This window comes from Coturnix japonica, chromosome 3, assembly GCF_054131305.1.
Source record: "Coturnix japonica strain WE chromosome 3, WE-NBRP24, whole genome shotgun sequence".
Classification (NCBI taxonomy): domain Eukaryota; kingdom Metazoa; phylum Chordata; class Aves; order Galliformes; family Phasianidae; genus Coturnix; species Coturnix japonica.
Window position 1 is genome coordinate 71207477 of NC_140665.1, and position 72089 is coordinate 71279565.

Sequence of the window (72089 nt, forward strand, 5' to 3'; positions counted from 1 at the left end):
ACTTTCTCAGAGGAAAGACATGCAAGTCTCAAAGTTAATATTTTGAGTTGTCTATGAATACAGGTATCGGTCATATTTGCTTTTTCACCCCTAATTGTGACATCTACATACTAAAATTGTTTACATTCATATTCTTTCCTCTTCACTAGTGGGGGCCAAGTCATACAGATTTAGATTCTCTAGAGGATGTTAGCTTCTAAGTCTCATCAAGATAAATGAATAGATAATTAAATGGCTTTGAGAATTGGATCTATCTATCTGACCTCAGAATAAAGCAATTTATGTAGAGGTATTACTTTGCATTTTACTGTGCATCTAGTTCCAAGATACCAGTGGAAAATAGCTGCAGTGTTCCAGGTAGGTACCAGAAGGGCTTTACAGCTGCAGCCCCACTCCATCATGACATGATGCAGTACAAACTTATCAGCTTGACAAATCAGCCACTGAACAGAAACATCTCCATGCTTTTATTTTCAGATTTTTAATTGCTTATCTCATATGTTCTGGCTTTTGCAAGAAAGAAATAAGAAATTGTGTGATGCCGACCAACAAGAGAGAAATTACCAGTGTATGAGCCACTCTTGTTGAATCGCTTTAATCCCTGTGCAACAGATTATTCCAATACATCATGGCACTCCACACATTCAATTGTCTTGCCCAAAACACGGAGGGCTGACACCTCTCTTTTGTACACTCAGCCAAAAAAAAAAAAAAAAAAATAGACCATGATTAGAATTCATTACATTATTTACACTTTTAATAGCATTAATTTGGCCGACATAAGATTGAAAAAGACCTCTCCAGGCAATGAATACTGCTTGCTGCTCTCACAGGTAGTTATGTCAAGTAAATGATTTCAATGAGCAGGCACCAGACAGATAAGCAACTTTGGCCCTGATGGCTAGAAAGCTGTTTCAGCTTTCTAATTTACATGCATTAGCAGCATTCTTGTGCCAAGGAAAGTTTCCTGTTGCCTGAACATTACTTTTCCATCAATGCTGTTTACCTTCCCAATATCTTTATCTTTCCAATCTCTTTCAAAAGAAGCAACATATATCCTCTCTGTTTTGCAGGGTTAAGCATGCCAAGTTGTTTTATTTTCCTTCCCATGGTAAGCCCTCTCTTATCTTGGCCATCTTAGTAGCTTTTATCTTCAACTGCTTTGGCCATAACACATTTTTTCTTCAAATGCAGACAACCAGTACTGCAGAGGCTTTCAAATGAGGTCTCATATAACCTTGTATAACTTTATCGATTATATCATACAGATATATACATGCTTTTTTTTTTTTTCTATGCACATTACTTACAGTACTCATAGTCCTGCTAAAATTAGTTAAAATGGGTGAGTTGTCCTCTTTTTCTTTTCCCAGTATGTTTCCTATAGGATAACTAGATTCTATGAGTCCTCAAGTCAATTCATGAAGTCGCACTCTAATATTTTAAATATTAGTCATTTCTATTTTTCTTTTCCTTAGAGTCATTCTATTTTTCCCATTTGATATTCTTATCCTCCTCTTCATTAACTCTGCTGTCTAAACTTGTGTCACCAGAAAGTATGTCACTCTCCTAATTCTTTTGTCAACATCATTAATGAAATTATTAAGATTAACAAGGTTGATCTCAAAACTCAATCTTAAAAAAATCTATTAGTAACTTCTCTCCATTCCAGTACTTCCCTTTTTAAGTCCCCACTGTCCTCTGACTGTTCCTATAGTCTCCTTACCTACTTTCAGTTCTTTTAATGATTCTTATCATTCTCAGCTTAATTAATAATTTCCCACAAGGCAATAAATCAAATATAACCAAGACAGAATAGTTCTATTCCGCTCCTCATGCCTAAAAATATCACAGAATTTATCAAAAATGGTATTCTGTTAATCTGAGATAAAACACCCTTGATTAAAAAAGATGTGACATTTTATTCTACATACCTCCATGCTCTTTATTATGCTTTCCTGCAAGCTTTGTTTTAAAGCCTTGCTTTAAAGCTCTCTGAGAGCAGTCCATGTATTTTAGTACCTGGATTACTTTGCACATTTCAAAAATACCTTTTTTATTTTATAGTTACCTGATAACATTTCTGCCTTTCTCTAAAATATCTCCTATTGGAAATTTCAAGTACCATGTCTTTCAGACCTCTTAAATGAAGATCAGCCAGTCTATTGGCATGAGACTTTTATCCCCTGCATGCTAATTTTTATCTTTCTTTTTTCCACAAGCCACTTAGCCAACCAGCTTCTGGAATAGTGCTAATTTAGTTTTGGGGCTCCATCTAGATCATTTCTCACCTTTGTATCAGCTTTAGTGTACAGCAGCTATACTGCAACTCTTTCCTTGCTCTCTGGGTGGTTTAAGCTGCTGAAAAGATTTGAGATCTAACATGCTGCAGATTAAGAGGCAGCATACACTTCAAGAACAAATGAAACTACCTAAGCTCCTGTAACATTCATATAAGAGAACTTTCTTTTTCCTTTTACCAAAGTGAACACAGTTTCTTGCATATACTTGCGCTTATGCATTTATCCTGCAAAGCTTCATTTTTTTAATGCATACTTTTCTTTACAAATGAAAGCCATACCTCAATTGAGGGAATTTGAATAAATTCATAGCCTTTCAGAATTTTTTTGTAAAGTGGGAAAGTCTTTGCAGAAAGGAAAAGGAGAAAACATAAAGCACACTGGGGGTGCTATCACAGAGTATTCAGCAGAAGACAACTCTGTGCTGCATTGCAAAAGTTGTCAAAATACAAAAAGAATAGTCTATTCTTAGTGGAGCCCAGTGACAGGATAAGAGGCAATGGGAATAGACTTAAACACAGGAGGACTGAGGTTCAGGTTAATCAGGAAATACTTTTTAATGGTGGAACTAACCAAGAAATGTAACAGGTTGCCCAGAGAAGTTGCATAGTACTCTCAGAGGAGCAAGAAGGTTGGATGTTCACAGCCAGAGGGTTGTAGGTGAAAATGCAGGTCAACATGCCCAGGTAAAGACCACTGATGAGATGTGTCCCGCAGGGGTCCACATTGGCATCAATGCTCTTTAATGTCTTTATCAATGACCTAGACAGTGAGATCAAGTGTAACCTTAAGAATTTTGCTGGCACTAAGCTGAGTGGTACAGCTGATACTTTAGAAGAAAGAGATACCATCCAAGGAGATAGAAAGGGAAAAAGGTTAAGAAGTTGGCTCACATAAACCTAATGCTGATCAACAAGCCCAAGTGCAAGGTATTGTACTTATGTTGGGGTAGTCCCAGATATATGTTGAGTACAGTCCTGTGGAAAAGGACTTGAAGGTCCCAGTGGACAAAGAGCTGGACATAAGCAAGCTGTGTGTCCTTGTAGCCTGGAAGGCCAAAATCATCCTAGGCTGAATGAAAAAAGAGGTGGTCAGCAGAGAAAGTGAACTGATTATATCCCTCTACCATGTACTTGTGAGGCCTCATCCAGGCCTGGGACCCCAGAACAAGACAGATATGGAGCTGCTGGAGTGGGTACAGAGTAGGGACATGAAGATTATCAAAGGGTTGGAGAGCCTCTCCTGCAAATACAGGCTGACAGAACTGAGGCTGTTCAGCTCAGAGAAGAAGAGATATCATTACAGCCTTTCAGGGAGACTATTAACAAGAGGGAGACTGACTATTTACACAGTCTGGTAGTGATAGGACAGGGGAAAAAATAGTCTTAAATGAAAAGAGGGGAGATTTAGATAAAATATTAGTTGGAAATTCTTTACTCAGTGAGGCACTGAAATAGGTTGCCCAGAGAAGCAGTCCTCATCCCTGGAGACACTGGCCAAATTGGATGGGGCCCTGGGAAGCCCAATCTGGAGGGGGGAATGTCTGCCCATAGCAGGGAGGTGAAACTTGAGGATCTTTTAAGGTTCCTTGCAATCCAAATCATGTTATGATTCTATGCATTTCTTTGCGCGTCCCATACAACTGGCTGCCAGGGACCTGCTCTGGCGTATAATCTGCATGGCAAAGGACAAGATAGCTCACCTACAAGCTCTTGTTCAGTAACCCAGGCTAATTCCTCTCCTTTTAATTCCTACAGGTATCCTAAATACAGTACACACCCACTATCCAACAGATGAGACAAGGCATGGTCAGATCTAGATCTGGTTTGATGATCTTTAATCACACACGGTTCCTATGAATTGAAATGACAAAAACTCACATTTACAAGACAATATTTCACACACACACACACCAAAAAAAATAAATAAAAAATCAGCCTTGTAAGAATATAAATTATTCCTGCGTTTACAGCTAGAAGGGAATCTTTCTTCTTGTAGATATGGCAATTGCTGAGACCATCCAAAACCTTTCACCATTTCTTTCTATCATCATTCTTCCACTGCTTAACCTTAAATATTTTAGCAAAACAAACAAACAAAAAAAACAAAACACAAACAAACAAACAAACATACAAACAAAACCAGCAACAACAACAAAAAAGATACGTGTATTGAAAGTATAACACAATGTGAAGTTTCCTCTTTCAAAATAAATAAATAGATAGATAAATAAATTACCTGGCATTTTTTCTTAATTAGGCTAGAGGAAAATATTAACAGTTTGCTCTTCTTAAAAAAGAATTACAGAATCACAGAATTGTAGGGGTTGGAAGGGACCTCCAGAGATCATCGAGTCCAACCCCCTGCCAAAGCAGGGTCCCTACACCAGGTCACAAGGGAAGGTGTCCAGGCAGGTCTTGAGTACCTCCACAGAAGGAGACTCCACAACCCCCCCACACCTCAGATATTTATAGACCAGGGTCAGATCCCATCTCAGTCTTCTTTTTTCAATGCTAAACAGTCCCAGTTCACTTAGCCTTTCTTCATAGGGGAGATGCTCCAGACCCTTTGCCATCTTTGTGGCCCTCTGCTGGACTCTTTCCAAGAGATCCCTGTCTTTTTTGTACTGGGGAGCCCAGAACTGGACACAGTACTCCAAATGAGGCCTTACCAAGGCAAAGTAGAGGGGGAGGATCACTTCCCTTGACCTGCTGACCATACTCTTTTTAACACAGCCCAGAATGCCATTGGACATTTTGTCCATGAGGGCACACTTCTGGCTCATGGCTCATGGCCAACCTGTCATCCAAGAAACTCCTACAGTTGTCAAATTGGATAATTCTAAAAGAGCTGGAACTCAAAATTTGGCAGAGTGTTATGATAGTGTATGCACACTTCTGTCTGTCCTCAAGAAACATGCTTGAATTCTAAGCCATATGAGCCTCTATGTGCTTGTTAAAATTTATCTAAGATACCCAGACATTGGGAATAAATGTCTCATGTCTGTTAATCTGGTCACGTAGATTTACTTTCTTGAGTATTACCTACTGCCTATCTTAAACATAGTTATAATTCTGTTACACAGCAAGAGGAAAAAGCAGATCTACTGCAGTTAACTCAGGTTTCAGAATTTTTCTGCACCTCCACCCACAGTATCCTGAGATTTCAAACAATCTGTAAGCAATGACCTTCTATGAAATGTAATTTCTTTCAGACATTAGACATGGATTATTGAGACAGAACACGGTCTCCTCCAGTTCTAGATTTTTTCTACTAGCCAAAGCTTTTCTCACAGATTATTAAGGCCTCTGATGAATGCAACTCAAGTGATTTTTCCTTCAACCTTCAGATGTGTTTGTTGAGTAAATATTTAAAAACTGTTCCATTTCGGAGTGTACAAGTTATAATCAGTCCCCAAACCCAACACATGGCTAATTAAGACTGTGTCAGTCAGAAAAGAAAAAGAAGTAGCAGCAAAATTTCCGCTTTCTTAAAATCCTATCTGATCATCATAACACTGACATTTTGATAATGATGACTCCACTTTCACAAGAGGGAGAACTCATTATTTTCAAGATACATATTTTTACATCAATTTCAGAAAGGAAATGAACCTTGCAAACAACTATAATTGGAATGCTTTCCTCTGTGCTTTTAATTCTCATCCACGAAAAATAAAATTAAAAAAAAAAGGCTATAGAGGAATCAAGCTACTAAAATATAAAAGACAACAACTATTGTTTGTCTGCTGTATATCCTCAAGAGGGGGCTATGAAACTAACAGAAAGCCAAATAATTATTATTACCAGACACCCCAGCCACCATCTAAAGACACTTAGCTATCCTTCCAAAAAGCACTGATGTAGTTTACCTTCCCCAGTGCATAACATGTGAGCCTAAATCCAACAACAACAGCAGAAAAAAAAGTAATTTCAGAATTGTGTCTAATGGTCTAGGTATCAAGAACAGCAGTGATAGATGTACACACATCATTTCCTTCATTCAGGCCCATTTTTGCCACTGGTTGACTCTATGTGTTGTCCTGAATCTCAGTCTTAAAGGCAAAAAAGTACTGAGGTGACACATTCAGCACTACATATGAGAGACATCTAAATATCATAACCGTGTTTCCAACCTGACCTAATCTCTCAAAACCTCAGAAACTCATTCTTAATTTGCCAACAGCCAGTAGACTGCACACTGAGAACCTAAGTAGCTGCTTGTACACTAGTGGTGTACTTCCTGTTAACTTGTAGGTATAAGGTACAAATGTGCTTATGAGAGGGCCAAGTTGGGTATTAGGAAAAGGGTCTTAACTAGGGGGTGGTGGGCATGGAACAGGCCCCCTTAGGGTCATAGTTCCAAGCTGATGGAGTTCAAGAAACATTTGAACACTCTCAGACATAGGGTTGGATTTTGGTGTGGTTCTGTGTGGAACCAGGAGTTGGACACAGTGATCCTTGTGTATCCCTTCCAATGGGGATATTCTATGATTTGCAACACTGTGGAATTACAGAAACTTAGACTGGCATCAGGTTGGAAGGGACTTTAAAGATCATCTAGTTCTAACCCAACTGCAGAGAACTCCATGTCACACTGCAATAAAGATTGGCACTAACGGTGCCTTTCATGCAGGCAAAACTAAAAAATACATTTGAGTATAAGCAGGTGCTAGTTCTTAATTATCCAGAAACTACAAATCTGGAGAACACCTGGGCCATTATGAATATATTTCTCTCAGAGAGTGGTCAGGCACTGGAATGGCCTGCCCATGGAGGTAGTGGAGTCACCATCCCTGGCAGTGTTCAAGAGGTGTCTGGATAGGGAGCTGGGAGATATGGTTTAGTGTTTTTTTTCTGTTGGTATGGTAAAGGGAGGACTGTTGGACTAGATGATCTTGCAGGTCCTTTCCAACCTTGTGATTCTATGATTTTATGTAAACCTGACTATAATCTCTGAGAAACTAGGAGCTCTGAGTGATCCCATTTTTGCATGAAGAAGGTATTAACCAGATTTTGTGATAAACCTTTCCATTTGTAACCCAGGCATCTTCAGATCTTTCTAGAGCAAAATACATTGAAAAAACTAGAAGCAACAAGAATTCAACGTAATCAGGACATGAGTCCATTCCCCATGCGGACAAATGTCACTTGCACAATGCAATAACACCAATCCAATATGTCTGAGAGGCAAGTCTGATCATGTCAGTCAATTGATGCGTGCGTCACAAAAGTTTGTCTGGGGATTTCTGGGCTGCTATACACTTGGAAATCCTGAACATATCACTAAAGCTGATTAAAAATAAATAAATAAATAAGTTCACAAGGGGAGCAAACAACACAAAGTGACGATCTATCACACACACACAAAAGAACTGTGACAAGAGTGCTTTTATTCCACTTTTTCTAATACCATCTGAGCCATCACGATAGTAGGTTACCGCACATATTCCTCCTTGGTCTTCTATTTTCTAGTTAACTGCTTAAGCAGCTTTTTCAGACTTATTCTGTAAATCAGCTTCCTACCTCATTTACTTGACATCACTGTGAGGTACAAACATTTCAGCAAGAAAGCCATGAATGCTCACCGAATCTACTAAAATTACATGCTATTAACAGTGTTTTACAGTGGCATAACTTTTCTACATAGCATGGAGACTGAACGCACTTCGCTGGGGCTATGTACAGTGAGACACATGAGTCATACTCACTTCGTCCCACCATATGTTTCACACTGTAGATAGCTCTAAACGCTACACTTGGGAGATGGATCACCAAGATACAGATGCGTTGCTCAAGCCAGCAGTGCAAGCAGGCACTCGCTGCTGGGAGGACAGGCTTGGATTTCCTGTGGACAGGAAAGGGAGTGGTGGAGGTGTGTGTTCATTCCCCAGTCCTATCCCTTGTCTGCTATGTGTTTACACCAGTAAATTACCTTCTGCTCCCCCGCCTCCCTCCTACACACATACTTTCGTGAGAAAGTGCTGCTGTACAGCTCAGTGCTGCACTGTGCTCCTGCCTTCAGAGCCGCGGCCCGAAACACCCCGCACTTCTTCCTGCCGACACCGGGATAGGAACCGGGGCAGGGACACGCCACCCGTGCCCGCCCCTCGCGGCGCCAGCGCTGTAGGCAGAGGAAGCGGGGCCGGCGGAGCTCCCCCTGGCGGAGCCGGGCGGCGGGGCGGGGGGCGGAGCGGCGGTGCCGCCGCCAGGCCATGGCCCCTCCGCGGCCGCCTGAGTAGCAGCGGCTGCCGGCGCGTTTCCTCTTCCCGCCCCCTCCCCCTGCGTTCCCTCCCCCGCGTCCCCAGGCCGGGGCGGCAGGAAGCGGCTCTGATGTCAGCAGCGGCCGCCGCGGCGCGGCTCTAAGCGGCTCCCCCACCCCCGCCGCGGCCCCTCGCCCGCTGCTGCCTCCGGGGCGGGCGGAGGCGGCCGGCTTCGGCCCCAGGGGCGCCCCCTTCCCTCCGCCGGGGACTTGCGGCCGAGGCGGCTCCCAGGCTCCGGAGAGGCCGCGGCCTAGGGCGGCCGGTGTAGCGCGGCGCGGTGCGGGAGGGCGCGGGATGCAGAGCGGCGGCGCCGCCGGCGGGGCCCCCGCCCGCCGCCACTGAGGCCCGCGGCCGCCGCGGATGCGGCCTCGCCCTGCGCGGCGGCGCCTCGGCCAGGCCCTCGCCGACCTGCGCCCTGCAGGAGGGCAGGAGCCGCCGCCGCGCCCCGACTAGAGCCGGCCCGGCCCACCGAGCGCGGCCCCCGGCCTGCCCTGGCCTCTCCTCCCCGAGGTGAAAGAGGAGGGATGTCCGCTGCCGCCTCCGCTGAAATGATTGAAACCCCCCCCGTCCTCAACTTCGAAGAAATCGACTACAAAGAAATCGAAGTGGAAGAGGTGAGTGGCAGTCCGGCCTCTCCCGGCGCGGCCTCGCGAAGCGGCGCCTGCCTCAGGGCCGCCCGCTCCAGGGCCGCCTGTCCGAGCAGCGTTCCGTGTTCAGAAGGGGTCGCGGCGCTGCGGGTCTCTCGGTGCGTACCTGTATGCCCCTCTGGGAGCCAGAGCCTTTGGCACCGGGCAGGGAAAGGTGTGCAGGTGCCAGGTTCCTCGCTTATTGAGGACACGAGAGCGAGGGGCTGCAATGTGGGCTTTTATTTTAGCCCAGTTCGTTCTGGGCTTCAAAATTCCTACACCACCACCCGTTTTAGTATGGAGAGTTGTCAAGCGCTGTCACGAGGGGAAACTGTTAATTTCATTGTTCCTTTCAGATCTCTGAGTGTTTCTGCATTCTCCTTTTGCCACCTAACTGCATCGTTGCATGTATGTTCATCACATCGGTACCAATGATTTACTGAAGTTACAACTCCAACACTTGATGCACATCTTATTTTTAACATAGGCTGACTATGTTGCACTTGTAGATCTGTAACACTTCATCTGTGACTTGTCACTGTTACCCAGGAAGTGGCACTGGGTTACCTTGTACCATAGTATATCTCCCTCTTCTGTACAAAGTTTCACAGTGAAGTGACTCTCTGAAGTTCTTTGAAGTTGTAACTGTGGTACAGTGCGGAATTTCATACCTGCTGTTTTGCCTCCTGGATTTCTTGTAGCTGGTAAAGTTTGAGTCCTTTACTAAAGCACATATATCTACTGCAGGGGTGTTCAAATCTCAGAAACACACAAAATATTCCTGTTGGATTTCTCTCCTCTGCATTACACAGATACATGCTGAATTTATTCAGGCTAGATTGTGGTCAGGGCCAAAGAGATATCCAAGACTGCTGAAACAGTGCTTTTATTAGTTGATTATTGTCTCTCAGTAATTTTATATATATATATATATATATTCTTTTCCTTAAGATACTCTTGTGGAAGTAAATTTAGCTATTTGTAGTAGCTTTCATGGGTATTACAAGCACTATCTCACGCTGAGTGACATGCTAGACACTGGTTTAGTCATAATCACTATACTGGGCTCACATGGCCTGGGAAAGCTCAGGAAACAAAGTCTTTGGTATTTCAGTAGAACACCAGAGCAGTTTGTGATGTATTTGGATAGCATCAGGGTACCTTCAGCTTTCACCACTGCAGACACTGGAAGCTCTCCTAATGCCTTCCAGAAGATAGCCTTTCTCTTCTTTGTATATTGCAGTCATTATGGGTTTTTGGTTTTTTTTTTACTGTTTAGTATTTCCTCTTCACTTTATAAGTTTAACTGTTGTGAAATGAGAGTATTTTATGGTGTTTGGGAACCAAAAGTATTTTAATCATTTGATAATGTGTTGATGTTTGTGCATCACTTACTGATGGGCAGGGATCAAACCACGTTTTTTTCAGCAGAAATTGCTTTCCTCACCCAAAGAAGGAAATAAAGTTGGTAGGAATTTAGCCAGCCTGAGAAGTTGTTCTGTGATGGCTCCTGAAAGTGAGTAGTACATATAATGCCTTACACATAACACTTTGAATGAGTAAAACACTGTGCAAACCCTTAATCCTCACAGCACCCTTGGAAAGACTATTAGCAAGGGCTATATTCCCATTTACTTGTAGGAAATGTGGAGTTGCACAGCGTGTAATTGGTGTAACTGGAACTTATCATTCTGAGTTTTAGCATTCAGGGCATGGATATGCCCTACATACTTGCCGTACTTACACTTGCAGAGACAGGAACATATGTACATACATTTTTGTAGATATGATGCCTAAGCAGTAATTTGTGCTTTATTTAATGCGATTGTTGCATTACCCTCCATGTAGTATTTCTGTTGGAGGTGACAAATCTCATGTAATATAAGCAAGGGAGCCCTGATGAAGTGTTCTTGTCATGAGGAAGGCTGCTGACAGCTGTTGTAACACTTTGAGTTATGCTTTTTATACCTGTCCTACAAGAAAGTCTTATTAGGCAACAGGGCTACCATAGCGCTGAATACAATCTAAATGTCATTGCACAGTGGAAGAGTTAAGATCTACCTTACATTAAAGCAGGTGGATTAAGGAAAGCAAGGCCTAAGCATGGTTCTTACGTGTGGGTGTTCATAGATGTAGTTGATGGTGCAGTTTCCAACAACAATACAGTCATAACAAACCATACGCTGTTGATGAAAAATTTCAGTACTTTCACTGCAGATTCAGAAGCTTTCAAAGGTTTTTATCTGGCTATAAGTACTTGAAATGGTCTATTTTTTATGTACCTGATGAGCTTCAGATGTTTCAAATTGGAGTGTCAACAGATCTACAGTGGAAACTCAAATGATTGCTTGTATAATCATAGCTTTGCTGTTGTATTATCAAGGCTGTCTTGTCAGCAGATAGCAGTTCTCCTCTGCCACGGGTTTATTAATAGATATGGAAGTTCTGAAATACTTGCAGGCACTGAGTCCTTGCTAATAAACGTGAGATCCATGAGTGCACTTCCATCTAGGTTTAGTTGATCATATTGAGAATATGCCATATTTTGTTTTATCTGCCACACGTGTGACTATATTACACAACAATCCTGCAGTGTTACTTCCCATAAGTCAAACGTGTCTCCAACCAAGCAATCTTTTCATTTTTAGAAGAGCACAGATCAAAAATATGGAGATGATAATGAAGGATGAGTTGGAGTTAAAATCAAAGTTGATGCATCACAGTGGAAGCATGTTCAAAACCAGGAAGGGAAAATACAGTTTAAAAATTGGGCTCAACAGGAATGTTCCCTACTTTACCATGTAGCATTTTTTTCTTTTTCCTTTTGACTGTGTGAACATCCTTTCAAGTTTTCCTATTACACAGACAAATCACTACAAGCTGAATAAGTAAAACTGCAGAATTTATCTGAAAACTTAATATAAATGAAATTGAGTTAACAAGGAAAAGCCAAGTAGGTCTGCTTTAAAAAATATCTGATTTGTATATAGCTGAAGTAATGTTTTCTGCTCTTCTTAGAGGAGTTCACATCTAAGCAGTACCCAGACTTTGGTTCTGAATCATTCTGACAACCAGCTCCCTGCCACTCTTTCCTGAAACTCCACAGCCCTTCCTCCATCGTGTAACCTGACTTCAGTCTTATACGTGGCCAAAATGCAAACCTCTTCATCACACAACATGTACGATTTAGATTGCACAACCAGAACGTGCACATCTCATCAAGTATCTGGTCCTGCCCAGGCACTGCATGACGTAGATGCGTTGAAAATCATCACCATGTTTGTTCAGTTGCAAGTTAATTTAAATCTCCATTAGTTCAAAACTATTTTAAAGTGTTTTTAACACTCTCATGATAAAGAAGTATTGAAGTTTGCATTCAGTGATCTAATTGAACAGCAGTTAATTCAGAGGGAGTGAAGGAAATGTTTTCTTTAAGATGAATAGGTAAGCTTTCTAAATAGTGATTTTAGCAAACCTAATTAAGGAGCTAGCAGCTAAGAAGTCAGTTTACCTTCATTAGATATGTTTTAAATAGGTAAATTATTTCATCAGCTGTGTGAGAAGTGTGCTGAAAACTGTGTCTTGATCCTTGAAATCTGGGTGTGGAACACTTTAGAGATGTATGTACGAGAAAGTCATCGAGACATCATTTTTACTCCCCTTTATAGTAGTTAACTTTACAGACTTAATGAGATGCAGTGACCAGTTCTGTTCCTTAAGCTGCAAGGCAACTCTGTATTGTGTAAACTACCGTTGAACATGAAACTGTTACTATATTCATGTAATACTTGTTGTTTTTATAAAAATGGACCCTGGAGGATTGTGTTCAGTTATAGGATATCTGTTCCAGAAATCTTCACAACTAAAAGGAGCATAGAGAAGAACTGCAGGTGTGAGCTGAGATCTGAACGATACTCTTGGATATCTGATTTGACTAAAAAAAGTTTGGTTCTAGAGAGCTCAGGGTAGTTATTAGGAATCCATTTGAAGTTAGACACATCTGCAGTGCCTCATGTTTTCCAGAAAATAAACCTTTAAGGTGCAAAGGTTGGCATCCCTTAGCAAAGCTGAAAAATGAGTAGATGGCAAAAGCATAAGCCAGAATTTCTCAGACTTAGTCTAAATGTAATTCTGTTTTAATCATAGGACTACTTAATTTATATACATATATATATATTAAGTTAAATCAGCAAGGATTCTCATTATAAATCTACATGAGAAAACAACTGAAGTGTAAACTGGAGTGTGAATTGATAGGTGAAGTTACACAGCATCAGTTTCATATGGCTTAAATCCAGCTTGCAATAAAGCGTTAGAAAATCGCTAACAGTCTGTTAAGCTATTAATGTAAGACTTCGCATTTTTTTCTATGCATGTATCTATGAATGCTTGGAAAAAGTAATTTTACATGCTCTTGTATGCCAGTGGTGAGAGCAAACTTTATTTGAGATAAACATCCATGCTTAACACAGCAAGTAATGTCACAACTGAATGACAATGTAACTGCTTTCAGAAATATGGGGTAGGGTCTTTCCCTATGAAAAATAGAACAATAAGATGTTCTTCATGTATCCCTTACTTATCCTTACTTGGATTCTAGAACTACTTTACTGACTGCCCAATGATTATTTGATTTCTAAGACCAGCAAGCCAGGCTTATATTGAAGTGCTTTACCTTGAGCGCTACTATATGCAGCATTTTGTCTAGCATCTTCCATCTATGCTGCTGTAACAGAACAAAAAGATTAATACTAGAACATGGGACAAATATTTTGTTAATATTCTTAAATTACTGCTAATTGTAATTATTTCAATTCTTGAGGCTGTCAGTATGGAGAAAGTTGGAATGAAGGTATAACCTGATAAACTGTTATCTTTGCATGAGTTGCACATGTTTCTTAGAATGGGTGAGCTATCTATATGTGGGGAGTTGTATATTTAAGAAAAAAAACCAAACAATTTCCAGAAACACTTATCGCATTAGAAATAAACATAATGGTATTTTGATATTCTGTAAGCAGAAAAGAAGCTGAAAAGAGGGTGATTTCTTACAACAGAACTGAACTCAGTTTAGCCAAGTCACTAAATAATGTCTGCACAGTGTTGTCCAACTCCAATAGACACTGCTTTAATTAACAAGGACTGCAAGCATCAGTTTGTGGCAAACAGATATCAAGTATATTAGTTAAGAATACAAATTGGATTTTAATCACTGCTTTTTCCTTAAGAAATCTTTTTTCTTATAGTGTTCTGCATAACTTAAAGTAGACACGACATCTACATATCAGTAGGACTGATGATGTGTATGGTTTTTTTTTGTGTGTGTGTGTTTTTTTTGTTTTTTTGGAGTTGTAGGACTTTGTTGTATCCATTCCAAAAATGACAGAAATCTTTAGAGTTGGGTTGAGCACTGGTGCAAATGGAACTCAGAATGTCAAAGAACTCATCTGTCAGAATTGGCAGATCTGAGTTCCTTCATAATAGTACTGGCAGAGTATTGGCCACAGTCATTCATGGCATGGGGCCAGTTTCCTTCAACCTGCTTAATAAAGCATAACAAGCACAGGGGAACAGTAGCTGGAATTTGATGCTGCCTAAATGAATGATAGAAAACTTAGGTATATATTTCAGGGCTTTTGTGCTGGGTTTTTTGTCACTTTTTTGGAGCTGTCTAAGTTTTTCTCCATCTTTTATTGTGCATGATGCTTGAGGGTTCCAAATGTTTCACTAAATCTTTCATTTCCAAATATGCCAGCAATAAAAAAAGATGGACGGACTCTAAGGATACTTCAGAGACTGCTGTTTGTCTGGCAGCATGGGTTTTGTTCCATTTTGTTAATTTATAAATGCCTGTCTTGCTTCCCATAATCATAAACAAAAGTGTATTGTAGATGCTGCAAACGATGAAGACAGTTCTCCAAGGAATACTCTGTATGCTAACCAGGGAGTTATTATATTTTATTGCTGTCTTGCATATTCAGCTGTGTTTTTTTAGGAAGAAAAGCACCAAGTATCCAACATACAGAGCTAAATGATGTGGAAATTTCATGGATAGGAATAAAAACTGTTTCTCTGTACTTTTGTATGAATAGAAAACAGCTGATATAAAATTGGAGTTAATCTTTGTAAGGTTTTGACATTTGATAGGAGGATAGTGCTTCTGAATACACATAGTTTCATTTATGCATTTTTCTTATTCGTTTAGGGAACATACTTTTCATGTCCCTTGGTACAAAATACATCCTTAACATATCTGCAGTTTCTTTTTCCTACATGATTTCTAGTCTACATTCTTAGCAGTGGGTATGGTCTACATACTTACCAGTCAGTATCATGTATCTTTGTTTACGTACAGCATTTGATACTATTTGTACACAGAGACAGAGGTAATGTTTGTTCCATGGATCTTGTATGCTTCATATTCTTTAAATAAGTCTCTAAATACACTATCTGGAAAACATGCAAATGGCACTCTCTTTTTCTATGTTTTTTTGTCACACACTAAAACATAATTTTTTACTGGTATGAGTTTTATAGAGACAATATATTCAGGTACAGTCCTTTTGGTCTGTAAAGCTCTTTAAGCATTTCTGCTAGTTCAAAATGTCTGTGTCACGTACTAGCTCAGTGATTCTTGACAAACTAATATATGGATTAGTAGAAGCAGCAGTGTTCTACTTCTAAACCCGTAATCTGCCCTGTATTTTCCTTTTCTATCTTATAAGATATTTAAAGGGCCAAAGTCTTTTACCAAAATAATGTGTTTATTTTTAGATCATTTTCCAAACGTACACGGTGTCATGGATCAACTGCTGTTTATTGATTTGTTGTGTCAATAATTCCATTAACTGTACTTCATATAATTCAGAATATGCACTACTGCCCAAACATATGGTGTGGCACCAACAGCAGGGGGCAAGAAGGAATGAGCATGAAGAAATTAAAGTTCAAACAGTGCTTCCCTCCTGTGCTATTAAGTTACTTAGTTCCAGTGCACGGTATTGAAGGAAACTTAGTGCCTTTGTTGAACAGTTCTGACAAATTCCAACACTTGGTCCTTTAAAGAGTAAGTTTGGCAAATACATAAATGGAAGAAAATTAAATGAAAGTGGATTCCACCACTGGATTCATTCTGTTGTTTATAAAGATTGTCTTTTACAATTAATATTTTTTCCCCATTATGTAAGAAAGACATACTGTGGGATACCATATATAGTAAACTTTTGTATCCAATCCATCATTGCTCTTAATGCTTGCTCTTTCTTCTCTGTTTTCCCTGTATCCCAGATAAATATTTATTGCATTCTTTTCCTTCCCTGAAGTTTAAGCCTCTACACAAGCAGGCACCAAGTCACTGACAAATGTTATGAAACCTTGACTGCACTGTATGGTAAACTCTTCCTGTTTGCACTTGACGTTGATTTTTATTTTTATTTTTCATCAGGCATTGGTAGGAGATCTTCAAGTGCATCTGATTTGTAGCATTTATTTACAGATTGTTGATGTTAGATCTGCAGATAGTCATAAATTCATCTTCAGGGCAAAGTATACTCTTGTATTGGCTTATGGGCTGGATTTGACTGTAAAATCAAATGCAAGAAATATTTGTTACTAATATTTATATATATTTGTAAATCTCTTAGAATCACAGAATTACTGAGGTTGGAAAAGACCTCTAAGATCATCTAGGCTAATGGTCAACCCATCACCACCATACCCACTAACCATGTCCCACAGTGCCACATCTACATATTTCTTGAATACCTCCAGGGACAGTTACTTCATTGCCTCCCTGGTCAGCCTATTCCAATACCTCACTACTCTTTCTGAGAAGAAATTTTTTTTGATATCCAACCTGAACCTCTGCTGATGCAACCTAAGGCCATTACCTCTTGTCCTATCAGTGTTGCCTGGGAGAAGAGGCCGACCCCTGCCTCACTACAGCCTACTTTCTGGTAGTTGTAGAGAGTGAAACATATCAATACACAAATCTTTTCAGCAAGGAAAGATACAACTAGCCTCTCCAAAAATAAACTTCATTTGTCAGGTGTTGTAAATGATATAGGCTAATTAAAAAAAAAAAAAAAAAAAAAAAAAATTTAAAAAGGTCAAAATTTTTCATTGGATTTTATCTGATGTCTTTGGATTGCATGTGATATCTTCAAAATCTTTCGAAGGGTTTGAAGTATCTTTGAGTGGCTTCTCCACATCACTGCTTTGAATAGAACAGAGCTATAAGCTATAGTCAAAAAACATTGAGGGTGTAAGGGTCTAAAGGTAAGGGTACATGTAGAAATGGAGACTCGCTCAGCCTTATTGTCAGTTGTCTTCAGCTAGGACAAATCATATGCACAGCTCTCTTTCCATAAGCAGAGGACAAAGTTCTCAGTTACTCAATCAGTTTGGGTATCTTTTTGTTATAGAATAGCAGAAGACTTGGAACTGAATTGGTGGTGCCAGAGCAGTTCATGCACGTGTTGTTCTGTGACATCCTGCTCTGTTTAACAGCATTTCCTTAGAACTGCTGTGCTGTGAGCAGGCTGCAATCTAAGTGTCCCTTGCTCAGTAGATGATCTTGGTCTCAACATGTTGAGTAAATCTGCATTTTTATGAAGTGCAGTCCTACAGTGCACCAACAGACCGAGAGTTTTCATAAACTGTCCATCTGGTTGTGAGGGATGTGGAGAGATGTTGTGAAGGACAGCTCACTTGTGCTACTGGAAGAAGGTGGGAAGCTACCAAAGTCAGTAACAGATTGGGTTTTTTTTAATATGAAATATGGTCTAAGTAAGAAGAGGAGCTATCAAAATAGACTTTGGGGTCTTAAGGTCTTCAGATGACTCACTGTTTCCCATTTACTTTTCTGTAGTAAATGACCATTTGTTTGGCTCCAGGTTTCCAAATTCTCTTGTAGGCTGCAAGAAAATAATTGGTGTCCGTTCTTTCATGAGAAGAGTCTTGGTCCTACACTGTAGCTGAAGAAAGGCATCACAGTCAACATGTATCTTTTTTGGGGGGACAGAATACAGCATGCAGTGGAAATGCTGTAGTTCTCCTCCAGTAGATTCAGTCTGTGGTGGGTGAAGGTGAGAAGGCCAGGTGTCTGTGCTATGATGTAGAAGAGAAAATATTTTTGAGAGTATAAAGAAAACCAGAAAAGAAAAATGCTGTTCATCACCATTCCTGGGTCTTTCACATCCATAAATGACTTTTCAAAAAGATCTCACATACTCCTTTTCTTAATATAAAAATCGTGGTTGTTTTCTTTTTCTCTTCAGATTGGGCCTTAGATTGTAGATTCTGTGATGTTTAGCATGGAATTGTAGCAGGTCTTGAACTACGTACCTGCAGCTATGGCTATATCTGCCTCTGTTCCCCTGTTCTCAGGGGAAATCAGCTTCACGGTGTATTTGTTTTGAAATCTAGTAGGCTGAACCTCACCAGAGCATAGTTTTCATGCCTGATAGACAAAGAGCCTTGGCAGATTCAGTCTGGCACTTGCACATTCCTGGCCACTATGCTGCCTTCACATCTACTTTACATTCCAAGCTACTACTATACAAGTGGGACATCTCAATATTTTGAGGTAAAACCATTAAATATTACTGCCTCAAAGGATGAGCATTCAGACAGCAGGCACTTTGCATTGTTTAAGCATTGGGAATGTGCAGTTACTCACTGAGCTCCTCCAAGCTACATTTTACTTGTAAGAAGTCATTCTTTTAAGTGACTGTTGAGTGACTTCACTAACAATCCTGAAAGAATCACTGCAATGTTTATAACATGGATGCAGTATCAGATTTTCAGGTTTAAACATTTCGTCTGTCTTTTATCATCTCTTTTTTGTATTTTATTTTATTTTATTTTATTTTATTTTATTTTATTTTATTTTATTTTATTTTATTTTATTATTTTGAATATTCTCTTTATTCTCTACTATTCTTTTTCCAAAGCATCTTTTCACTCCTTTTTTTTTCTTTTTTTATAAAGTTATAAATAAATATGACTTTAGTGAAGAGTGAATGTAATTTTGGGAAGTCTGTTTTTCAAACTAAAATAATATTCATGTGGGTGTGTTACCCATTTTAGTAAAATTAAACTCTGCCATAATACACTGTTATTATAATCACATTGCTAAATACTTCCACTCCACCCTTGCTATTTTCTCTGCCCACTCTTCTTCGCCTTTACCCACCCCTCCCCCCCAAAAAAAGCATTCATTGAATTGTAAGTGTCTGCTTTGTTGCATAACAAAGATACATATGTAATTACTTAAAATCAAGGGCTAATAGCACAAGCATAGAATGCTATTAAAGCCAACAACACCGGAATGCTGCTATGGCCAACTACTGAATGTGAGACCTGCTTGCCCAGCCCCTTTTACCTTTCCTCTTTCCCCATCCTTCAAACCTGCTTCACACTCTTTTTGAGGAGCTCCTATCCCTTATCTTCTTTTATGTCTTTCTATACCTTCCATTTTCTCCTCTTCCTCTCCACCTCTATCAGGCACATATATACGTATATAACTACTTGTCTTTGCTTTCTGATAGAAGCTAGAGTCACTGCTGGTGATGGTCTTGTTTCAGTTTTAAATTGCACATGAATGTTTTGTTTTTGTTTCTGTTCATTGCTGGTTTTCCCCTGAAAAAAGTGCAGTAAAAGAATTGAAATTGAAGTTTACAGTTTTTATAACTCACCTATAAATGAAAGGAAACCTCACAGAGGAAGGACATTTCTCTCTATCCTGCTTTCTGTCTCATGCTGAATTTGTAAGAACTGCTCTAAACAATGAGCTTCATCATAAGCTTTTTCTATTTTTATTTTTAAGGGCTTCTTGGATAGCAAAGTATAGTGAAGTGGCTACTGTAGCTTCTGTGAAACTGCATTGGAGATTATAACTCCTGTCTTGCTTTGTATTACCTTTAGGCAATGTGATTCCAACAGACATGAACAACAATGGAGAAAGCGTAATTATGCAAACACTATGCTTACCCACAGGTCTTATGGGAAAATTTTACGTTTCTTACATTATTGAGGGACCTGCAAGAAAGTGGAAGGATAATTGTGATCATACTGAACATCCCATCCAGATTTCAGGATAATTCTGTACTTTTTTTTTTTTTTTTTTTTTTGCATATGCATTTTAATTTAAGAGGGTTGGTTTCCTCTATTTATAGCAAGGATAACATAATAGAGAAGATAGATAAGTTTCTATTATCTTTGTGAAATTCTGAGCAAAACATTAAACCATATCAAGTTTTAACTGAAGTGTTTTATATCCTCTTGCTCTAGGTTGTTGGAAGAGGAGCCTTTGGTGTGGTCTGCAAGGCAAAATGGCGAGCTAAGGATGTAGCCATTAAACAAATAGAAAGTGAATCTGAAAGAAAAGCCTTCATTGTAGAGGTACAGTAAGTTTCTCAGCAGTCATGGATTTTGGCAGGGCTTTGTTTCCTTGCATGTTGAATTTGAGTATTAAAAACTATGTTTTACAAAGTCTTTGCAGCCTATAGTACCCAGTACAGTGCTAGTTAGGACAATTAGAGTGCACTGCACCTCCTTTAGCTCACCCCCACAAAAAATGGAAGGAAAGAGGAAAAGAGAGGCAGGGGAACCACCACTTTTTGGATTCTGTTCCAGTGTGAAGTCAAGTCATTGATGAAATAACCACTAGTATCCTGGAGCTGATTAAGACTTCCAGGTGCTTGAGCTAGAATCTTCATTCAGCAGCTTGAATCATGCTGTCATTTTTTGTGTGTAGGTTTGTTAATACATGTGAACCATTCAAGGACAAATCACTTTCCATTCAGTGTCTGTTTCCTTTGAATGATTTTGAGTAGTTCAGATATACAGATAAATTTCCCAAGATGTATAATATTTTCTATAATTAAGAGCTAGGTATTTTAAATGAGGTGTTTTGTGTCATGCTGCTTAATAAGAATCTGCAGTGTTAAAGATAAACAAAATTCTTGAAAGATCTCTCAGACACTGTACTACAAATGTAACATTTAAGGAGTAAAGAAAGCATATTTGCATACAGTTCTCTGTATGTAAGAATGCTGTTCATTTACCATTGTGTTTCTAATTTGAGTCTAATTTAGTGCTGAGTAGATCAAATGAGTCTCTCTTAGAATTTTTGTGTTAGAAGGAGATCTGAGAATTCCAGAATTTTTTAATGAATTACTAGGATTCAAGAAGGCCTACACAGTGCAAGCATCGGATCTAATATTCCAGTTTTATTAGAACTTCCAAAGTACACAGAAAAAATACCATTAGATCCCTAGACTGAATGTCAAAAAGCATAAGCTGTCTCAGAAGTCTATGGAAAGGAGAAAAGATTTCCTTTTGCCTTTCCTTCTGTCTAAAGGTGAAGAAAAATTCAGTGCAAAGTAGTCTCCTCTCTGTAGTAGATGTGTTTCAAAACAGTATCAGAACAAGCAGCAGTAGACTCTTAGAACTGTGTTACATTAACATCAAACTCAAAAGTATATTTTTACAGGCTTGTGGCATTCTTTTTTACCAGAGGAGTAGATTTCTTTATTGTTTGTAAGGCCATTATGATTCAGATTGCTTATGAGGTTAGGCAGTCTGACTTGAAGGAAGGGCACAAGACAGCAAAACTTTTAAAAAGCCAGAGTTGCACAATGCTTATGATTTTAATGTTCTTACTACACCAGGAAAAAAAAAAAAAAAAATCTTTAAATTTCATTTCTTGAATTTTTTTTTTTTAATTCAGTTTAAATTAGACACAATTCTAATTATATGAATTAGAATGTAAAAATGAAGTGTTAGCATTTTTTTCCCTTGGTTTGAAATTAAGTGTAATTTGTATTGCAGCTTCGACAACTGTCACGAGTAAACCATCCCAATATTGTCAAGTTATATGGAGCCTGTCTAAACCCAGTAAGTTATAGATCTGTCAGTCAACAAAAGGTAACTCGCTTACCGTATGTAAGCATCAACATGCAAATGTGTAACTTCTATACAAAAAAAGTGTGCTTTATATAGATTTGGCATGCTTAAGCTACAAAAAGGTTTATTGGTGCAGATATAGATAGAGGTGTGTAGGTTGGTTGATATTTTCAGCTGTGTTTTTTGTTGTTTTCTCTCCTCGGTTAGGAGATATACATTTTTTCATAAAAATCCCATAAAAACATTTTTAAACACTGTTTATATTTCAATTTGTCAAAATGGCATCCAGCGTTATTACATTTGCAGTGTCATTCAGCCTCATAGTCCTATTAATTGCAAATCAACAGGGCAGAAATTATATATATTAGCAATCATAGCTTGGAAATCAGATCCTGTTCTCTTATATGCAGTTTCCAGGATTTGCTGTCTTCATGCCACAGCTGCAAACAGTCTCACAAATTCTGAAAGCAGAAGGGCAAGTACAGTCACAGGAAAAATACATCCCTAACTGATTCTAATGTGGAATTTACAATTGGTTAAAATAATGCTGAATTGCTTTTTTCTTAGAACTAATCACATTCTTCTGACATAGTATTTAAAACTGTTGAAAGCCACTCTGAGAAAGTAGCAAAGGCAAATGAATTGCGGTGTGAAGACAGCGTTTGATTTTTGAGATGACTGAGGGAAGGAAGAAAGTGCATTCCCTTATTCCCTAACTTACAGTGGGAATTAAGTATTAAGCTAAATTGTATTTACTTAAAGCCTGACTACCTCACAGGTGAATGTTCTTTTAGCTTAGGAGTGGAGCATTGCAGATCCTCTCAAAGAACTTTTGGTTTACAAAATCTGTTTTCTGTCCCTCCATTTAAAACATTCATATTTTTTGTCCCCTCAAAGGTGTGTCTTGTTATGGAGTATGCTGAAGGAGGTTCTCTATACAATGGTGAGTATCATTTTAATATGTCTTCCTGGAGCTGAGGTGCCGGTGCTGGGGAAAATATCTAAAATCTAATGTCACTTCATACATATATTTTAAATGAATTTTGAAGAAAAAGATGTGCGCTTCTAAGAATTACTTTTAAGCCCATTAACTTGTTTATTGATATTTGTAAAAGTCATTTAAGATTTTCCTGTGGAAAATTTCATCTAAAAAGCTCTCACTTACATGTAAATTCCCGTTATAGTTGTTTAACACAGACTTTACCTCTTCCTGAGAAAAGTAACTTCTTTCATATTGTTAATCATATTGTTTATATTGGCAGAATTCTAATAAAAAGTATTAGGAAAAACATACTAAAACTTAGATATCAGTTTGACATTTCTATTAATTTAACAATTTGCAAAAGAGTATTTTAAGTTTCAGTGATAAGTATGTAGGTTCTGTACAGCTTTCTGACTGTTCTTAACTCCACTGTATCTGTTGTAATATGCAATAAAGTTCTTTTTAGTTTGTGCCTTTGTTTTGCAGTGCTGCACGGTGCTGAACCTCTGCCTCATTATACTGCTGCACACGCAATGAGTTGGTGTTTACAGTGTTCCCAAGGAGTGGCATATCTTCACAGTATGAAACCAAAGGCCCTAATTCACAGAGACCTGAAACCACCAAAGTAGGTTTATTGCACGTATTTCATTTTTTCTTAGAGTTTGGATTGAAGATCACTCTAAATAATGTCATTGTATTTGATACAAAGACCTTTAATTGATACAACATCTATTGGATGTACTGTATTTTAAATGAAAACTGTGTTTGAAGCTTCAGTTACAGAGTAATGGTGCACAGTACAGGAAATAATCCATTGTCACTGTATTTCTCTTAAACCAGAAAAACATTCTGCTCCCATCCTTTCTCACAGGAGAGCATTTTCATAGGGATAGGACTCCTAAACAGACGCATGTAAAGCATCAGTTTTACAACACAGTGGCAATCAGTAAGAGAGTATTCGGTTGGTTGGTTTTAATGTCATATTTAATCTGACATGATCGTCTTATTCTATCTTCCCTTGCCCATTCCACTATCCTTAGCCAAAATCTCTTATCACTTACCACTGAAATAAAAATGAATGTATGTTCTGTCCAGGCAGTTTTTTCATCCTACTCATCCTAGAACTGTACAACCTTCAGATCTGGTTCCACAGGTTTGATGGAAACAGAGATTTTCAGGATCACCCACTTTTGGTGGGAGCCAGCACTTATACCAGATAAAATTACAGCCTGAAGTCACACTTTGAATATTGAATTCTTTCTTGTATCCCCTGTTTTGATTAAGATTTAAATAACTACACTGACTGACGTTAATGGGAGTATTAATCATCGTTCTTTGGGCAAAAATTTTTACAGCACTTGTTTTTCATTCTCTCCCATCCAAAAGACTAAATTTTATCAGTATATGCTTGGTGGATTGCTATGCCTGAGAATACTTAAAATGTAGCATGGAAGAAGTATATATGATGTAGTAATATCAATAAATGATGAAATATATTTTATTTAAAAACTGTTTTACATGCTCAGATTAGACACAAGTGACAACTAATAAGTGACAACTTACTTCTCACATTACAAAACTAAAGCATCAAGAAGCAAAGCCTTATATGCTCATTTGTATTAGAATCATTGTTGGGATAAAAAATTCCGTGTTTTATCATCGGGCTATCTCATCCTACAGCTTTGAATTTTTTAATTATCTTTTTTCCTTGACAGTTTGCTCTTGGTAGCTGGGGGGACAGTCCTAAAAATCTGTGATTTTGGTACAGCCTGTGATATTCAAACACACATGACCAACAATAAGGGAAGTGCTGCTTGGATGGCACCTGAAGTTTTTGAAGGTAACAATAATTTATGGTGTCATTATTATACATTCTTTTTTGGGATGGAACTTTGAATGTATTTGTATAGGAAATAAAAACACCAGAAAGCACCATTTAATTATACTTCTATTTCAATCATCATATCAAATTTTGAGATAGCATTTGAAAGTGTTTTGGTGGAACTCTAACTTTTATTTTAAAATCTGTTTGTTTGTATATTGCCAAATAATTGTGCAACGTTTCAAAGAACAGCACCAAGCAGACTTTATCATGTTAGTGTTATGCCATCATTTACTTGAAGATATGGGACCTTTGTGTCATTTCAATGGTTTACATACAGGATACCTTTAGACAGCTGCTGTTTCTTATTTTATAGCTAAGTAAAACTAAGTAATAGAGGGCTATTTCACAAGTATTGTGCTATTTCTGAGATTCTTAAGTAATTTCAAGTTCTCCTGACATTTAAATATACTGTTATTACTTTCACTCCCAATTCCGATCAGCTTTTATCTTTAGAATTTTCCTGTTAGTGTCACTAAATTGAACATAATTGCCTTCATTTTCAAACCTCCACTTTCTTGTAACTCCACTTTTGTCTGGTTTTCTTTGTATCTCTTTCTTAGTTTTCTTTATCTCTAGAGGTTTGATGTACTTCCTCTTCCCTGCATACTGAAAAACTCGTTATTAACAGTTAATTTAGTTAGGTAAGAAAACAAGCTATTTCTTTGAACATAGCTGGGAAAGGCAGATGACAGTTGATAATTAGATAGGCATAATTGCTTTATTATTGCTAGAGAAATAATGCAATTGTCATTAGATTGCAAATTAAACACATTTTAGCATTGATTGTGATTAGCGGAGAGGTCTGAAGACGTCATTTTCTTGCTTCAGAAAGCAGGTGTTCTGTTTTGCAGTGTCCACAATTAATATTTTTCAGAGGGTTTTTCTCCTGGGCACCAATTTTGGAGCTTTTATTATGAAGGTGCCTCATTTTTCTACTTGTCACCTTGGGGAATCACCTAAGGATGATTCTGTTTTACCCTGGTGCCTAAAAATTTTCCATTATGTCACTTTATATTGGAGCACCTACTTTGTTTCTTTAACTTTAGCTAGGAGTGCTTCCTTTCTTAACATTTACTGTTAAATGAAATTGTGTGAATTAGAGATATCTTTTTCCTTTAGAAGTTATCAATTGCCCTATCAGCGTTAAAACAAAATTTTTGCTTTTGAGTGAAAAAAATAAAAGCTGATTTTTAAATAAGAGCAGCGCCATGGTGGGGATTTACAGTGCTTAGCTTAATTTCTCTGCTACATAAATTCATCAGGGCAGAACAAAGAAATATTGTATTGCAAATTTATTGTTAGGTGGCAGCAAAAGCTTTCAGTTTGCAGTTGGCTTTATGTACCTTTTCCTGAAAGCTTTTAGTGATGATGCCACAAGTCTTTTATGTGAGAATCAGTGTGAAGGAAAGATCAAGGGATCCAGTAAATTCTGTGGTGCAGCATATCAAATTACTCTTGGGACAGTCAATTAAGTATTAATGTACTAAAGGAGTATTAAAATTATGTCAAAAATGTTAAACTTTTTTTGCGTGTACTACTGCATCAGAAATTAACAGTGGGATAAGCAGTAATATTATTTTGATACTGCTTTATTACTAAGTTTTAGTCAAGAACTAAAAAGGCTTAAGAACTATCTCTTGTAGGTGACATACTTAAAAAGTGATTACTGATGTAATTTTCCTAATATTATGACTTCCTCTGAGTTTTAAGTATTAAGGCATTTAGACTCTTGTAACAGATCGTACAGTCTAAATGAAAATAATATAATTTAGATAGAATAAAGTGAAAGAGAAAAGAAGTACTATAAGCTCTGAGCTCTCTTTGCCAAAATTATTTTTAAAATGCTTTGAGATAATTGGATATTGAAAAGTGATGCATCTGCTATCCCTCCTAGGCCTGTTACATAAGGAAACAATAGGACATTCCCCCTTATGCTAGGTACTGGTTTCGAACTATCACTTTTCAGACTTAGTTTTCAGCTTCAAACTAGAATTTCCTTGCTTAAACAGGAGTACAGCATTACTTTCCCATCATGGGCTGTCTGTCGGCCGCTGTGTACCACGGAGTCTTCACTCCTCTATTGGTACCAAGTATCATTTCTAGACAGCTTTGTCCACTGAAAAGTGACTTCTTCAGACCTGTCAGAGACAAAAGGCGTAAAGGTTGTCACTTTCTTCTTGCCATGCAGGAGTTTTGACAAAAGGGGGAGGGATGCAGTTATTTAGTGCTTCGCTCCACACAGCAGCATTAAAGCTCTTGCTGGGCTCCTATCTTGCCATCATTGGGAAGAATCAGTTTAAAAGTGGAGTGCCTAAGATGGAGTGAATGTGTAGCTAGAAGTGCTGTCACCGCATAGACTCAGAGATTGTTTTACTTCCCTTATAATGTGTCATCATTAACAGCTACCTTTTGAAGAGAAAGCTGACTTTGTTATTACCCTTCAGAATTTTTTTTATTCATTAGCCACGTTCAGCTACTGTGATACAAGTATAAGGGGTTTCAGAGATACCAAGTTCTTATGAGTTTTGTAATATCAATAGATGAGAGAAGTTCAAATGATTGCCCTTGCTTAGAGAGTACATGGCTGCATCCTGTTTATTCAGTTTGACTTTCATAGTCCAATCTGCAAGAACTGGTCTTAGGAAATGCTGTTTCACTAATTCCTACTTATGAAATGCTTTGTCTCAATAATACTTTCTTATTACATATTAATTTTAAAAATCCATGTTATTTATAAATATGCTATCATTATCATGTTATTAATCATTCACATTTCTTTCAGTATTTGCATGAGTTAGGGCAACAAAACATACAGTTTTCCTCTTTTAGTTTCTGAATGTTGTTATATCGCCTGTATGTCTTCTGCACCTGTAACTTAGACTTATAAATATTTAGCCTGTGATCAGGGAACTTGATTTAAATAGTGGCATGACAAAAACATTAAGAAAGGTAAACAGAGAAGAAACAAGATGGTGAATTGGAGAATCTGCTAATGTTTTACATGGTAACTTTATGATTCTGCTAAAGACCTCTAATTAATTGGGAGCAGAGCATATGGCAAAGATGACTAACATATTGTGATTAATGTGGAAGAAGCAAGCTCAACAAGAATATTTAGATGAAGCAAGGTTCTGTTCTGAATTCAAACGATCATTGAAATGTAATAAATTGCATTTGGTATTATAAAACCAAACTGACTTCGTTTATCATTTCAGGATTATTCCAAGTGAAATGAGCTGATTTCCAGAGAGAGGCATTCCTAATGAACATACTGTCAAATTATTTCAGACTTAAGTTAGCTTAAATCAAACAGCTTTAGAAAACCTTATTTTCTTAGGAAAGCAAATATGAGGTAAAAGGAAGTATATAGAGCTATTTTTCATATGGAACTGTACCTATTAAAAATGAGTTATAGAAAAGTTACGTGAAAAAGAAACAGAGTATATTTCTGATTTCTTCCAGGTAGCAATTACAGTGAAAAATGTGACGTTTTCAGTTGGGGTATTATTCTCTGGGAGGTAATCACCCGCAGGAAACCTTTTGATGAGATTGGTGGTCCAGCTTTCCGCATAATGTGGGCAGTTCACAATGGTGAGTTGAAAATGTTTGACTGCATTTCAAGTTGTATATTTCACCTATAAATTTGCTAAACATTGTGAAGCATGCATTTTTAAATTATTAGTTTTTCAATTCTATATTTAATAAGGACTTCTGTCAGAAAGATTAAATATTAAGACACTAACACTTCTATGTTAGTGTGGTTTTTGTGTTATTTGGCTGCTACATTGTTTGCATTTCCTGCCGCATGTAACCACTGTACAAATACACCGTGGAGAAAAGCAGTACATTTATTACAACTCCCCATTTTAAAAGATTGGACAGTGGTCTGAGTCATGTACTTTAAAAAAAAAAAAATAGCTCCTTTATCTTTATCCTTTATTAAGTAATTAACCTATATTTTAAAATGTAAAAACTGTTAAATTCTGCAGGTCCTTGGGGAACTATAAATGTCACTTTGTTTTTCAACTGTTGTTGTGTCTTTTATTCTGCTGTTTGAATTGTTTTATCTAGGGTCCTGCAGTCATGGAGCAGGAACACTTTACTGTGCTAGGTATTTTACAGAACCATGTCCCAAGCACTTTAGTATAATGTACAGGAGAAATTATTGAATTAAGATGGACAAAGCAGTGGTACAATGTTAGTCAAAATAATAGATTGTAAAATCTTAATTCTGGTAGTATGGCTTTCTTAACAGAGTACTTTCAGTTACCATGGCAAATCAGAGTTGTAAGAAGAGGGCAGTAATGGTAGGGGTATAGCTCACTGAATGTCTGCAAAGAGTTTCTGCCATTTGTGAAAAACACCATCAAAGAAAGAATGAACTTGTTTGGATGATCTAATTAACAAGCAAGCAATGATGGCTGGCACTGTGCCTGAGAATTGTAGTCATATTTTCTTTTTTATTTACCTATAACTTGTTTGTAGTGTAAACAAAGGAACATTGTCAGTTGTTTGCTTAAAAGAGAAAATGAAGTATGGGCCAGCTCCTTCAGACTACATGATTTCATGTACTTGTTAGCAAAATATCAGAAAAGGATCAGTCACTGTCAGTCTTCTTAAGGTTTGCTTAACTTTTTCTTCTAATTTCAACTTAAGGTACTCGACCACCACTGATCAAAAATTTACCTAAACCAATTGAGAGTTTAATGACCCGTTGTTGGTCCAAGGATCCCTCACAACGACCTTCCATGGAGGAAATTGTTAAAATAATGACACACTTGATGCGGGTATTATATTTATTTTAGTATCTTAATCATTTCTTAACTTATTCAGTTGAGAAACTGAATTACAATAGGTATGCCTTTTATCACACTTTAAAGACAGACTCGTGTTTTCTTCTATCCTCTTTTTTATTTGAAATATATATATATGTATATATCAAGTTATTGCAGTAAAAAGGGGGAGTAATTTATTTCTTTGTGGAAGGTGTAGAGTATTTCATTTATAACAAACATGGATTAATAAAAGTTGTCATTTTAATGTATTATTTAAAATAATCTTACTTCTTTTTCTAAATAAAATTATATTAATAATACAGAATTTATTATATGTATGAATTATTTCATAAAGTACTATTCATACTACTTTAAAGTAATTACTTTTTACTACTACTAAACCACTGCTTTTTATCATAGTACTTTCCAGGAGCTGATGAACCTCTGCAGTATCCTTGCCAGTATTCAGATGAAGGGCAAAGCAACTCTGCTACTAGTACAGGTACTCTTATTAAATAAGAGAAAACAATTGAAACATGAAGTGATACAGAAGGGTTATAAAATACAGTTTCATGTTGGTTTTATACTCAAATTTGAAGATAATCTTTCCATAATCTTAACTATTGCCAGGAATCCATTTTATGACCTCATACCACAATGTATTCATTATTCTTAGTCAAATAGTTTTTCCAAATTATGTCTTTAATGGAAAAGTGGCACATATATCTCCAGCTCTATGTTAAGCTGCAGTAAGTACAATAATTTAAATGGAGCGCAAGAAATACGCTAGAAAGGGGAATAGAACAAAATGTAGGCTGTAGTGTTTCCCCTACAGAAACAATTTTACTAATAGAAAATAAAGATCGCGCGCTCTGATTTTATAGACATTTTCCCATTTCAGTAAAAATTGTCTTTACCTTCTGTTATCTGATTAGTTTTTCTACCTCCAAATTTATTTCATTTTGAATTGTTTCTTTCGCTACTTTGCTGCTTAATGACCTGAAAATTGTATTTTTACTGACTTTAGTAGGTGTTCTCCACTTCTCAGCACATGATTATAAGATATTATTTATGATTTTATACTATGAATACATACTGATTTCTATTTTTTCAGGTATTTGTGCTCCTCTGTAATAAAGGACAGACCTTATCATTAATCGTGAATTATGTTGCCGATTGTACTGTTAATTTATCAACTACTCCAAGAGTTTCAGAGCAAACTAAAGAATGACTTCAAGTGTCATTGTAGCAGTTAGTCATATATTCTGTCTTCCACCCACTCCTCTTCACATTTTATAATTAGGGATCTGTTGTAGTTTGTCAGCTTTCCTTTCATTAAAAGTTACCTTAAAGCAAAGTTAAGCTTCTGAGAAGAAGGAGAAGAAATACACCTTAGGATTTTCAATGGAAATTTCTTCTTCCTTTTTATTTCCAGGTTCATTTATGGACATCACTTCTACAAATACAAGTAACAAAAGTGATGCAAACATGGAACCGAATGACTTCCAAGGAGCTTCTACCAATGACACTATTAAGCGTTTAGAATCTAAATTGGCACAGCAAATGAAAAATACAGCCAAGCAGCCGGTAAGTGAACGTCTGTAATTTTGAATCACAGTAATGAAATGGATGATATGGGCAAAAGTTTATCTGCAACTACTAGAAACAGTAGTGTCTTTTCTATAAAGAAATAGAACAAAATTGGATTCAGTTACTTATAAGAAAGGATCATGAGAGTGAATGGAAAAACACTGAATGATTCCAGAAAGATAAACTGGAAGGCTATCATGAGGTACCCTCAATGAAATAAAATAAAAGAGGTCACTTGATTTAGGGGGATTCAATAAGTTTTTTGTTGTTTTTTTTAAAAAAAAAAATAAAAATAAAAATTGAATTTGAATATCATTGCCTTAATTTAGAGCTACAAGTTTAGTATAACACAAAAGGATTATACATTTGTGTACCTTTTGAAAACAATGTTTTATTTCAAGTAGGATGGAAGAATACAAATATTCTCTTCAGACAGTACTGACCTAATTTTACTCAGTTTGAATTAGGGTAAATTTAATTCTTTGCAGGCTACAAGATATATGGCTCTTTAGTGCCAATAATAGTTCAAATTTTTACCATTTAAAAAAATTGCCTAATTTTTAAATCTGTTGTAGAAATATATTTTACTCCACATACTGAGTATGTTATAGGGAAGTTTATGTATATCTGATTCCCTTCTTTATAAAATTCTAACCATTGAAACAGGGTGATCCTGGCCGTTTGAGTTTACCACCATCTCGCGGGAGCAGTGTGGAGAGCTTGTCAGATGTTCGTGGGCGACCTCAGTCAGCCCTTGTTTCAGGAGAAGCCAAAAGGATGAGTGCTGACATGTCTGAAATGGAAGCAAGAATACCTTCTACCGCAGGTAAAATTATGTCTGGGGGGTAGAGTAAGGAACTGGTAGGAAAGAAAATTATTTTAAAAAAATAAACAAATAAGAAAAGAGAGAAAAAAATAAAGTCTTATGAAAGCTTAATTAAATTAGCTATCTGAAAATATTTTAACTTTTCATGTAATATTTCTCATCCTTTATTAGCTGGGGCAGAATATTGTACATTCAGCTGCAAGGCAGATATATTAATTAGGTACCTTTAAGGTCACAGAAGAGATTATTTCTGTTCAATTACACTTTCACCTTTCTAAAATCATACTGAAAGTTCTAAATATCAGTCCTATTCCAAAATGCTCAAGGTTTATCTTTGCACCTATCTTAAATATCTCTAAAATAAAATAACATTTTATTTGCAGTTATACCTTTAATATATAAAGATGAATAATTGGTGTTAACAGTCAGCATGTTCCCAAATAAGTTTTAAAATCCATTTAGACATATTTCAGAAAGATAAGCATGTTTTATTCATCAGATCAACACAGCATAATATCTTTTGTTTAAAAAGTAAAGTAGCTTCAGGTGCTTTGTTTCAGGTAGCCATAAACTGTTGTTTCTAAATACTGAGTATGTGACTAAACTGGAAGTTATGAGTAAGCATAAATACAGAATTTTATGGTGAAAACAATCTTCCCAGAAGAACAATTTAATAAAAATGTTTATACTTGGCAAACACTTCCTTGTCTCTTTTCTTCATCAAAGATATTGTTTGTTGAACTATGCAAACTTCAGTTATTAAGTTTGACATCTGAAACTTTTTTTAATTATATATAACCATAGATTTAATTAGCAGACAAAATTACTTTGGTTTGTTCAGGGTTATTTAGCTGATATAGTATTCTCTGCAAATCTGATAATTAGGGTAATCTAAGAAAGAAATAAGGAAATAAACATCATATTCTGACTCTTTTCAACCATGACTATTTTTATTCTCCATTGTATAATGATTTTACTAGGATCTTGTTTTGCTAAATGCTGAAGATATTCATGGGATAATATTATCTTGTCCTAAACCCTTTTACTTTTATGTACTTATCTTAAAGCTTTACTCCAAAATTTTGTCTTTTGCATTGTCAGTCTTTGACTGATTGATTGTGTAGCACTTCACCCTGAATATATCTAAAGGTTTCCTAACACGGAAGGCAATTATGTACTTACCTGATAATAATAACCTGCTCTTATTTTAAAATGTCAGGACTCACTGACCCTCTAAAGTCAATGTAAGGTTTTGACGTTAGTGGAGATAACTGTGGCCTTCCTTTGTGTGACTTTTTAATGTTCCTGGTTTGTCTTCCATAAGTACACTGTTTGGAATAGTAATTGTTATTTCAGAATATTGTAAGGATTTTTTTTATTGTTATTATTATGTATACATATATTTTTTTTTTCTTTTTTTTTTTTCTCATGGCTGTAGGGTTTCATTTTCTTGACACAAAAAGAATATGTTGAATATTCTGGAGTTCTGTGTTTTGGTTTGGTTTGGTTTTTTTGTGTGTGGGTTGTTGGGTTTATGTTTGTTTGTTTGTTCAGGTTTTTTTTTAGTTATTTCAGGCATTAACTGACCACTAGAAATCAGGTCAATCAGGTCCCACCTATCTGGCCATAACTTTCTCAAAAAGAGCTGAAACAACACTGTGTTGTTTTTGCTTTCTTTTTTAATGCTGTTAACTTTGTGACAGAAATAATGTGCTGTAAACTGAAATAGACTTGTGGCTGGGTGAGAATCAGGCTGTTGTTAAGCGTAAATAAAGTCAAGAATGTTTGATCTTCTTGTTCCACCTACTGCTAGATTTAAGTGTAAGGGATAAATTGTGTAATACACACCACCATTCCACATCAAGTTTGAGTTAAATTTTCTGCAACATTCTGTCTTTGGGAACTGTATTTGGGCTTTTCTCTAAGTGGGAACTATTTATTTGTAACTACATAAATGGCTATATATATATATATATTTTTTTATTATTTTTTTTTTTTTAATTAGTTTTTTTGCAAAGTATACAGTGTTTCTTGAATATCCTTCAGGAATGAAGACATATGTGGTGATAGCCACTTTTTCAAACAAAACAAAACCTTCACTAACAGGGCAAAATAGTGGAAGGCAGGAACAATTGTCTAGTGTAGTAACAGTAAGCATTTTTCTAGGACAGATTACCTTTGCTTTAAAAGAAGATGATTCAAAGGACAAAATATCCAACTTTTAATCCTGTTCATAAAATAGTTTGTACCCAGCACTAAAGAGGAAGTGTTACATAAGTTCAGGCAATCAAGAATTTACTCTGAATATACAGGTGATCTGAAACAATTTAATTTATCCTCTGTTTGGATAATTACATTTGGTTTTCCCTTCTTTGTTGCCGTGCTGCTTTCTGTGTTTGACTTTTATGTTGCTAACTATAACTAATTACAGTGTTGTATTGACAGCTATTTCTGCATTTTTGCTTTTTAACAGTTGCTTTACTATGTGTAAGCATGTGTGAAAGGCAATGCAGTTTATTCTGCATGAAATATTTTTGCATGAACCACAGTTTAACAAAATTTATGAAAAATGCAATATGACAAATTTAATAATTTTGCTATTGCCTTTTTAGTGTTTTGCATGTGTATTGTATGTGTGTGTATTTTTTCAGCCTATTCCAAGCCTAAACGAGGCCATCGTAAAACTGCTTCATTTGGCAACATTCTGGATGTCCCTGAGATCATCATACCAGGTATCGCAGACCAGGTGAACGGGTCAATTGGTTAAGATGCTGGAATAATGATCAGACTGATACAAAATACTTCTTGCTCCAGCTGCACTAGGACAGTCTAGAAATATCCCAATACATTTTTTTAAGTATCTCAGTAAAGAGGAGCATGATCTTTCAGTACCAACTTTCTTTTATCAGTAAAGGATATGATCTTCTTGGTCTAACTTACTTTTAGTAATAAAGGTCTTTTTCCTTTTATGATCTTGACATTAAATTCTCGTTATAGGGCAGGCATTACTTTATTACAGTACTTCATTTGGCAAAAATGAACCTCAGTTGAAAAATTCCCATATAGATAATTACAGTGCCATTATCTGTGCAATGTTTAAGCACCCATTTCTAATCAAATCAAATATTAGTAGAACAAAATACTTAAATACACTATGTACAGAACTTCAAATTTGTGTAATGCTTGTGATTAAACAAGATTAACGCTTAATCTGTAGTTTTTATATTTGACTACTGTTTTCTAGAGCTAAAATGTATTTGCATTAGTATTTCTGTTGTGTTTAACTTAAGGAAAACTAAAATTATTAGGACAAGCTTCTGACAGTAAGAGAATCAGCATATTCAGCACCATGGCGGATATTTTCTGTTGAAACTCATCTATTCGGTATTTATATTTAGTAGGAAATAATATATTTTCATTTCCCATCTCCCCCCTATTTCCTTTCATACATCTCAAAGACTAAAAATAAGTTTAATCAATCCCAAGCTGTGTTAGGTATACCATGATTAGTAGAGCAGTCACCTCAAAATTATTTGTTAAGAGATGCACTAACAATATATGGTGCTAATCAAAAGATCATTAAAAAGTCTGGACCTCAACTCTAAATTTGTGTAATCTGAGGAAGCTTCCATGTAAATCTTGAGGATTTTTGTATTTTAAAATTGAATATAAAAGATACAGTTCTGTGCAAAATCTTTAAATACCTTTATTGAAGTGTACATATAAAAATACAGTGTGTCAAAATGTAGCTTCCAGGAGAAAATTGAGCAATTGATGAAAATAAAACCTTTTTGGCACTGAGAATAGCAGATCAGGCAGAGTGTTTACTAGTATTCCACTGTAGTTTTCAAACACTCCTGGCCTTCTGTGAAGGAAAGTAAACCTTGAGAGAGCAAGGAAAGAGAAACTGAAGCTACATTCTGAAGAGATCTGTCAAGTTTTACAGTGTCAACAAGTGATGCAAGCCCAACAGGTTTGCTCTAAAATTTAACTAGGCACCTGTTGTCTGCACGTACTGTCTGTCTGCTTCAAAAAAGAACTTTGAATCTTTTAGAGAAGAATAATTAAAAGGTCAGTGAAATAATATATCGTGTGGCTTTCCCAAAGTAGATTGTGCCAAACATATCAGATACCTTTTTGAGGTTTTGTTTATTTAGGCAAAGGAAGTCATTTAGATACCCTTCACCTGAACTATTTTAATATAATTCCAGTCTTGTCAAGTTCAGCAGTAAATTTGGAACAAATAAAAGAGAAATAGCAACCTGTAGAAGTGAAATATAGGACTTTATTTCAAATTATATATAGGTTTGGAGAAACCAAATGAAAGAATTTTCTCAGAGTTTACTCTTAAGGCATGTGTTAAGCCCCAAGAGAGTGATGAAGTGTTATCAGGAGTGACAATAAAAAGGAGGACTCAAGTATCACATAGGATGAATTATGGAGGTTGATTAGTGGACAGAAATAGAGTAAAATTTAGGGTCATACACTGAGGGATCAGTAGTAACAATTTCTTTTAATTATGAAGAGAACTCATTAGTGGACTGCAAAGCTCCATAGCAGATGCATAAAGATTACTCCTAGGCAGTCTAAGCAACTAATCTGAGGTAGTTGTTAATAGATACATGTATAACTTTCTATTTATAAGTGATAGATGGATACCAGTCTTCAGGGTTCACTTTGAAAAGAATATTTCCAGGATAGATTAGAAAGAACTAATGCTAATTTACAGGCCGTTTTTGAGGGCCAATCTGGAAATCAACATAGTACTCTGGGCAGCCAGAGAAGTATATTGAGATAATCATATGTACGCTCTGACATAGTAACAAGAAAAGCACCTAGAATAGTATGAAGAGAGTGAAGAAGAAAGTGAAAGAGCATGGCTTTTTTAGTTCTCACAGTGAAAGCTGAGAAATGAGTAATTATTTTCTGTAGATGAATTGGCAGCTGAAGACTAGGAAGAGAGAACTGCTCAATCTGAAAGCTGCAGTACCAGCACTAAGGCAAAGGCTGTAACTGTGCAGATGTCTGGGCTGCATAATGAAAGGCTTCAAATAGTCAGAACAGCTACCTGGTAAGAATCACGGTGCCAGGAAAAAAGAACGTGTCCCCAGCTCTGTTAAAATAGAGCTTAATCATTACATGACCAAGATGGAACCAGCTGCCCAGTAAACTAAGTATATTTATCTGTATCCTTAAAGCAGTTTCTCAAAAGCATCTTGCTCTGTTTTTAGGACAGCATGTGGCCTGACGTTATGTGTTTCTCACCAGATTCCTTTTCTTACTCCTTCAGTACGTGGTTTTCAGTCCTATCCTCTTAATACTTTTCCCCTTCCAATTACACATCGAAGCTCTCCAGAATGGCACCACTGTCTAAGTCCCACCCTATTATGTTCCTCAGCACTTCTGCACGTACCCAGCTCCTCCAGCCTTCCCTGGGCACATTCATCCATGGGAAGAGAGCACTGACACTGTCCACACTGCTGCTGGCCTGCTACTCTGCTGCTGAGTACACGGCAAAGCAGCTGCTTCCCACAGAGGGGACGGCACTGGGAGGAGTGTTACCGTGAGTCAGCTGCTTTGGGGCAGGGCTATTTTAGAAGTATGATTACTACATCTGCCATCATTGGGCTGTTTGGTTTTTTTTATAATGGGTTTTGCCTTGGTCACTTTTTGTCCATGAACTGACTGTGATAGTGAGGTCATAAAATATATTTTTTTATCAGTTGATGATTACATGTTTGTAGAAGTGGAATTTGCTCTTCTTCCTAAATATTTTCCAATAGGTGTAAATAAACTTAATTTCATTTAAGATGCTATTTTGTTACTAGTTTACAAAAGTAAAAACTGAAAATAATAGATCAGCAAGTTCCATCAGCAAATGGATTTTCAGTGGTGATAGACCACAACCATATAACCAGCTGGAGTATCCTTTTCTTGCACTCAATATGCAGTTTAGTACAGATAATAGGTACCAACATCTCCATGTCGGGTTTTTTTTTTCCCCCTTATTTATGTATGACAAATAAAAATCCTTATAAGCACAAAAGTCTTAAATAGCCATATGTTTAAAGGAAAAACTAAGATCCAGTTATAGTTTGTCATATGGTTAAGGAGTAACCCAAACACCTTCTGTATACTAACCAGTTAAGAAGCATCTGACAAAATATACTTTGAAGTACAGCCTTTTCTTCACTGACAATGATAAACAGCTTATGCGTATAGCATGCATGCATTCGGCTTTCTAATTTTGTCATGTAAAACTCTGTGCCACAGCATTAAAGTAATTTTATAACATTGGCACTGCATAAATGATTACTCAGGATAGAGACATTTTGTTAAGTATCTTTAGAAAATGTATGGGAATCATAGGTATTTCAGCTTGTAATTTTTCCACCTAACATTTAAAAGCAGTATGGGCCAGAAGTCCTACTTTTGTCTCTCCAGATTACTTTGTTGTTCTGGATTCCAGGTGAATGGCTTAAATTCCTTAAAATGTCTTCTAACACTAGTAAATTTACTAATTGCCTTCTACTGTAAGGGACATTTGATTCTTTGTTTATAAGGAAAGCACCTGAAAATACTGTACATGTATAAGAATGGGAGAACTTGATAATGGAGGAGCCAAGAGGTAAACTCTCTACCATAAAATCAAGAGAGTAATCAAGTGCATTTGAAAGCAGGAATGGGAGACCTGGAAGAAGATCAAGAGTGAGTTTGCACTTGGCTGGAAGGATACAGACTAAATACTTTTGCCCTAATGAGAGGAAAACAAGCAGCATGTATGCTTGTGTAAGTGTAAAAGGAGACAGCGAGCATCTGCTATAGGGGAGGGAGAGGACTGCATGGCTGCTCTGGATTTTTGAGGGTTGTTCAAAAGCCTTAACAGGAAGCTGTGTCATTTGCTTCACTGCAGTATGTGGAGAAGCACATACCGGAAGTTTTCTGTACCTTTTGAGTTTCAGTTTAGGAAATAACAGTGTGAAAAACTTTTTTTTTAGGACAAGATATGGGATTTGGGATATCTGTGGGGAGAGATTAATAAGAAATACTGGAGGGGGTTGGAGAGAGTGGATTGAGGAAGGAGAATACAAGGAGTGAAAGTGAGAATGAGACAAGAATGAGAATAAAATAGAAGGAAGAGAGGAAAGCTGGAGGAAGAAATAGGAAAACACAAATGGAACAAAGGAAATGAGTGGAAGAGAATTATATACCTTACCACTGCAAATACTTCATGAACAAATTTTAAGTTTCTACTTATATGAAATGCTTTGCAGCATCAAACTCACTTGAGACCATAATGATTGCTTCAGTTTTTCTCTATGGTATTTCAGCAAATAATGTTACTTTTTGCTCTTTTCTCTTTTCTTACACCCTCAGGTTTTTTTTGCTTTCATTTTGCCTTTTTAGATTATATACTCATATGTTATTAAGCAGCACAGAACTTGAATATTTCAGTAATTGTAGCTCTCTCATATGCAAGCTATGTGTATTAAGAAAGCTTGAAAGCACAAGTCCCCAGATACTGTATGGAATTTCTACAACTATGTTACAGTAATTGCTTGAAGTAGCATATGATTTTGTGAGTCTATTTCTCTTTTAGTATAATAAATTAAATAAAAGTCTTTCATCATTCCAGGTGGTGATCAGGCACTCAGAGCTTTTTTCACTAAAACTCTCAAAATAGATGTGTAATTGGATGCTCATTTATTTCTGATCGGAAGGTCCAGTAAATTGTTAAAATCCTGACATAGAACATCAAGCTACTGTAGACCAACTCCTGCATGTTCACAACATGGTTAGTTTTATGGTGAAGAAAAATTAGGAGTTTTAAATGGATGTAGAGGTGAAACATGATAAGAACTGGAAAGGGAAAGAAGACATAAAGACGTAGCTGTAATGATTTCAAATAAAAAATGTTGTGTTGTATTTTTTCAATTGAAGTTTGTCTTGAATCTGGAGCAATAAGTATTTGTTGATTTGTAGTCTATTTCTGCTTTGTCTAAGCTATTTGCCAGATGTCTGCAGCAGTTACACTAATTAAAATGGCATTGCCTAGTAGAGCTTGCTCTTCTCTCATGCTACTAACTCAAAGATATTTCATTTGAAGTTGTTCATTTATAACAACGTGGTAGTTTTGACCCCTCCTCCCACCCCCCTTCAAAGCATTTTCTTTTCTTGCACCCCACCCTGATTATTTTAACATTTTGGCAGCCATGTTCTAATGTTTCAGCAACACATGTGCCAGGTTCTTTAAATTCGCAAATGTTGCTAATCTGAAATGAGAATTTCAGATATTTTTGCAAGCTTATTTCAGCTGAGCTAATTTTAGAACAGTGTTGTTGAATGAAACGTGTGCATAATTTTGTGTCAGTCAAGGGTGGATCATCTGTATCTTGAATATTGAGATCAGCTGTGACACCCAGATGAAGTATCTAGTATACATAACTCTATTATATGTAAAATTGTGTTTGTAAATGAACAGTTAGTGAAAAAACTCACTTCAAATGATTAAGATAAAAAAAAAATTGATATAGATACAACATTCACTCGATCGCTAGTATTTTAGTAGAAATATATTAAAGATAATATAGTCACGATGCTTAGGGGTAAGTATGTACTTCCTCTGAATTTCAGAAGCAAAAATCAAGACCTCAAAAAAGCTGTGACAAATTCTTCTGTAGTCAGAGCAAAGACTACAAGACTTTTTATAGGCTTCTCATTCTGAAACCCTTGATTTTCTGATAACCTACTTTCTCTGAGAACATAAAATGTCATGTCAGATTGGTAAAGTGACACTAAGAGTTCTCTATTACTGCTCTGTGCTAACGTATTCCTACATGCAATAGTAACTATTTAAGAATTTAAATCATGATTCAATTGAATGTATTGATTAATACTGCATAGATATTCATGTTTTTAGTAACAGTTATGTATCAAAATTTGTTCATCAAGATAGGTAGGGGAGTAATACTGAAATGATGCTGAATAAATATCTGAAAGGTTAAAAAAAAATTAGGTGCCTGTTAAAGGACTTAGAGTTGGGTTGGCTGCTGAGTTCATGGCTTATGGGTTAGGGGCTGCTGCTGTTGTAGTACATGTTTGAGATGCTACCCTTGAGTAGAAAAGTTACGTAATGCAGATCAAGAATTTTGAGCATTGTCAGCTGTTACTCAGAACGTTTTGGTGTTTCCTTTTGGACAGCTGACCTGCTCTCAAGAGACAATATAAACAATCACAGCAATAAAAATCAAAGTAGTCAGGGAAATTCCATTGCATAATCTCCATTACTTTTGAGAAGACTTTGTTTCCCAGTTATGCCTTTGAGTGTCACCATTAGAATTTAAACTGTTTTATGTAGCTGTCACAAGTGGATAATTGCTAACAGGTGGAAGGAGAAAAGGAAAAGATTACCACGCTACGCTCAGTAGGCTAATAGTAAGATGTGGTTTAGATGAGCAGTCCCCTTTTCTCAGTTCTTATGGCATGAGAATGGGACATAGTTTCCTTCATCTGAAGGTGAAAAAGTGCTTTCACTTTGACCAGAAGGAAGTACTCTCACTTACTGGTTTTAGTGAGGGAAACAAAACACAAGCAGAAGTCCTTGCAATGTTACTTGAGCATACCAAAGAGCAACAGGTTAAAGCTGGCAGCATGTTATCTTTGCAGTCTAGCTTTTAGAAATCCCCATAACGTAACGCACTTGAAATAGATGTCGTCATCAGCTCCTGCCCCGAGTCCTAAGCCTGTTTAAATACATGTGTCAGAAGATGGTGGAGTGGAGTGCAGCAGCTATTCATGTGGTAGGAGTGGTTGTTGTATTAGGGGATACTTTTTGTTGACAGGCCAGCATGTTTTGAGTTAAAATTCTGCAGCTGTCTCTCTCTCCCCCTCTCTCCCTTTCTCTCTGTGGATTTGTACAAATTCCAAGCTCCTCTGCAACAGTCTCACCCTTCTTATTTTGTTCGGAATAGATTTCACTGTTTTGTTTTTGTTTTGTTTTGTTTTGTTTTCCCAACAGGAAACGGACAGCAGAGGCGCAGATCCATTCAAGATCTTACTGTTGCTGGAACAGAGTCCAGTCAGGTAAGCTCTTTTTCATCCCTTCATTATGTTTCAATGAAGTCTGTGCTGTATGTGTGTAGGGAAACATCTTCAAATTTTCACTTTTCATACTTATGTAAAAATGATACGGTGGCTCGACAGAATGCACTGTCATTTGCACTGTGTTTAAGTTATATACCATGAGGATAATCTATGAATGAGCTCTAGATGACAAGTGATTTCTCTGTAGCTCATCCAATATTTATCATTTTTATGTACAAACAGTTTGTGTGTACCACTTAATTTGGCTCAGATGTTATGTCAGAAAGACTTTTCCCCTCATTCTGTATAGAAAGCAATCGAAATAACTGGATCAGTTAGACATGCATTAGACTCATATGTTGCATAAAAATAAAAGTACATCAATGTTATGTGTATTTATTTATTAATAAATCTCTATACCCTAAACATATCTTACAGTACTATCTTTCATTTCTTGTGAGAGTTGTACAAGGAGATATCACAAATATATTTTATTTAAAAAAAAAAAAAAAAGTCCATCTCAATAAGATGATTTATAATTTAATAGCTTTGTAGATGGGATTAAAAATGCCATGGTAACAGACAGCGTTATGCTATATAAAGCTAAAATTTAACTAAGAATACCTTAAATGAGAAAAGTACAGCTAATGCTTCATTCTAATGTGTTTATTTTGTGTTTTGATTGTTATCAGGCCCATTGAAGTAATTCAGAGAGGGCATTTTATCACTAGTGTGAACTAGGAATTTTTAGGTGCCTATTATTATTTGTACGTTTGGAAAATGAGAGCTTAGCATGTTCATCAAGTTAATCAGGTTTCCATATTAAACAACCTACTGCAGTAATCTAAAATAGGTGGCAATTTTAGGGGTGTATGGATATCAGGGAGATCAACATTTGATCCATCTTTAATTCTGTAGAATGTAGTAGTCACAGAAATCTCATCAATCCCCTGGGTATTATTAGTAGAATTTGCTACGTGCATCTATCAGAAAATAATGAAATAACTATTAAATACATTTTAATATCTTCAAAGAAGGCAGAAAGAAATGAATCTGCAAAATATAGTAAGCAAATAAATAAGCCTATTTGGTTGACAGTAGAACAGAAATTATGCCAGACTTGGAAAAAAAAAAAAAAAAGAATCTACAGTGCAACATTTACATCGAATTGCACTGATTGATCTATGAATGTATTTAATTATAACTTTAAAATTTTTCATTTACTTTCTTTTTAATGAATGGCTGATATGTGAACATATTAATACTTCAAGTAAATTGAAAATTCTAACTTTTACAAAACCTTTATAAAAGGTTTTACTCTATCCTTTTGTTTTTACTCTAGTTTCTGGTATGGGTCTGTAGAAGTGCCAGAATCACATTTTACCCTTTTTCCTTCTTATAGAATACATATTGGAAACGTAAGTGGCAGTATTAAAATTACCTGCATTTTTTATCTTGCAGTTTCGGGAAATGTAATGATAAGACCTTAGCAGGCATGAGAAATGTTCTGTGGAAGAAGATTATGCATTGTCCATATAAATCAATCATGAATTTTCATCTTGTGTGTGTGTGTGTGTGTGTGTGTGTGTGTGTGTGTGTGTGTGTGTGTGTGTGAGGAAAAAATGGAAAAGATAATTGAAACTAGTGCTAAATTTTGACATATGTATATATGTGTATTTAAAAAAAAATAGTAAATTATTAAGAAAGTGAGCACAACATAATACTAAAGGTTGTCCTGTATAGGTTTCTATAAGCTCTGGATTTTGCTATCTAAATGTTTATTTAAAAGCTTGAACTGCTATCTATATAAGGAATCTACTAGCCAAAGCAGAGAAAACATCTGTAAATAGTGTAGCTCTGGTCAGTTTATGCCATCTCCCTACATGCACCATACCCTATATAGGTTATCTTCACTAATTTGAAAATCCCCTTCCCCCTCCCTCTCTTCATTGCAGACATCCTTCTTTCCTGCATACCATTCTCCCTTAAACCCACCCTTTGGCATAGGCTTCTTCATTGAACTGCCATAGCACCATGTGCTTCCACTCCCATATCCAGTGCTTTTAAGCCCCTATCCCACTCAAAATTATGCTGTACTTTATGTTTTGTTTTGTTTGTTTTTTCTTCTTAAAACCATTTGACTGATTAGTAAAACTGATCAGAAATCATAATAAACACTTTTATTTTTTTTTCTGGAAATAGCCAATGTGAATATAAATTTATTCTGCAGTGTTTTCAAGTTTGTTTTTATCAAGGTTTTTCCTACTCAGAATGGAAACTGTTGAGGTGGAGGAAAACATGAGACAAGTATACTGAGGTTTGCAGTACTTACCTGACAAGGGTAGACCAAGGCTTATTGCTTAGCTTTGGTTGTTTTAACCTGAAATTGTGTTATGTTTTGTGATTTCTCTCTCTGTGTGCTGCATAGAAACCTTTGAGTGGTTTTGACTGTGATTATTAATTATTTTTAATAATTGTATTCAGAGTCTTAAGACATTTTCCAGTAATGCCTGATTACTAATTCTATCAAAACATCAGACAGTAATAGCGCTTTACTGCTCAGCTGACCCTTTTACACTGAGAGCTTAGGTAGGAAAATATACTACAACAAAGGTTCTCAGTGGCTGAACCAGCCATTGGAGTGGCTTGCTGATGAGGACTTATGTATTAAGTCACAGGACTTGGTGAAAAGTCATGTGCTCTTGGTGACCTTAGACTGGACCTCATGTGCTCTAGTGCTTGGTGACCTTAGACTGGACTTCAGGTTACAAGAGCAGTACTGACGTAATGTTTTTCCTGCAGTTATATTCTGCAGCCTCATCTGTTTCCATCCAAATATTGTGATGGCCTACTCACTTTTCCACTATTATTTTTTCTTTCTTTTTTTTTTTTTTTTTTTGTACTGATCAGATCATTTGAAGACCTCGTTGAACTCTGATGTCTGTGGCTGTCCATTAATCACTGTTCTTTCCTAAACACCTTTGTAATGCAGAAATAGGTACACACTGAACTGCAACCACAAAAAGCTTAGGAGGGCTTGATGGTGCACAAAAATCCTGCCGCTTCTGATATCATAATATCAGAAATACCTCTTAAACTCTTTTTTTTTTTTTTTTTTGACAGCTCTTGCTGAGCCTTAATAATTCTTAGTGTACTTTGAAGTGGGAAAACAGCATTGTCGAAACATTCCTTAAGCTCTGGCAGCTTGGTGCCCTGCTGAGCACTGCCTTAGGCAGCCTTTTCCAGGGCCCGACTGCCATCTGATGAAGAACTTTTTCCTGATATCAACCTGACACACTGACACAGCTCCATTCTGTTTCCTCGGGCCCTGTTGGTGTCATCAGAGAGCAGAGCACAGTGCTGCCCCTCCACTCCCTGTGAGGAGCTGCAGGCCACCCTCAGCCTGCTCTGCTCTGGGCTGAACAAACCAGGGGACCTCACCTGCTCCTCATATGTCTTCTGCTGCAGGTCCTTCACTACCTTTGTAGCACTCATTAGGACACTTTCTAATAATTTTGTTTCCTTTTTGTACTGCGGCACCCAAAGCTGCACACAGTGCTCAAGGTTAGGCTGCACCAGCGCAATGTGGATCAGGACAATCATAGAAGCAAATGTTTTGATTTGGCATCTAGTTCCAACCCCCATGCTATAGGCAGAGACACTTCCCTCTAGACCAGGTTGCTCAAAGCCCCATCCAGCCTGGACTTGAATGCCTTCATGGTGGGGTTATTCACAGCCTCTCTGGACAATCTGTTCCAGTGTCTCATCACCCTCACAGTAAATAATTTCTCCCTAATATCTAATCTTAATCTACCCTCTTTTTCAGTCTAAAGCCATTTCCCCTCATCATGTTGCTACATGCCCTTATGAAAAGTCCCTCCCCAGCTTTCCTTCAGGATGCCCTCTCTTCAGTCATCTAGCGATGCCTTGCTTGATACATCCCAAGATAGGTTGGCGTAGTATAAGGTCAAAACTACAAAAAGTCTGCTTGGCATACTGTGATGTCTGGAGGAGGCAAGGGTAAAAGGTGATCCATGAATGAATAAAAGGAACCAACTGCTGAAGAGCAGTCACTGGCTTACCTTCAGAGAGGCTGGTGTCCAGGAAGGTGGCTACAGTACAGTGTTATGCCAGAAAAGCTGAAGCATCTTACTCAGCACACTCAAACACTGTAATCTAACATATGTTCACATTTGAGAACTTCTCTTGGATTTTTGTTATGCTTTTTAAATATGCTTCTGATAAAAATCCTTCACTCCTATCTCTAGTATCTCATAGATCTAAACAATCTGGTACAGCATGCAATGCAGTATAGCATAGCTTGCAATTTAAAGTCTTACACTTCACTATAAAAGACTGCTCTGTCTTCTTGTGCATGTTTATCACTCATATCTGAGCACATTACCAGTAAACAACAGGCTTCCTAATGTCAACAAAGGCTTCAACACAAATGCTTTTTCAAAATTTCTAATGCAGTCATCCTGATAGTATCATCCCATTGGATTCTTTCTACAATTGTCTCTGGCTACTAACACAAAACATTAAAAGGTTAATAACAATGAAACTAACCCTCTTTGTGTTGCTTATCATGCCTCTGTCAAAGAAGGAATGCACAGCTAATGGATAAATTTCCATCCCAGTTTGGCAATTCCTTTGTTCTTAATAGAGTTCCACATCACTCTCTGAATTTATTTCCCTTGATATGGCAGAAAACACTCAGATATGAATTTCCTTAGCATCTGAAGACTGAAATCATTTGAAGAAAATCAGATAGCTTAAGCAAATACATAAGGGCATTTCAAATAATTACAAGATTTTTTTAACAACTATTTCTACAGTAGCTGCATACTTTACAAACATTTTTCCATTGCATAAGCTAGCAAAAACAAAGTATTCAGGGTTGGCACTGAGACAGTGATAACTGCTGCAAAATAAGGTTTGCATTTGAAACAATTTTTAAAGCTCTGAGAAGGTAATAATTGAGCCGTGTTTCTGACTTCCCTCTTTTACCCAGTGGACTTAAATTATTGTTCTTTTAAAGATGTTTCATTTTAGAAAGTATGGGCATTTACTGTTATAGGTCTCGTGTGTGCTGTTTAATAGCGTGTTTTGCTAGCCTCTTAAACTGAAGCAATTACTGGAGAAACATGTTGTAAGGCAGTTGAAATAATGGGTATTTCAGTGTAGAATCTTGCTACTCTTCGGATTGTAGCTGGACTGACTGAAATCCTGGCTTTAAAAATTAATTTAAGGTATGATACTTGGAAATCAGAGTTATAAAGAACTGCAGCTTCCAGGTAATATGCATTTGAGTGCTCCTTTTGAAAAACTGGGACAGCCAGTTAATCATTCAATTAACAGTGCACTGTATAGAAAATAATTGTCATTTAATGGCATTTTTTCATTTGACACAAGCATTTTCCTGCAAAACATGGTGGGGTCTGTACTTTTAAGTGCTTTACTGTGTTTGCTTTCTGCCAGTGAGAAGATAAATGAAATATACTTATACATATTGTAAACTGGAATTATGAAAGAGAAGCTAGATATGGTAATGATAGTAGTATGAGTTTCTGTGCTTTGGTAAACAAAAGGATTTAAATAGTCGGGCTTTCTATTAATATAGAATTTTGCTTTGGTTTTTAATTTGCTTTGAAGAAGAGAATTTCCTCAATTTCTAATTTAGTTTAATCAATCATTTAAATGGATTGCTTTGATTAAACACTTTTTCATGTTTTCTGAGGATTAATCATTTAAGTTCTGAGTTAACATAGGAATTGCAATTAAAACTGTAGATTAGTACTTTACAGTGAAATGCAGTTACTAAAGTTCAATCCTTTATCTGAATGTAGTTGATGTTTAATCAGTGAATGCAGAAATAAAACTTTATTTCTTCTTTATTTTACGGAGCTGATGGAATTCCCCAAACAGTGTTGTGAGAATTACAATGTGTAGTATAGTGCTTTTACATGAAGATTTTTAATGCATTGTTCAACAGTCCTTTTCACTATTCTGCATAGAAAAACTGCAGCCTTTTCTTCTTATATGGTAAAGATGAAGAAGAGATGATGATGAAATCCATGCAATACATGTAAAGTGCATGAAGCTGTCTGGAAAGCTTTCAGGGTAAAAGGTTTGCAAGAGGTCAGGAGAAATATATGTTAAAGTTTCTTCGCATTGATTTTTTTATTTTAATACCGTTTTGTAAAATAAATGTTTTGAAAAATCTTCTCTTAACTTTCCTTGTCATTTTGTTTTGTTTTCTCATTTCAGGAGAGTAGAAACAGCAGTAGATCATCTAGTCCTAGTGTGAGAATGATCACTACCTCGGGACCAACCTCTGAAAAGCCAACTCGTAATCCATGGACACCTGATGATGCAGGTAGTTCATTAGTAAAACATTTAAGAAGAGAAACAATTGATTACGGTATAGGGCATGTGCCTACATATAGAATTAGGCAGTGAAAGTGATAGTCCATTTTAATGCCACATAGGTTAAATCATTTTACTGTTGCTTTGTTTTGGACATCTGCTATGAAAACTTTCCCTAAACATAGTGTTGAATTAGATAAGCTTGTGGGAATTATGCTTGTTACAAAGTACTGTACGTATGCAGTGATGCGACTTTAACAAAGATCTCTGAGAACCAGTTTTGGTTATAATGTATTATTGTGGAGTGAGGGGAGTGGACATCTTGTGCATTTGTATTATGAATGCACAGATAAAGCTTTCATTGCTCTGACTTCTGGAATGAAATGCTACTTAGGTGAGTACAAGCTGGAATACATTTATTTATTTTTTGATCTATGATGAAATTTTGCTCCTACACAATGTATGTACAAAATTTACTGTTCTTAAGTGAATTAATCTAAGTAATCTACTACAGCATCACTGTTCTTTTGTTATGAAATATGATTAAGACTATTCAAAATAGCTGAATTTGATCTTGAAGATAATAATGCATGCCATCGTGAAAAGAACCAATGCTAGACTGCATGGAAATGATGGATCCCCACAAATTCCTGTTTAGAATACAAATAAGTTTTACGTTTTCGTTACTGGAATGTACCTGTTGAATCTTAAGCTTAAAGTCTTAGACTTAAACAATTCTGTGATTCTTCATTCTATGATTTTGTAGTGCTTTAAATTCTGAAACCTTTCACTTGTGATCTGTTTCATCTTTGGCTGATCAGATTCTGTCATTCTTTTCCTGTAACCAACTGCAAAATGGAAATTCACATATGGACTGATTTGGTGCCAGCATATATATATGCGTACTCATATTTTACCAAATATAAGGTGATTCTGAGTGTAAGATGTGCACTTCTTTCCTGTTTTAGTGAGAGGAGAGCAGCATACTCTTGTACTTTGCCTCTTTGCTTTCTTCTTTCTGTCCATTATCACTTTGCCTAATCGCACACTATGCCTAGTAACATACAATTTCCAAAGCCCTTGCTTTCCACCATAGCTCATCCCGTGCCTTCCTTTGTGCTTCCAAGTTGCTTTGGACAGTGAGCATTTACAGGATTTGCTGCTTGACATGGAAGCAATCTCTTAACATTAGTTGAATAAACAGTTTGCTGGGAACCAAAAGTTGCTTGTCTTATGCCAGTGCAGAGGTAGTTTGTCCTAAATGTTTGGCCTTAAATGCAGCACGCCACTGGAGCTAATGTTAAGTCTTTTAGTTGGTGACTTTCTTGCTCACAGAAATTGCTCACCTTATACTCAGGTAAATACAGAATGTACCATGTGTATTCTTTTGTATTAGGCTTATGCGGTTATTAAACAAAGAAATGTTTTTTTTTCTTTTTCATTTTTCAAAGAAAAAATGTTTTTAAACAGATAAATCAGTTTTCTATTAAAAAGAAATTATTTAATTCTATTAAAAAGAAATTAAAAGAAATATTAAAATTGAGGCAAAGTGATAAAATGAGGACACAGACAAATCTGATCAATCACAGGAAAAGTTACAGCTCTGTTACACATGACCAGAAGCTCAGGAATGTAATCTGAAGTTTCTTGCATGCACTGATGTGTTTGAAGCATTGCAGTAACTCCCTTGCTGTAGCAGTATTCCATATATGGCAGTAGTCAAATACAGGAAGGCCTTTAATATTGTTCTTATCTAAGACACTGTGGTGATTAAGTCTCTCTGATTTTTGTTTTGTTATTTTTATTTATTTTTACCACCTTCTAGTTTCCTTACAAGCGTAGACTTAACCACTTTTTCTCCATTCCCACCCTCTTATTTCTGTTTCCTTTTGAAGCTGCTCTTGGAGATAGCGTAGTCTTTGAGGGCAACACCTTAGTTTCTCTACCACGACTACTCTGTGGCAGGTGCTTTTGGGGTATGGGTAAGCAGCCCCTTTTTTTTCCCACCTACCCTCCTCCATATAATTCTCTAGTAGCAATAATGCAGCTGTAAAATCAGTAGTTTTTCAATGTGTCTTTACTCCTATGTCTCTTAAAGCTTAACGGTAACTTCGTGATCCCCAGATTCTGGGCTTCCAAAAGATGCAACCTATAAGAATTGAGAACCATGTTAAATATAGAATGAAATAACTAGAGAAAGCCAAAGCAAATGCAGTGCAAGCAGAGAGCAGCCAGACCCAGGAGATAGGTTCATTATTGGGTTCCTTGCTGTCCACAAAGTGTCTCTACAGAGCAAAGGAGATGGATGCCCTAGAGCATGTTGTGAGGAAGATACTTAAACTCCTCACCAGGAGTTGGTTTCAGTACTGAGCAGGAGGTTGTGCTCTTTCTATTTTGGTGGAGTTGGTTTGCACAGCTTCTAATTTTAAAATCATTAGATGCATGGCTGGCTGGCTGATCCTTCATAAACAAGAATGAAATGGCAATTTTTTTTTTTTGTAAGCAGAGAACGTGAAGGCAAACTGTGCAAAAATAGTATTTTTAAAGTCTGTGTGCTGATAAATGACTTCTAGAAATGTAGGATAATCACTTTAATCTTTATTTCTTCTTGATACGATAGACCATATTTTTGAAGTTCTTAACTTTATCAGAAAAAAAAAAATCACCTGCCTTGGGATTGGAACACTGCTATTTTCTGCTATTTCCATTTGCCTTTTCATCTTCAGATTGTGTATTGTGAAATGATCTAGTATTATGGGTTTTGTCCTATAAAAATAGATCTCCATTTTAAAATGCACTAAAATCTTATTGTTGTTATTGTTACAGAGACCAATGGGTCAGATAACTCCATCCCAATGGCATATCTTACATTAGATCATCAGTTACAGGTAACAAACATGCTTTGTTTCACCTCTCATTCTAATGTGTGAATTTGGGACTGCAAAATATAGTGCCACATATTTACCTGTGTTTATATTCTGTCTAACTTTTGACCAAGGCTAAAAAAAATATATTATGTAATCTGAGATTAGTTGACTCAGATTTGATCAAGCTATTAAAAACAGGCTCTGGGAAACATGATCCATAAAAACAAATGTAATCTGAGTGACCGTCAAAATAGGACATCCTTTGCTTGAGTTTTACTGATTCAAATTGTTGCATTCACTGTAATTTTTATACATGTGATTAAAAACTACTTTGATTTTTGCTCCTTTTGATGAAGAAGCTGTCAGATTAATAACTGCAGATTGGAGGTTTGAGTTAACTTTGACACCAGTGCGATAAAATTTTCCAGAGCATGGTTTAACACTTATTTTTAAAAGTTTACTGTTTTTCCAAAGATGTTATAAATACTTCGTGGAGATGTTCTAACATGTTGTACACTGAGATACACTGAGATCAGTTCATTAGTTTTTAACGTGTCTGATTTATTTTCAGCCTCTAGCACCATGCCCGAACTCCAAAGAATCTATGGCTGTGTTTGAACAGCACTGCAAAATGGCACAAGAATATATGAAAGTTCAGACAGAAATTGCATTGCTGCTGCAGAGGAAGTAAGTGATCTGTGACTACTGTTTCAGGCTTTACAAAGTAACATTTCATAGTCCATGATCATTTTTCAGGCCTAATCTCTTAGAAATACTGAACTACTCTCCACAGGTGAGATATTCAGAGAGGTAACTAAAGTTTTAATCAGTATCAAGGCTTTTCTGGACAAGTCCACCTTAAAGTCTATGGGACATTTGTCTGTGTACCATAGTAGTTCTGTGGTTTGCATCATTGCAAATAGAAGATCTGGATTGGTGAGGAACCTTGGAATTTTATTTCACTCTCTGTCTAGTAAAATACTTTCAATTGCATTATAGAATTTTAGGTTTAGATTAGATTGGCTCAATATTACTTATTTAGCAGTTAGTTCTCATGTTATATCCAACTTTTGTCAATCAAGCTGATCAGTATTTTGTCAATCAGTGTTATCAAAACACATGCCATGTTATTCTAGTAGGGGTTTAGGACCTAATACATGAAAGCCATTATGTACTTTCTTATGGTGTACATGTATACATGAAGAAACTGCTTGGATGTACTGTTGGATTGGAGCCAAAGTTATTGCTGATTCAGAATGTCCATTTGCAGTGCATTCTGTTGTGTTTTGCTTCTCACCATTTCTGTATCCTGGTGCTGAGGTGCAGTTCTTAGAGGTCATAAGTACTTATAAACCAAGTAACCGGCTTGCTACCCACCAGCTTCTAAGCCACTGCAGGCAAGCTGTTGTGTATGAGGAGCTTGCCTTGGTGTTTATGAAATAGCTGAAGAACAAAAAAATGTGTGTATAAATATATATATTCACTTCTGACTTAGCATCTTGAGAACATTTTTTATTTCCAAGTACAGTTGGCATTTGCACAGCTCATAAAGAAATGCTGAAACTGGAGTGAAGATCTTAATTGCATTTTTATTTCCATTGTCCCTCAGGACTGATTGGCAATATAAAAACAGGCTTCTGTTTCAAAACTAATTCTTACCTTTTGATTTCCACTTTTTCTTGTTTTCCCCATACTGTCTATGTAGATTTATCTCAGTTGTTTTTGCTTAGTCAGAACATAATTGCTCTTAGGTGTGAAACAAAAAATAGTGCTGTGATTGATATATTTAATGTTGTTTGAGATAATAATTATTCTATAAGGGTTGAACTATTAAATTTCTTTAACTGTAATTACAAACCATATGGCAACAATTAATTAACAACATGAACTTTCTCTACTATTTTGTTGCTAGATTACTGTTGGCAGCTTGCCTTCTTGACACCTCATAAACAAATAGTAAAACAAACTGCAATCTATTTAGCTACATCCATTTTGTAGGATAATTTTAACAAGTTCCTTAGTGCATTTTCTCCTCTAAAATTGTTGCTTAAAAATGTATTGAATCCTTAATGCATTAATAGAGTGAAATCACAGCTACAAAAATAATCTTCCTAATTTTGCTTCCCACTGCTTAAAAATTTACAGCTCACAGTGCAAAACAGCATTTCAGTGGGAAGTTGCCAGTTACTGTGGTGTTTTTCCAAGGATTGACAAAAAAACACAAAACCTTAGCATGAGTGATGTTATAAGGGCATGTAAAGCACAGAATACTGTCCTTTCAGCTTTGAACTTTCATGATGAAATCTTAACTGAATCATTCAGGTAATTCCAAATGTGGTTTTGTTTTATGCTGCCTGTAAATAATTAGGATACTGCGGGGAGAGCAAGAAAAAACTCCACAATTTATGGAAAATTATAGATACAATTATAGAGTATTTGTTCCTCCAACAGTAGTCGCTAAAAAACATTTTAGATGATTATTGCATAAATTAGCTCAAGTAATTATTGGAAAAATGTTCTGCCTGATTCTGCTTTCCACAGCTTTAGGAAGGTTGGTTCCAAATAGAAAACAGCAAAAGAGCATTTCACTAAAAACTTACCTAAATTATTGCAGGTTTTTCCTCTTAAGTTGCTTACTGCATTGTTGAATATACATATACTAAAGGGTTAAATTAGGGTTACATTTATAAATTTCTCTGTGGATCCTTTGATGTTCTACACCTGAAAGCTATTATTAAAAGGACAATAGTAGTGATTGAGGCTGTTTTCCAGCTGTTTTAATGTTTAAATGTGGGTTTGATTTGGAAGAGAATTTCTCCCCGGACTACAGTAAAGAATAAGATTTCTGTCAACTTGGTTTTTTGCACAAAATGTCAACAGCCATGAATTCAGACTGATAATCAAACAAGTATTTGAAGCATATGAGGTCATCTTGACGGACATGGTTTACTGGGCTCAGTGGGGATGGGTTAATGGCTGGACTTGATGATCTTAGAGGTCTTCTCCAAACTTAATGATTCCTGGATTCTGTGATGCGTTCCTGCTCAAATAGATGTAGATTATAATTGACGGGTTTTTTGTTTGTTTGTTTTTTTTACTGTAGGCAAGAATTAATAGCAGAACTGGACCAGGATGAAAAAGACCAGCAAAATACATCCCGTCTGGTACAAGAACATAAAAAGCTGTTAGATGAAAATAAAAGTCTCTCAACTTATTATCAGCAATGCAAAAAACAATTAGAGGTCATCAGAAATCAGCAACAGAAACGGCCAGGCACGTCATGATTTTCTGGGACCTTTCAAATGAAAAAAATATGCACAGAAAAGACTGATTTTTTTTTTTTTAATTGTTATTATTATCCCTTATTATGACAACTCATGAGTGTTAGCTTCTCGGTGTGATCTGTATTTGTCTGCTACACTTAACATCATTTAATATTTCCTTTTCCTACGGTGGACATCTGATTCAACAGGTTAATGAGATAAGGTGAGAAAACAGTGACTTGAATTAACCAACAGCCCTCAATATAAAGCAAGAACAGTGGCTGTATGCATGCTCCTTGTGTGAAGGCTAGCCTAACAAGTGTTAAAGTGGCTGCTAAATTGTAAGATCTTGGTTTTATTTTTTGGTGTTACCTCGTTAAGAGCAAAACAAAAACTTTCCTGTTTAAGAATGGCTTTGTTCCAGTGTCTCATCTCAAACAAATTTATCATTATTATTTTCAGGACGTAAACATGCACCAACCTGCAGAGGTGATGTTGGCTGACCAGAGTAATTCATGATGCATTAGTGATGCCTTTTATCTGTAGTTATAGCGTATTTTTTCCACCTGCAAAATGGTAGTCAAACTGATGCCAACATCCTTGGTTCAGTGCTTGATAGCCCTGCATTTTGACTAATATATTTGTTGTAATCTTGCATTCATAAAATATTTGAAGTAAAACACTGTATTTTCTTTACTTTCTTGGGGGGAATGACATTCAGTTTCATGCAGTTATGGGGCAGAAGTTATGGAAGTGATTCAGTGTCTAAAATTGATCCCTTGTTTAGAAGAATCAAAAATGTGCAAAAATGTGTTTTAAGCCCTTAAAGCTTTTGGTCTCTGAAGCATTCTTAACATGAAATTCAGAAAACAAATTAACACAGATTTAAATACTCCCTTCATACCACTTCATATAAATTTCTTTTTTCTTTACAACTTATTTGTTGAACAGCACTTGCCATAAATGCAAATAAGTTTGTTCTGTATAGGAAGAAAAAGGCTTGGGGGAATGAATTTATTTTAAGTAGCAAATTATGAAACACTATTAAGTATGAAAACTGTGGAAGCTGTTTAGAAAACGAGGGAAAAGACTTCGATCTCCATCAGGAATCTCAGTTATTCCACTCATTTGAGCATAGCTCAAAGTCCATCTCAAAATGTCTGCTGCTGCTTTTGTGAGCGAAGAATTGCATTTAGTTAACTCAAGATGAATATGTAATGATCACTGTCATTATTTATCATTATTACATGGGAGAAAACAGCTACAACTGCTTGTTTACATTGCACATTGATTATTTGGTCTATGAGTTAACTTTTAACTGGTACAGAAGTGAGTTATTTCTAAATAGAATAGAAAATTAGTCCTTACATGAGCTCTTGGCACACTCAGGTGTCGGCAGGGCTTTAACAACTTTATTTTGCAGAGGGAAAATAAAAATTTAGCTCAAAATATGAGAGGTAATATGAACTTTGGCTTATGCTTATTTCAAAGTAATTATTTATGGCAAACCAAGAGCACAACTTAGAAAAACATTAATGGTAGAAATATCACGATATTTTCTTTTCCCCTTCCTGCATACCTGATAATAAACATCAATACTCTTCTGCTTATCTGTGAACAACAAAAATGCCCAACAGTTTACTGAATGGTGTCACTCTGTCTTGAAAATAAGTCTGCTGTTGGCAAACTTTTAGGAGTAAGAAACACGTCCCGCTTTTACTTAAATAAAGGAAGGGCTATCATTCCCAAAACCTTAGCAGATAATTTGATTAGTTAGATGAAATTGATATTGGGATCAACTTAAGGGCACACATATTTATAGTAAAATGTAATTGGTGGAGAAAATAACCGTAGTATTAGGAATAGCACAAGTTATCCAAAGCATTGCTGTTCGCATACGTCTGTCCGTCTACCAAAATGGACTCACTCCGTGCTCAACAGTTTGCTTATCATGTGCTTAATCATCTCAAGTGGAGCACAGAAATACTAATGCTTGACTTGAGATGCGTAGTAGATAATTACACGCACAAAATCATTTCCCAGAACAGTTTTTACCTGGTTGCCTCATCGTAAAATGGATTTGCTTCAAATAAGTCAATACTGTATACAAAAAGTCAATTTATGGCAAAATTTGAATAACAAAAGTGAAAACAATTGCTTCGTGGTACGTAAGACAAAAGCCAGTTCTAACCGAAGCTTTTGACTTTTCAGAGTTCATGTAAAAAAGAACCTCATATCATAAACCAAGTGCTGTGCTACCAGTGCACTGTTGATCCCAGCTCCATTCAACAGCTGGGTTATAGTGCTGTTCTCGTGACTTACAAGGGGAGCTTGGAGTTTTGCCTTTGGCTTTCAAATTGTCCCTTTTCTTAAATGCTCCATATATTTTTTAATTACTTGCCTATATTTTTTTCAGTGAAGTGTTCTGTGTGGCAAAATTTGTAGCAATTATTACATAGCAATTTGAGCTATGAAGAGTTTAATAGCTTAACTTTCTAGCGACCGTTACTATTTTCATAAGGCTCTCGTTTTTAAAGTTGTTTACAAATGTACTTTTTTCTTCTTCTGTTAAACTATCTGGAGTGTTCAGGAGGTTTTTCATGTACTCTTTTGTCCGGTTAAAGCCGTTCTTCTGGTAATGGAGGTAGAACACCTAGTTTTGTCCGGGCAGTGCCTTCTAGGAAAGGTAACAGGCTCTGCTTTTTGTTCAAGTATGTGTTCTGTAAGATACCGTGTAACTGAAAGTATGCTTCTGTACACTGTGCAGTTCTTCCAAAAAATGCTTTTTTTTTTTAGGCTTGTTTGGGGTTTTTTTTGTTGTTGGTGGGGGGTTTTTTTGTTTGTTTTTTTGTTTTTTTGTTTTTTTCTGATGAGAAGCTGAAGATTGTAATTCAAAACTTGTATATAAAATGGTGAATGATTTCATATGATTCAGGAATGAGCAGTGTGGCTTTCTGCTGCAGGGTTTTAATTCTTTATTAGGAATCTCATTAATAAAAGCTGTGCGACTTCCACAAACAGGTAATAACGCTTTTGCCAGGGCATCCCTGATCTCTGCTGGAATCCCATGCTGGGTGGGGGATGATCATCACACAGTTGTTCCCGCCACCAACAGAAAATTCTTCTGTTATTAGCTCTTCCCTTCCTGTATGCAGAAGTGGGGCGTGGGATGAATATTCCTGGTCATAGCTGACTACTGAGGTATTTTAAGAATGCCACATCTTTCGTACTAGTTCTGTGAAAAGATGAGCCCTCTGCTCCTGTTGTTCTTACAGATTCCTTCTCCCGGATTTTTTCTGTCCTATCTATAATGAGTTTTATTCCCTGAGAGCTTCCTTTGTCGTATCACAGATGGATGCAACCTTTAACTGCCTCCTTGCCTGTGAAGAACACAAAACCTTGCCTCAGATCAGTTCTGAGCTGTTTTTGAACAACCTGTCCACTACAGGGGGGTGCATTTGATCCGTCAGAACTCTGCTTGAGAGAATAATCTTGGAAACAAATAACAATCCATATACACGTTTATGTTCACATGTACAGCGTTTTATCTGCTTAACAGTATGGAGAGTTGCATCCAATCAGAATTTTTACATGTATTCTTATTTCCAAAACCCGCTGAGCTGAGGGAGGTAAGCTTTCTATAGAAAGCTTTTATTTCCTGTAAAATGCTGTTAGATGCTATAAGCACGTGAGGTAAAGTTCCATAAGGACACATGCATATAGATGTCTGTGCGGAAGAACGCACTGCAGAGCTGTGCCTGCGTGGCCCTTTCCTGCTTGTGGGAACAGTTCAAATGTTGAGAGTTTTGCTATGAGTTTTTCAGCTTCACACCTGCACTCTGATTCTAGACACGGGGTGTACTTCATGAAAAGCCAAGCTAACTTTAAGCCGGATAATTTATTAACAAAATACTGCCTTAAAATTCTTTACAAGCACTGTAATCCCAGAGCTTTAACCTGAACAAACACTTAACAAGTGAGGTCTGTCTCCTGGGGCTGAAAGTGTGGCTCCTGGCTGGAGCTGGAGGACTGAGGGTGCTATATCACTGAGGGTGATATAGCGCACCTCGACCATGCTTCCCCATGCTAAACTGCAGCTCCAAGCTCTGTCTTCACTCAGACCACTCCCTGGTGCTAAGCAGCTGATGGTCTCAGTGTAAATACAAATCCCTGAACACTGGCATCCAAACCAGGAAAATGCAGGGATCTTCCCTTTTCTCTCCCACTGATGTCAATAGCGAGAGGCAGAAGAGCAGCTGCACGTAGGCTGCTCTCCTCTGGTATTTAGGCAGAGGACCAAGGATTGCCTCCCATTCATATAGTAGCATATGGGCTTAGCACATGGGCTAGGTCACAAGCACAGGTCATAATGGAAAACCAGAAAAAAAGAATCCTTGGTTTTAGGAGACTTGAAAATGATGATCTCATAGGGTAGGTGGGCTCAGAGCAGTTGGGCCAACTCTGAGCAATCTGTGGAACCCTCTAATGGCCCTGGCAGCTCCTGCTGGGTGAGAAGAGGAGCGGGCAAAAGGCAGTATAAGAAAGGAGGAGAGCTGCTTGCACTGAGCCTTTTAGACTGCATAGCTAGTGCCACCACTATACACATTTAAGACTGCTCAAATTTCCTTCTGAAGACAGGCAGCTACAAATTTCTTTCTAAAAGAGGGAATAAGTCATCCCATGACATGAGGATGCCCAACCACCACAGCAGGAGTGATGCTGAGGGTTCTCAAGAGGCCCCAGGGGGCTTTGCTTTTGCCAGGCCCCAAAGGATTCTTCAAACAGCTGCTTCCCAAAAGTTAAACCTGGTACGTGCAAATCAGGCTCTTATTAAAGTTTCTTACATCATCAGTGGCAGCCGGGCTAGAGCAGAGCCGCGAATGGTTGGGGAGGTAGGAGAGGCAGCTAATTTAGCTTGTCCTCTGAGCTCAGCCTGGGGCTGCATGCTCCAGGCACAAAGTATTTCTGTCACTCCAGGGCAATGATGAGGCCTAAGAGATAACACAAGGAGCCATGTTGCTGGGCACAGCTGTGCTTAAAATAAGAGTGAAGTTCAGCAGCCAAAAGTGGCAGCCTTGGAGCAGAGAGTGCTGTTGTCATAGGGGGTTTAACAACCACTCCAGGTGTCCATGAATGCTGGGAAATGCTGCAGTTGTAGTGAAGTCTGAGGATTAGGTGAATCTGCTTATAGTCATCTAAAACACCATGTACAAGGAGATGCCTGAAGAACAAAGTGGGATTTTTGTTTAGATGGAGGGGGGAAAAAGAAAGAGAGATAAATACACTATGTCCTGCCTTTTGGGCAGGGAAACACACCTGTAGCTCTAGCATAAGGTCTGGTCTGTTTGCACTGCTACAGGGATAGCTTGGGGAAACAAGAAGGGACACGGTGGAGGCTCTATTTCATGGTTGCTTTCATGAGTGCTCAAACCTCACAGTTCTCAAGAAAAGTAGGAAGCCTCACAACTACAGCTGGAGGGGGCTGTGTTGGCCCTCCCCAGAAAAAGCTCCATAGGTCAAACTGAGTCTTCACTCACAGCTGTTTCACTTCTGATGTTTTAAGAGTGTGTAACCACCTGCCCAAGTCCTCAGCCTTCACCTGCTCCTTGTGGATGCAGCTGCAGAGGTGCCAGGTGGAGCAGTGTTGTGTGCTTACATGAGGGCTTATTTCATAACTGCTTATTGGTTTTCCTCTTAATTTTTTTTTTTGAAACAAAAGAAGGAATTTGTAAATATTTCAGAAATCTGAAATTTAGATCATTCAATAAACGAGACATCAGAGCTCTCCCTACAAGAAGCTTACTACACAATTACTAGCCATAGCTCTGTAAGTCAGTGCTGCCAGCTTCCGAGAGTGTTTCAGCTACAGCAGGATGAGAGAATGAGCTGAGTGTTTTAAAAGAAGCTTAAAAGTGCTGAGTGATTATGCTGTGGTCCCTCCTGCTGGGTAATGGAAAAGTCTGTGCAGGTTCTTAAATCTACCTGAAGTACGGAGGTACTCAGGAGAGACACTCTTAGCTCTGTGCTCAAGCCACCCCAGCGGCACTCCACACAGAGAAGGCTTTTGCAAGCTCTTCCAAACCTCCTTGCTGCCAGCTCTGAGGTGTGACCTGCTGCCCAGCCGAGTGCTCAGAGGAGCGTCTGCACCCCCAGGCAGGTCAGAAGCTGAGTGCAGCATCAGTGTTGCTGGGGTGAGTTGCATAAAATATTGCTGTACGGTATGGCAATGGATTGCAAGCTATGCTGTTCACTTCTTAACTTGGCATGGTTACAAATCCCTTAAGAATCAGATGATGAATGCTAAGCACTTTGAGCTCTCCTCAACCTTTATGATCCAATGTCTGGTGTTGGACTAATGTTCCCCATGGTATCAGCTCAGACCTAATTACTGCAATATGAGTGATGGTAGTACATTAATGCTGGCTCTGCTTGCTTTCAGCCACAGCAAAGTACAAAAATGTTCAGCATGATTAAAAGCAAGCAATGGCTCTAGGGATCATTTTTGTTTTGTTCCAGAGAGACGAGGAAAAGAAAACTGCAGGCTGTTCTTTGTTTTCAAGAGTTGTGTGTGCTTGTCAGGGTTAGAGAACCTATCCCAGTGTATTTAGGAGAGAAGCCACTGGGCGAAACCCCTGTTGCTGTGAGCTTGAAGATGTTCACTCAGCCTTGGAGCAGGCATCTGGAGGGACAGTGGGAGTATTCACCACAGCATTGGCTTCCACTAGCTTTATAGGAAAGGGCTGCTCTTTCACAGCAGCTCAAATACAAGCCTGATTTAGACTCCTGTAGTGGATGATGCAGAGCAGATGGCACCCTGCCTTCTGCATCAGCCTCCCAAAGACTGTACAAATGGGCATGGGAGGGATTGTTCTCAGCAGTCTGAAGTTAGCACTTGTGAAGACCCTCAGTAGCTCCCCATTTGTCAGCATCTACCAATGAACAAAACCAGAAGTGATACATACACCCATCTTGACCCCACTGTTGTGTTTGCGACGCTAAATAAGTTCTGGGCCTGAAAACTGTCAAACATGTAACTGACCTGCAGTTCTCATGTTAAAGCATGCAGCATAACTTGCCCTGTTATTCTGACCATGGTTAATGTTTTAAGACACAAGAGCCTAAGTTTTCCAGTCATGGCTGGAAATAACAGTACGACAAGCAGCAGAGCCACGTGTGCCCTTGGTGTGTCTCCAGCAGAACTGCAGCACAAGAAGTCGTGCAGTCACCACAACTTCACCTCAGAGCAGCAGGGGATGCTTAGCTGTGGCTGTGGTTTTGCAAGGGAAATATCTCTGATGTAGGCTAACATCACCAATTTGCTTAGTGTTTGTCACCCAGCAGACAAATGAGTGACGTGAGTCATTACCAGCACCTCCTACATAAACCAGTGACCTAAAGGTGAAAGGCTCCGTATCCAAATTCTTTTCATTAATTACACTATGGGACAAAGATAGATTTAATTTCAAGGACATGAATATTAACCTCAATTTCCTTCCCTAATGGAGTGTGGAGAAACAAGAGGCACGAGGGAAGCAGGGAACAAGGACGTGGGTCATTAGCAGTCATCTGGTCTCACAGGCAGCAGTGTCTTGTAAAAATGTCATTGCAGCAACCAGAAGACATGAGCTTATTTGGCAGCACATAAAGCATCAGTAATAAGAAAACTGACAGGAGTGACTGGCTTTTCACTGCTTATTTAGATGCACAAGTCTTAGCTCAGACTCATAATGGCAAATATCTCACAATAATTCGTAATGTCTGTGTGTGCTGCTGGTCCCATGGAAACTCTTTAGGGGAAAAAGATGTGTATGTAGCCATCAGGTGGGCTTTTATTGACGGCGTGTCCCACTGGCAGAGTAGTTCTCACCTGAGACACTTCTCAAAAACCCTGTAAGCATGGTTACAGGGACCCAGAGGCCTGGGGGAGGGTGACTGACCTTCCAAAAGGTCCATACCTGGTTTGGGAGTCAGGTTTGGCTTTCCTGCCTGTTCATCTGGGATTTTGTCCAATGGGTTCCAGCGATCCTGTTCCTGGTGAAGATGCAGGTAAACAGGGAAACTTCCTACATCTGGAGAGTGTTTATTTAACCTTCAGACCAGAAAAGACTGAGGCACTTTTTGCTGCTGTTTACTAAGTTGAATGGACTAGTATGACTGGAAGTTTAACACTCACTTGCAATACAGTCCGACTGCCGTGAAAGAGGGATAACGAAGCATGAAGGATACATCATTTGGAGACACACAGCAGGCTGATGAAATTACATGTTCACGTGAGACATGTCTCCTGCGTAAAAAGGTCATAATGACAGACCATGGCTTTGGGACCTGCTGCATACCAGCTGACTCTGCTGAATCCTGCTCAGAATCATAACTATCAATGAAATAAAACAGTCTAAGAGATGCCTTTCTGGTAATGCCCTAAAGGGCTTTACAACTCAAGGAGAGAGGAAAATATTCTAAACCAAATGAATTGTTACTTGCTAAAAATTCTGTAAAATTGTTGAAAATTCTTTTTGTTGTTGAAGGAGGAGTTTGTCAGAGATCTGTTTATGTTACGCACTTCAGGGCTCTCCTTAAAAAAGACTGCATTTCATTACTTCAAGATTCAGTGGAGTTATTGAAGCAGTTGCCTAAAGCTGTATCTCCACATGCAATGCACATTTGAAGAAGGAATTTCTCAAGGTTTTTCTCTGCTATTTAGGACACAGGAAATGCAAGCTCATCTTCCTTTTATGAAATCCACCACTGGCTGCAAAGCCATAAATAAAATACATTACTTTATTGTGGCAGCACTGAAAGAGCAAAGAGAAAACAAACGTATGTTTCAGTTGATGTCTAGAGAAAATCTCTATGGAATAGTGAATTTTGCTGGCCTCCTGCCTTGGCTCAGTTACTCTCAGTTCCCCGGAGTCCCACCATTTTGACAAAGCTGGAACCCACTCTTCTTTTTAGCCTGCAATGATCCAGGAAATACAACCACATTCAGAAAGGCAAAACCAAAAGCCAGCAAAGAACAGAAAGGCATAATCGTATTTTGTGTTTGCTCTCCGCACACCACTGCTGTTTTACTGAAGATCTGATTTTGTCATCTCTTTGAGGAGGGCTGCCGCACTTCCTTTTGCAGAAACTTGGGCTGCTCAGCTCACAGTGCCCATCCCTCATGGGAGCTCCCACCCAGCCCTAGCTGGGGAGTCACCAAAACCAAAGCCCCAGTTGGAGGAACTCTCCTGGGTCACCAGTACCCCAAATTATGCGCTGGTAAGACTGGCCACATCCATGGATGTATTTTAAACTAATAATTGATCTTATTTTCTGATTTTATTGAATATATGATTTTTAGAGATGCAAATATATTGATATAGAAATAAACACATGACATTTACAGATTACCCTCTAAATTCAAGCAAGAGGAAAAAGGAAGATACGTCTTTCTGCTCTTTGCTGTGTATACTTGTGGAGAAAAGCACTATGGTTTCACCACAAGAGTGGTAATAAAATACATATAATTTTTCTGCAGTTTTTTGGTGTCAGCTTTGCTACATCCAAGGTATAATGTTTGTGCTGGTAGGAATAAGGCTGGATCTGCAAGAAACCACAATAAATTTGAGAAGTTAATTAAGCAATATGAAGAATGCCAGCACAGGCTAAATCACATTGTAATTACCCTCCATGCCAGCTATGAATGGATTACAAGTGTCACTGGAGAGGTAAAATGCTGCAGGTCTGATAGTATGAATAACAGCAACAAAAGTCTTCATTTTAAGACTTTTTTTTTTTTTACACTTGCCATTTTGCACTCCTCAATACTAAAAGTTATTTCTTATATAGAAGGTTATGCTCTTACTCAAGAGAGGGGAAGCATGAGCTAGTGAGGATGGGGACTTCAGGTTTTAAGCAAATGAAAGACTTCTGCAGCATGTGGAGAAGGATATCTACTGCAGTGGTTGGCAGAAGAGAAGGCCTATCAAGTGCCCAAGTGGCTTGGCACACGCAGAGCTGACATTTTTATATCAAGTCTATAGTTTTGATCCTATCAGGGTGCTTCAGTAGTCATCTGGCAGATGAGGGTTTTTTCCCTTCACTGCTTTCCCACATGCATTACTTCTCTCTCATTCATTTTCTCTCTGATGTGAACTTAAAGCAGGCAAGCAAGAAAAAAGAAGTCAGAAATGTTGAGCTTATCTTCACTATGAGGTTTGACTATTTCATTTTTCATCACTGGTGGTTCATTTTCTTTGGTTTCTCTGCCTGCTCTCTGCACTCAGGCTCTCACGCTCATTTCCATGAGCCCATCTACTCGTATATCATAGAATCATATAATTGTTTGAGTTGGAGGGGACCTTTAAAGGTCATCTAGTCCAACTCACCTGCAATAGATGGGGACACCTGCAGCTAGATCAGCTTGCTCAGAGCCCCATCCAGCCTGACTTTGAATGTCTCCAGGGATGGGACATCCACCACTTCTCTGGACAACTACCCAGTTGGATAGAAAGAGTGCAGCAGTTTGCAGCTCAGAGGTGGAGAGGTAAATCTTGGATTCCCAGCAGGTGAGAGGCCTCTGCTGCAAGAGGGCTGAGAAGCAGGAGGAGGCATGGCTTTGAACTGAGTTGTTCACAGAGACCTTCAAACTGTGGTAAATGTGACAAGAACTTGAATAAAGACCCAGCAAGAGAAAAATGGAGCCAGCAGCCCTCATGGTCCCTTTTGTGCAAAGCAATTTTTCTCTTATATTAACATGTCAGTGCGCTGAGGGTTTCATGCTTGCAAAGACTTTTTGTTTTGTGATTTCCCACAGAGCCACGGATTTTGTTCTACTGAAAGCTGTGATTATGCAAAAATATGATTTTATTATTTTTTCCCTAGCCTCCAGAAAAATATCACAGCTTTTGAAGGAGCAGCGCTGCTCTGCACAGAAATCTCCCTAGGCCTGGCAACCTAAAACTTTTGCTTGTCATTGAGTGACCCTGAAGTTGTGCACATGCTTCATTTCAGCAGTGGCCTGGGAATGCTCCCGAGCCAATTAAATTGTGCTAAGTCATCAGCTGCCGGTGCTGAAGGCTGTTCTATGACTCGAAAATTGAGAATTGCGGTGGGTTCCTCATTTACATACAGACTTGTTGGGAGGGAGCATCATGTAGATGTCTGTTCAGTGCACAGAACTAATCTAATGGGTGCAAAGTGGTTTTGTGTCTGATACTTGGTGGGTGCTGTTAATAATTTAGGAGCACATAAAATGTCCACCTGGGGGGAGGCCAATGCTTCTAGCTGCAAACAGCCACCATAAAACCCAGGCTGACCCAGATGGCAGCCGGACAGGCTCAGCTGTAGAGAAGCTGGAATTTGGCAGTTAGTTAGCAACAAGTCACCTTAGGGCTGTCAGAAATCAGGCTTGATTTACTTGCACAGAACACAGATTATTTGTACAGAATACCCTCACACAGAGTGTGGTGATGCACTGGAACAGGTTGCCCAAGGAGGCTGTGGATGCCCCATCCCTGGAGGCATTCAAGGCCAGGCTGGATGTGACCCTGGGCAACCTGGTCTGGTGGTTGGCGACCCTGCACATAGCAGGGGGTTGAAAATCTATGATCATTATGGCCTTTTCAACCGAGGCCATTCTATGATTCTATGATATGAATATAAAGGAAAGCAATGGCTAAAGCTCACAGATGAATTACCAAACCAGGTAGACCTCCTGTCTGGCACAAAAGGTGCTGGCAAACCACCCTGGGACAAGGCAGCTCTGTGCGCAGCCACATGCTCTCTCTGCTTTTCTGCAGCAGTGCAGCCATTTGGAATCTGCTGGTGATTTACCTGCATGTGACAAAAAGGAAGGTGTGGTGTGTTTTTGCATTTCCTTCTGCCCCATCAGCATCCCATCTTATAAGAGGCACCCACAGAAACCAGAAGGGTGGAAAAGCCAATTTGCTTTTTCTCACCGTGGTTTAAAGAAAGCGCACAGAAACTATTCTGGTGGATCTTCAGTCTGTATCTTATTTGAAATGAGAACTGTCCATTGAGCAGATTTCCACTTACTCTAGCAGAGCTCTGGTGATTTACATCAGTCAAGAATCAGCTCATCATTTCCTTTAAAGCTACTTCTATCATTCTGTGGTTAGGAGCTCTCTAAGTAACATTTCAACTGAATTTTTAAAGAGAAGAAACCCTCATTGAACTTTCTGATGCAGATACAAGTTTGAAGTGATGTTTCACAGCAATAACGTAGTTAATTTTCTTCTTCCAGAGTTTTCAGTGAGCTTCAGTGCTATTTTAGATGTAATAACATTCTTAATAAAAAAAAGGAATGTTTCATCTTCCTGGTCTCTGTATCAATATTTGTACTTTGTATTACATTTTACAAAAACCATTTTTACAAGCCATTTTATTTGAACTCAGCATGTTAAACATGGCTTTCACGAACCTCCAATGTACTATCAATAATTTAACAAGCACAAGGCTTACAACTTAGCTAAAGGTTATCATCTATAATATATACATCTGCTTGTATTTTCCCAAAAGCAGTGCAATTTGACCTTTTGCTGTACAAAGGAGTAAGCTGTTTCTGCATGATGAGACTGTGGTTTTCCTCTTCATTTTCCACTGCATGCATTGCATAATCTTGAATTTAAAAAGAAAAAAGAAAAGAATAAAGAAAAAAGGGGGGAAAAAGAGCATCAAGTTACAGGGGTGTTTATGTTGGGAAGCAAATACAAACACTACTGGACTCTCTTGAACACTGTTGTTATACTACAATATAAAACTTCAGATTAAAGATGTTTTGGAGCCCTGTCACACTGTAACACTGACTGCATTCCTGAAGACAGATATACCTTCGGGAGCAATTCCCTTTCTCCTTAAAATGAGGCCATTTGCAAAGAGATGGCATGTTTTCAGTAGAGCCAAAATGACTTCAGGGGTTTTAGTTACATGTTTAGGGCTGTCCACTGAAATGAATGGGACTTTGTTTCCTAAGGGTCCAAGTTGCTTTTGAGAATAGGAGTTACATAGCCAAATCATTTTGATCTGGCATCACAGCTCTGTTAAAAAGGATTCTGCTGGTTTGTTGTGTGTGAGCAAGGCCAAGACCATTCTTCCCTCCTCTCTTTTCTTCTCCTTTCAACTTCTGCAGTCACTAGAACCTCAAAAACAGAAGCTCCCAGACTTAGAGTGACACAAACCATAGAAACCTGACACTCAGCCTTCTTATATAATCACATGGATACAAAAGTGGGCCTTTATTCAAGGTCAGGTGCTGGGGAGTGGGCCCATCGGTGGCTGAAGGGACTGATCTTCCACATGCACTCAGGTTTGACTCATGTTTGAGATGTAGGTTCCAAAATCATTGGGTGCAAGTAAAATTTGCAAAACAATCCAACCAGAATTATGGTTTCAAAAACATATGAAGGAGTTTTGTGTCTGTAATGAAACCCCAGATTGGCTGGACTATAGGATTTGTCAGTATTCTTGCCCTCCCCAGATTATTCACCAGATAAGAGCCCTTTCATTGAGTGGGTAGTTTTCTGGACTGCTTCTCAGTGCTGTAGTACCCAAGTACTGGGTTTTGGGTGAGGTCTTTTGAGATGCTATTTCTCCAGCTTACTCTCTCAGGAAAGCATCACTGACTTCATGAAAGAACTCTCTTTGTTCCCTCCGCGGATCAGCACTGAGGCAGGTAGGAAATATTAGGTAATCCATTATTGCAAAAGAAAGATTGTTTAAACCAGAATGCCTGGAAGCACCTTAACTCTAGACAACTGGAAGTCATTTTCTAAAACCTCTTACTCAGTAAGAATCATTTAATTCTTTGAAATGTGGGCCGTTTTCAAGTCATTTTCTACAACAAATCAGACCAGCTCAATCTGTTCGTCACATTTTAGTAATATAAAAGGACATAACTGAATTTTATTTTAATGGTAATTGCAAGCTCATGCAGAAAATGTAAATGCACACTTCCCGATTAGCTTGCAGCATAAACCATGGCTTCTATTAATGTATTCCAATTTGTAATTCTTTGCACAGTATGAGATTTGAAAGCTGTGATTAAAATTAATTAGGTTAAGTAAAGTTTATCCCCCCTGAGCACTGCTATTTGAAGAAAGAAATAGTAAAACACTAGCTACATCTGGCACCATAGGAGGCTAAAGCATCACAAGGAATAGCAGCGTTGCTTTTGTCAAAAGAGTCGCATGCTGATCTTTTGGCATAACTTAAGCACCATGTATTCTTTTTGAGAAGCTAATTGGGAGCTGTTAGGTTACACTTTGCCTCTTGTAAATGCTCTGGAGCTACAGCATCTGCATGAGCATCTGAAGAGTCAATCTTTGTAACACAGCAGATGAACAGGCACCCAGCCTGTTCATCAGGCTGCTACCCAGCCCCTCCACAGTGGGATCTGAATCTCCCAAGTTCAAGAGGCAACAGAAATGTTGTCCTGAGGGAGCTTCAGCCCTTTGATCCTGCTGCAGCAAAGCTCATGGTACTTTCATTGTTAGTTTGGAAACCCAGGATGCTGGCTGGTAACACAACATGATGCACTGGCACACACTGCATTTTAGATTCTGGTCTGTGGCTCCAGAGGAAGCAGCCAATGCCCCATATCTCATCTTCTGTCTGTTTCTTCAGAACAGTGAATGCACTAATTGAACTGTTCTTTAATGAGTGAATTTTACAGTCATCATGTCCCACAGCTTAACTCTGTTACTAGCTATTGGGTATTAAGCATATTTGGCTCAATAACCAGAGTCAGTCTAGATGCAGGAAGGTGGATTTGGAGGCTGATACAGTTTGGTGACTCAGGACAGAACCTTCGTGCCTGCCTGATGAAGGTGGCCTCTGCCTATTGAGGGAAGGTAAGGACAGTGTGTCAGATAGCTCTTGCAAATGTTTTGCCCTGCTAGTGAGTGCTATATTTGCCTTCTCTACCAGCCAGCGTTCCCCATGAGCTGCACTGAGCATAGCACCCCTAAGAGTGATATTTGCACAATCCAGAGACTCTCTGTGCTTTTGTTGTCACCAGAATGCATCTTAGAAATCCAGTCAGATGGGAGAAATAATAGAGGGTGTGGCATGGCAGGGAAAACAAAGCATCGTTGCAAAGCCTGGAGCACTTAGCCCACAGCACTCAACGAGCATTCCAGCAGATGGCAGAGGAGCTCATTAATACAGGAATGTCCCTCAGGTGAAGCCAATTCAAAACTGGGACAAACATGATAGAGGAGAATTTCAAAATCTAAAACTAGAATCTGCAGCCCAATCCAGGTCAGCAGTGAAGTCTGACAGTCTGACGTTTTTTGTTTACAAAATAGGGTAGGTTAATGGGCATGGTGGTGATAGGCTGGTGATTGGACTAAATGATCTTAGTAGTCTTCTCCAAATTTAATGCTTCTGTGATAACTGTATTCCTAATTGTGCCATGGCATCTGAAGTGGAAAGGAACATACATGAATTCTGATGTTACTCTCATTCTAGGCCAATGTTAACAGGCACGGGCACAGCAAAGCATCAGGTTTGTTGCTTTTCTCATCCAACCAACCAGCTTAACTTCTCTCACCTTTTGTTTCATTGCCTGAAGTCAGGAGCTATACACAAAGCACGGTCCCACTGCAAGCTCAAGGCTGAGCTGCCGCAAGAGGCAGAAGGAACAGGCATAAGCTATCACTCAAGGCAAAATTGTTTCTGTTTCTTCAGCATATGAATTGAAAAAGAAGAAATGTGAAATCCCATTGAAAATAAAAATGTTTTCTACTTTTTGCCTTAAAGGAATTTCTGGACAAGTTTTGTTTTACTGCCTGTAGTATTTCTGGATTAGAAGGCCAGAAAATATATAGTCATAAAATCCTTTGGCTACACAACTGTCCAAGCCAGTAAAAGCACCACCACTGGGGTAGTAAACAAAAGGGACCAAAAATAAAACAAAAAAGAAAGAAGCCTTTGTAGCATTTTGCAAAGCCACAGCTCTGCAAGGCAATTCATCATTTCTCAGGCTCAGGAGGAGTCTCTGCAGTCCCTGGGTCTATCATTCTTTCAATGGAGGCCAGGTGGTAACACACAGTCGATTCTTTTACAAGCCTGTAATTTACCTGAGCTACAGCAGCATGCTTTAGCAAAACAGCAGGAAGAACGGAGAGAGTTTCATTAGATCTGAAACAGCAGTAAATCCTCACTGACAGAACAGTATGAGACTATGGAGCCTAGAGGATGCAGTGCCTCCAAGATATGTGCGATGGGAGGGCTCTACTGGCTGGGGTCTGCTGTGACCAGCTTAAAGGACTTCCATCCCACCTGAAACAAAGATGTCCTGGCACCCTACCATCCACAGGGCTGCCAGAAGACTAGAGAGGGTCTGACTCTTGCATTCAGTCAAACACAAGGAAGAGGCTGTGTAAAGCAGACCACAAAAGCCACCTACCTTACTTGTACCAAGGTTCTGTATTTTTAAATATCACAGCTAATCCCACTCCTTCCAGCTGTCTGATTGTTTGTTGAAGAAATCTGAGAGCAGCAGGGGGAAAAGACATGATTATTACAGGAAAAGTAGACAGATAGGACGTGATGGCTGTTGATAGTGGCAGCACATAGGTAGCAGAGAGTGGAAGCGCTGCTGTGATGGCAGAAAACCTTGGGAAAAGGAAAGGCTTTGGCAGCTGTGAAACATTTACAGGGGCACAAAAAGAAGTGAAGGCCAGAATGGGATTTTGGTAAAAGAGGTGGCCTCCATTCATCTCTTCATGCTCTATTTTAGGAAGTATGAGAATGGCCAGTATGAGCTTTTGCAAAGGACTTTCAACTCTTCCACCTGGTCTTTGACAGATGCTTAGAGACACAGGGAATAGATAGATACAGAGATGTTTCTGCTGGCAAAGTTGCCTGGGCTTTGATAAGCAGCACTTTAGGTTTTCCTAGATGTAGAAGTTGCAACATAAGTTATTGTGCTTTATGAACATGTGTTCCCTTGCTGCTGAAGTACAAAATGAAACCAGCTGCACAGCACCTTGAAAATGGTGATCTTCCCACATAATACATACCATAGAGGGTTCCCTTTTGCCATGTACTTTAGGAAGGTGATTTGTCATGAAGAATATACATGGAGAAAGAACTTCGAGATTAATTATACTATTCCTCCATGGTTTAATATTGTTTCTGCAGGTGTATTTTTTCAAAGGTTTGGCAAGCCTACTTTGAATAAACTTCCACTCCTTCCCTATAGAGCTGATAACCATCTAGTAGACCACTCTGCAGTCAATACTTATTAAGAGTTAGCAGGAGAAATTTGGTCACATTTTCCCTGAGTCTGGGAGAACCAGACCATTCTCACTGCAGCTCAGGAAAACCAGTATGAGCTGTCCAGTGGAA

General features: G+C 37.9%; 1 protein-coding gene across 16 annotated transcripts; it reads left to right on the forward strand.

The window, feature by feature from the left end:
- Positions 1 to 8404: 8404 nt before the first annotated feature.
- Positions 8405 to 55417, forward strand: MAP3K7 (mitogen-activated protein kinase kinase kinase 7). Of its 16 annotated transcripts, none has more exons than XM_015858920.3 (17): positions 8405 to 9176; positions 20481 to 20591; positions 22023 to 22088; positions 22995 to 23040; positions 23566 to 23704; positions 24795 to 24919; positions 28427 to 28555; positions 29621 to 29751; positions 30160 to 30241; positions 31175 to 31326; positions 31996 to 32155; positions 34807 to 34887; positions 42174 to 42238; positions 48509 to 48617; positions 51434 to 51495; positions 52046 to 52161; positions 54578 to 55417. In XM_015858920.3, exons 1-17 carry the CDS (start codon positions 9087 to 9089, stop codon positions 54756 to 54758), a joined length of 1845 nt encoding a protein of 614 aa, XP_015714406.1. In that variant the 5' UTR covers positions 8405 to 9086; the 3' UTR covers positions 54759 to 55417. The 16 variants fall into 16 exon arrangements, 12 of the variants coding, with proteins under 12 accessions (XP_015714406.1, XP_015714407.1, XP_085398025.1 ...); XM_085541899.1 differs by having other exon boundaries at positions 8489 to 9176; positions 22023 to 22118; XM_085541905.1 differs by having other exon boundaries at positions 8507 to 9176; positions 23546 to 23704.
- Positions 55418 to 72089: the final 16672 nt, after the last annotated feature.

Bases quoted from the DNA above. Each gene is read 5' to 3' on its own strand.
- MAP3K7 (XM_085541899.1), top strand. From the start codon at position 9,087: ATGTCCGCTGCCGCCTCCGCTGAAATGATTGAAACCCCCCCCGTCCTC. The intron at 20,592-22,022 runs GTACAGTAAGTT...TTTGTATTGCAG, and splicing joins GAAAAGCCTTCATTGTAGAG to CTTCGACAACTGTCACGAGT. The intron at 51,496-52,045 runs GTAACAAACATG...ATTTATTTTCAG, and splicing joins CATTAGATCATCAGTTACAG to CCTCTAGCACCATGCCCGAA.